This window comes from Thermobia domestica, chromosome 4 (assembly GCF_964235325.1).
Source record: "Thermobia domestica chromosome 4, izTheDome1.hap1.1, whole genome shotgun sequence".
In the NCBI taxonomy this organism is placed as follows: domain Eukaryota; kingdom Metazoa; phylum Arthropoda; class Insecta; order Zygentoma; family Lepismatidae; genus Thermobia; species Thermobia domestica.
Genome location: NC_137457.1, coordinates 164300018 through 164372106, shown reverse-complemented (window position 1 = coordinate 164372106; position 72089 = coordinate 164300018). Strand labels below are relative to the sequence as shown.

The window sequence follows — 72089 nt, the reverse complement described above, 5'->3', positions numbered from 1 at the left end:
AACTTGTATTATGTAATATATTATGTATTGCACAGATATTATAGTATATTATGTATTACATGATGATTTTATACAATGTATGAAATGTGTTTTATATAAAAACTAGCAGCGTTCACCCCGCTTCGCTGCGGTCACCCCGGAACGCAATAAACTTTGTTACTTAGATAATTTTTACTTTTTCGCTTTCAAGTGATATGATAAAAACCATAGAAGATTGCAGTAAATGTTAACATTATATCGCCTGTCATTTATGTTAACCCGCCCCGCTTCGCTGCGGTCACCCCGGAACGCAATAAACTTTGTTACTTAGATAATTTTTACTTTTTCGCTTTCAAGTGATATGATAAAAACCATAGTAGATTGCAGTAAATGTTAACATTATATCGCCTGTCATTTATGTTAACCCGCCGAGTGACACGTTCATGCGGGTTGCATATAAATACGTTTATTTTTACCTATGATGAACTAACAAAGGATTTGTACGTTATGCACACTTGAATGGTCAATTATCTCAAGACACTGGTAATTAAAAATTAAAGTGATATGATAAAAACCATCTAGGGTCCAAATCCTAATAACCCCCCAAAAATAAAAGAAATTGGTTCAGCCGTATTAGCGTGATGAGGGAACAAAGGATTTGTGCGTTCTCTTTTATATAATAGATTTAAATAAAAAATTACCGTAGAATCTCTTCGTCAGACATTTTATATTTACTGTAGGTCATCCTGATACCGTGTAACAAAAATCAATGCTCATCTATGCTCTTTTGATAAGACAACACAGTAATTTCGGTAAAACGTCTTATGTATTTTCTGCATATAAAAAGCTTAACTGCGCTAGAAGTTATATGCTTTATCTATTCATATTTCGTGTCATTACTAGAGAACGAATAGTACAAAGTAAGCGTTTGGTTTACCGTTTGTATGCAATTTATTTTGAATTGTCACTTGAAGTATGTTGTCTTGTAAGACGTAACAGTTAGACGTAACAGTAAATGTCATGTGGTGTAACAGTAAGGCGGTTCTCCGCATCGCAAATAATATAGTTATAGTTCTCCTACTTTCCTGTATGCTTCTTCCTGGAAGTGCAATATTCACTAATTTCGTGTTTAAGCAAAAAAATATAATGGTTACTTAGAAACAATGTTAGTATACATAATATCTCTATGTGTCACCGTGTACTAACAAACCGTAGGCATATTTCAAATGACTCCTCTTCCAAAATACACATTTTATACCTTTCGATTTTCGATGTTGAAAGACGTGTCCCTATTTAATATTTTCGTAATATGGTACCAGTAGAGTACTAGAACGGTTTTACACACCACTAGTAGCACCGAAATATCTCCAGATGTATTTCTGTGTTCTTTGTTAACAATTCATTCATATTTTTGTGGTACAATAGTAAACAGAGTAAGCGCACTGGATTCTTAAGAAAAAAGATCTGTTTAAATACATGCATTTTGTGTCAGTATGTATTGCATGTATTGCATTTACCGTCTTTTCTGCTCCTTAATTTAAGCTTTCAAAAGACGTGTGACCCATTTAATATTTTAATGATAATGTAGTAGCATAGTGGGCAAGGTTTTGACCATCCCCATACAGAATAATTATACTACTTGTATATTAGCATTAAACACAGTCTACTTTTAAAAATACATGCTTTTAAAATATATATATTTACATTTCAGGAGGAAAATCAAGAGGTAAGAATTATCTAAAATCACTCTACTCTTCATTTAAAACTTGTCGTTAATAACAATATTAAAATATCTGGTAACAGCCAACGTAGATTACATACAAGTTATTGCCCTCTACTTCCAAGTTGCACAGTAGCGATATAATAGAAGTATTAAAATAAATATGCTTGTCTTATATGGAATGTTCGGAGACTTTAGCTAATCTAGACAATACACGTATCTAGACAATACACGTATTAAAAGTTGAACAGATCGTGACACCTGAATGCCTTGAAACTTCCTACGTATCGTTTGAACTTATTGAGCGATATCCTTATCATTAAGATATATAGCATATCAAGTATTTCACTTCACATTTGGAGGTATAAATAGCGTTGTATTATGCTAGGTTAAGTGTGTATAGAAGTTATATCACTGTCCAAGAACGTTAAATTTTACGTTGCCTTTGCCTGCGTTTGATTATGTTAAAATTTATCTATGTGATCATGATGGAGCGTAGCGTGTGTTTACTTCCTACTTTGGTTGTGTATCGAATGTATATGTTTTTATTTTTCTTACATCACTTTACAAAACATACAAAACTTAACTTGAGAACTAGTAATTAGATTGTATAGTGAATGAAATAATACCTTTTGTCGCTTTATTGGGAAATAAAGAAGTACTCCAAGAAAATGCATTTTGCACATCGATGTTGTGTACAGTGAGTTTCATAAATTCTTGAGGTTCAAAAAAATGAAATGAAATCTTTAAGTTTTACGTCCCACCATCATGCCGGTTAGGCTAAAGGAGACGATGATAATGAGAGATGAGTGAAATGGTGGAACGAAGAAAGTGGGAGGAACGGGAGAACCCCCAGAAAACCCACGAGCACGGTGTTTGTCCACCACAAAGCCCACACGGCGCGAGCTGGTATCCAACCATGGACCTCAAGCACCGGAGGTGAACGCTCTACCAGCGAGCCACCGCGCCCCCTTTTGAGGTACAAAATCCGTTAGTTATGCAATTCAATTAACGCCCGCTCTAAGATTAGTTACGAATGGTAGAATAACTAGAGCAGCAACATGAAGTTGCCCCAACTGTTAATACTACAAAGCGTAAAGAGTGTTTCTGTGCACAAGTGGAGCGAAACACTCACTGACGAAATGGCAAAAGGGAGTCTTTGGACACTGGTTCTTACAGTAATTCTTCGTTATATGATACACATGTAAAATTATACACAGCCACATGAAACATTTACAGATACCACAGGCGCCGATGAGTAAATAGGCGCCAATGACGGACTTACTTAATCTTATGACTAATTCAATGAGTGATTATATAAACAAGTTTACTTAAGTCAATTAACTATACATATTCACGTATCAACCTTTAGACGACGAAGGGATTTAAATGCCGCAGACCCTTTTATTCGGCGCCATTTAAAGCGTTTTCGTGAGGGTTTACAAACAAGTCCATATCTTCATTCCTATTTATTTAAAACACATGAAACAAAAAGTATGTTGTTCACGAATGACTCTGTTTTGTATTTTAGTTATTTATATATACGGAATTTTTAATGTTTTATGCGTTATTAATATTGTTGTAATAGTAAATTTGCTTTTAGGAAAGAAAAATGAAATTTCTCCCCCAACCTCTCCTCAAATATACTGATAGAATCAATCGGTGTTATTTATCCTTTAAGTTCCATTATTTGGCGTTACAATCCATATAAAACGTCCCTTCTAAATTATCTTTTTACCCTGTAAAAAATTGTTTTTTTAAAAAAGTGTCGACCAGTGGAAAATTATATGAGTTGGAAACACGTATAAATTGAACATATAAAGAAACATAAAAAATTTTATCTACTCACCTGTGCTCCATTATGACTCATGAAGGTTACCACCCCCATGAGCAATTGTCCGCCGCACATCGTCGGGCCGATCGCTACTATGGCGGTATATAAGCGGATTTCGAGCGGGAACGAAGCGGGACATCGAGTCGGTTGAGTAACTGCAACCACTGGTGGACCGATGAAGGTTTTGTCGGGGTACCCGCGAACGCGGTACTGCGACGGATGTATCCTTCGGACCATACGCTGATCGTGGCGGTTGCTCATGCTTACGGTCGTGTGGCGGGAACGGATCGGCTTTGCATTACCCACAATTCTTCACTATTCGCGTGGTGAACGTCATTTATGGTTTTCATATGAACAGAAGGGAACTCTTTTACATCTGCTGACCTAGGATATAAAAGCAACAGGTGGCAGCACTGTACTCATGTAACTATTGTCAGACATTTCGTTGGCTTACAAAACTATTTTGGCGACCGGTTACAGCAGAACATGTTTCGTTATTTGTTACTTGGCAAGATGTCAAATATACTGCCTAAAGCTTTGCTCGTTGTAAATAATCAACTCCAAAATTACAATTCTCACTGACAATTACGAGATAATAGTTCAGGTATGCTTGGAAGGTATTGCCTTCTACGAACTGGCCACCTGGAATCTCTAACCAGGTAAAAAAACAGGGTATCCGTTGCTGGCGGAGAAAAATAAACTAGTCACTTAGGCATTCCATCCCCACTGGTTTATTTTTAGTCGCGATCTTCGTATATACGGTTGGATTACTTGCCTCTTTGATGTTGAGGAAACAACCGTCGAGTTATATTTAATACCTCCACGGAGGTTAACGTACCAAATTGATCGTTTCTGTTGACGACCTAGCTATTCCTCTTGGCTTAACGATTTATTTTGATACTCTCCTCTTCGGAGGAAGAGACAAGCGAAATTAGTTGACGACTTAGGCATCTCTACTGGTTACCGATTACTTTTTGTGCTTCCTCTTCGGATGAAGCAGATTAACAACCTACAAACTTAGAGCATTGCTCTGAGAACAAACCATTTCAAAGGTACACTGTTACCCTCTTTTGTGGTAAGCTGGCGCCATCTCCTACTTTAAGTATAAAGATGGTCTCTCAGAAGACACCAGTGAAATCTGAGAAAAAGGCCCAATCATCCAAGATTCTTAATACCAGGGGCAAAATAATAAGATCAGCATATAAACCAGAAGACTTCCTTGTGCCTTTAGGTAAAAACAAGCAAACGACCGCTCCAGCGAAGTCAAAATTGAAACCGAATACAGTTAAACAGACAAGTAATTCGCAGCCATCAACGTCGAATAACACGGAAGACATGGATTTCACAGTAGTGGGAACACTTAAGCGGCGTATGTCTTCCATGGAAAATCTCAACAACGCTGAAAAACTATTTAATAAAACTCAAGAATATCCACCTCTTCCCACTAGCAATAAGTTCGCTGTATTATCATCCGAACAAACAGACAATAAGAGTGCTAGTAACACCACTGCGCCGAATAACAAGCCCTCCAGTTTTAAGCCCCCTCCAATTTTCATATATGGAATTACAAACACATATACCTTTATCAAGACCTTGTCACGAGCATTGAAGGAGCCCCCTCTAGCTCAGGCCAATAAGGAGCGCATTCGGATTCAAGCGGCAAACAAAGATGACTACAATTCTATCAAGGCTTATTGCGAACAAACAAAAACTGAGTATGCTACAGGCGTGGCGAAAAATGAAAGGCCTATTAAGGTAGTTGTCCGAAAACTGCCTATAGACACCGACATAGACGATCTGAAGGAAGAACTATTGCGTCTCGGTTACAAACCAATAAACGTCCACCAAATGTCTCGTAAAAGCAAGACGGATGACAAGAAAATAATGATGCCACTATTCTTGGTTGCTTTAGAACGTACTGCAGCAGTCAAAGAAATATACGCTATAAACAACATGCTTCACTACCGGGTTCAAATTGAACCTTACAAGCCTCCCTCAGTCTTGCAATGTTACAGATGTCAACGCTTGGGGCATTCGCAAGACACCTGCCAAGCCCACCCGAGGTGTCTTAAATGTGGGCAATCACTAAACCAGACACATTCACACCCGCGACCTGCGCAAACTGTCAGGGAGATCACCCAGCAAATTACCGAGGCTGTCCGGTATTTAAATCCTACTCAGAAGCTCTCAAATTGCCGGTGCAACAACCGAACAAACACCCAGGTATACCTAAGAAAAATTTCCACACACCATCCTCAGAGAAAATTTCCATTCCCACTGCTGATAATATACAACCCGTGACTAAGGATAACAATGATGATGAAGCTCCCACTTCTTCTCACACCCAACCAGTTACTGCCGTCCAACAAGAGAACTCTAACGAAGATGTTGACTTAAAATCAGTTCTTTCATTTCTCAAGGGCTTACATTTCCGTAAAATACTTACACACATTAAACGTGGTATCACACGTTTTCGACAAGCTGCAGACTCAGCTTCCAAGGCTGCAGCAGTAATCGAAACAATAGCGGAAATGGTTGACGATGGCTGTTTCTAAATCCGGCGTCCTACACCACACACTTATACTTGCCACGTGGAACGCAGATGGTCTTGAGGGGCAGAAACAAACGCTTCTTCGCTTTCTAATAAAGCATAGAGTTGATGTCATGTTCATCCAAGAAACACATTTTACTGCTCGCATCACTTCTTGGCGTCTATCTAATTACATTGTATACAGACAGGATAGAGTGGGTAGACAGAAAGGAGGATTGCTGCTCATAATCAAAAAGTCATTACCAGTAAGGTCGCTTACAATACCACCACTACTTACTTTAGAGGCACTTGCTGTTGAGCTAATAACTCCAGGAGTTCCATTAGTACTGGTCACTGGTTATAGGTCTCCGGCCACACACTTAGAACCGACTGACTTCGACATCATCGCAAATTTAGGGCCCAAAGTTATCTTAGCTGGTGACCTTAACGCAAAGCATGGAGAATGGAACTCCATTACTCCAAACACTGCTGGAGACGCTTTGCACGAATATCTCCTCACGTCCAACTTTATCATCAGTGCTCCACCAGATCCAACTCATTATCCAAAATTCGGCGGCCAACCTGACGTTCTTGACGTTGCTCTTTGCAAAAACGTATCCTCTAGTATTCATCCATATGTTCTCTCGGACCTAGACTCAGATCACGATCCAGTCATTTTTCATGTTTCCCACCGCAGCATCGCCCACACTGCTCCTATTATTAAACACATAGAAACTGATTGGGATTTGTTTAAACAAGAATTAAACACACTGATCGACCTCAGAGATCGGCCCGCCACCATTCAGGACATCGATCAGGCAGTTTCTCATATCAGCAGAGGAAGCAAGCTCCACTACTACCATCTCTCCAACGCAAACAGGTCAATACGACAGTCTACATCTGCAACTCTATATTCATTTAAAACGTTGGGCTAGACGTCGCTGGCAGCACACACTTCATCCAGCCTACAAGACACTGTGGAATAAACTGCGTGCAAAGATCAAGATGCTGACTCAGCGACAAAATCAACAGTACTGGGAAGATACTTTTCGCAACCTTACAGTAAATGATCGTAAAATTTGGACATACTCTAAATCCTTCCAACGGGCTACTAATGCTTCCAAAGCCAGAGTCCTCCAAGGACCACAAGGACTGACTCAAGACCCGCAGTTGCAAGCAGCTACTTTCGCTGACTCGCTGCAAGCACCGTTCCAGCCCAATAGAGGCCAACTTGATCCTTATTTCCACCAGCACATTAGAACTACCTTATATAGTATACGAACTCAAAACCCTACACATGGCATCAACCCAGTTACACCTCGGGAAATAGAAAAACACATCAAATGTCTACCGACAAAGACAGCATCTGGGCCTGATGGGATTCGACCTGAGATACTGAAACATCCCACTCGAAAATTACTGGTCCTTTTGGCATATTTATTTAATGCCATCTTTCAAATATGCTATTTCCCAAAGTCCTGGAAGGAAGCTCGTATCATCACCATGCCTAAACCCGGAAAGAATCCGCTACTTCTGGAAAACTATAGGCCGATAAGTCTTCTGTCACACTTAAGTAAATTATTTGAACGTGTGTTTCTCTGGAGGTTGAAACAACATGTCGCCAACAATGATCTTCTACCCTTCCATCAGTTTGGGTTTCGTGCTCAACATATCACTACTACCCAACTCGTACGAGTAGTTGATCACTTAACAGTTGCTTTCAATAGAAAACATCACACCCTTGGAGTATACCTGGATGTGTCAAAAGCATTTGATAAAGTATGGTTAGCTGGATTATTATATAAGCTATACACTCAAGGTTTTCCGGATCGTTTTCTGCTTTTACTTCGCTCTTATCTCATTGGCAGATCATTTTATGTGTCGGTTGATGGTGTCAAATCCTCGTCTAGGCCAATTAAAGCAGGTGTCCCACAAGGCGCTGTACTTTCACCGCTCTTATATAATCTCTATACAGCAGATTTTCCGACTTTACCAAACTGCTTTTTCGCAACGTATGCCGATGATACCGCCTTTTTCACAACAAGTGGTTCACTTGCACAGTGCTACATCTATATGCAACGTCAACTAGACAGTTTTCAGGAATGGGCAACGCGCTGGAGAATTAAAGTAAATGCCGACAAAAGTTGCGCTGTCATCCACAGTAGAAGACGCATCCGCGCCCCTCGAAATCTAATATATGAGAACGCACACATTCCTCAGGCCACGCATGCGAAATATTTGGGTGTGACATTAGATCATGGGCTCACGTTCGCCGCACACATCAAAGATATAAAGCAACGAGCATTACGGAAAATCTCGGCATTGTACCCCATTTTTCGCTGCAGTTCAATCTCATGAGGTTCGCGTGCACATATTTAAGATGATAGTCCTGTCCACACTTTCTTATGCATGTCCTGCCTGGCAACATGCTTCTAATAGCCATCTTGAAACACTCGAAAGTGTGCAAACGAGGGCCGGTCGCATCATCACTGGTCACGACAGATATACACGCAACAGACAAATTCTGGAAGATTTAGAGCTGCCTCCTGTTAGAGAAGTTCTACGGCATCTCCATCATAAGTTCTGGCATACTTTACCGAGACATGTTAATCCAGCTATAGCCACCATCGGCACCGAATGCGCTCTACGGAATGTTCATCGCACGCCACGCATTTAATATCTTTCCATAGCTCGTAATAACAATATCAGCTACTCTGCGACAGTTGCAGATGTAGACTTCCAGACATAACAAAACAATAGTAATACCCAACTAGCCACCAGCACATCTATATATATTCTTTTTTTTACTCATGGAGTCAGGGGCTTCGACCCGATACTCTTCACAAAACTTCAACATTACCGTGACCGTGACCGTGACCTTCTACGTCTATAAGAAACTCCATCGCGTTGAACCTTCCAAGACAACAGGGCCTCTACCAATCCGATGTGAGAAGTGTCAAACCTCTAATTCTCACTTGACATACCAATGTCCAAACATATCTAAATGCGGGTACTGTAGTGGACCTCATGAAACAAAAGCTTGTAAAAATCCGCAGCAACCACCAACTTGCTCTGCGTGTAACGAACATCATCCAACCTACAGTTATCGCTGTAAGGGTAAACCACAAGCACAACCTGAACGTCCAGAACTCACAGTACCAGTACAAAGCTTCGACAAATCCACGCCACCTACTCAGTCTCTCGATCAGCCTCTCACTGTCGAAGATCTTCTTCGTTACATCACCATAGTACTCCAAAATGTTTTTCCATTCCAACGCGAGCACATTCTTCGGGTTGCCATTTCAACAGCTAAATCTTTGTTCAACATAAACTTTACAGCTACATATTCAGGCAATTTTGTCCACTTTCACATCGCGCCTCTAGAAACAACAGTCTGAAACCAACATGGCAGTATACATAATGGCTTTGACTTTACTCTTTGTAAACATTCGATGTTTTCATGAACACAAAATACTTCTAGAGCCACTCCTGCTAGAAGAGAGAGTTGATATTGTAGCTATCAATAAAACAGCTTTAAAACCAACCATTACTGCGCGACTTTCAGGGCATCAAATTCAACGATGCGATTACCATGATGCACATGCGTGCGCTCAAGGAGGAGTACTGATTGGCTTTTCTCCAAAACTTCCTTATCGGCAATATAATCCTCCGGCATTTGCACAGCTAGCTGAACATCTCTTCTATTCTATATACTATCCTTCTATCACAGTAAATGTAGCTACTATATATATTCGCCCTGGGCATCCAATAGCATTTTCTTTTTTCGATTATATAGCCCGTAATTTTAAAAACATAATTATCATGGCCGACGTAAACATTCATAGCAGAGGTGCCAGGGAAAGAGAACGATTTACGAAATTTATTTCAACCACCCTACAACTTCATATTCACAACCTTCCTGGTCCCACTCGACCAGCCAGTCAAACAACTCCAGATGTGTTAATCACTTCTTTATCGCTTGTAAATGACTGTGAATTGCAGGTTCTCGACACGATCGGAAGTGATCATTGTCCGATCAAACTTTCCATTAACAAAGGTCGTTCCTCTGTAAAGCAGTTACAACCTCATTTTATTCCCCGGTATGATAAAGCCGACTGGCCTCAATTCCGGCAGTTCATACATACTCAGGTCTCAACCCTTCATCCACCAACTACTGAAAATTAAATGTATAGCACAGTCAACCAGATTACAAACATCTTCCATACCAGTGCTCAACAAACCATCCCTGAGGAGAAATTTTATCCTTCTAAACCTAAATTGCCTCCTCAATATCTGTCTTTAGTACAAAAATCACGCCAACATTTCCGAGAATACCAACAAACCGGAAACGAGGAATGTCTTCGCCATCACCGGCAATGGCATCGCACAGTAACTAATTATCTCATAGCATATAAACGTCGATGCTGGATCAGCGCCTGTAATAAATTAAACGATGAAGCATCTCCAAGCCAGTATTGGAAATCTTTCCATAGACTCACAGACAGAAATACTAAAATTTCGTATCCACTTTTGGACAATAGTACTCTTCTGTTTACTGACCTAGATAAGGCCAACGCGTTTGCAACGCAATTGCAGACAGTTTTTACACCTGCAGCATCTCCTCATTCACGTAACCGCATAGACTTGGCTACTATTCCTGCTCTACAGCCGTCACTTTTACACACAATCGATGAGGAAGCCCCTCTTACATCACCAATCACTACTCACGAACTTCAACGTGCTCTCCATAAGAAACGCAATACTGCATCAGGCATTGATCGTATTTCCTACCGGCTACTAAAAGAGGCTCCGCTTTCTTTCCTTACGTTACTTGATGCAGTATACAACTTTATTCTCCGTACCGGCTTTTATCCTGTCGATTGGAAAGTATCCAAAATCTGCATGTTTCTCAAACCTCATAAACCGGCACATGATGTAACGTCTTATCGCCCTATCCAGCTCACATCAGTCTTTAGTAAACTGTTCGAAAAAGTCCTGGTACAAAGGCTTCATATATATATCCAAGAACATAACTTATTACCTAAACATCAAGCAGGCTTTCGACCCTCATTTTCTATTAATGACCAGTTACATCGTCTTTCGACCATTACTACCAATCAATATAACAAAGGTCTCCCATCATGTCTCGTCTTAATGGATCTGGAAAAAGCTTTCGACAAAGTTTGGCACTATGGGCTCATACGAAAGTTGCAGAAACTTAACCTTCCGATCAGTTACTTACGTTTTATATATACCTTCTTAACTAATAGAATCGGATATGTTTGCATAGGATCTGCCATCTCCCGTCCTATTTTTCCATACTCCGGAGTTCCACAGGGTTCTGCACTTAGCCCACTTCTCTATATACTGTACGCCTCCGATATACCACCACCTACACAGAATGTGTACTTATTTCAGTATGCGGATGATACGGCATTTTTAGCTCTGAGCAAGACCATACAACAGATCAACATAACCTTGCAATCAACTCTAAATAATTTTATGCAATGGTGTACCACTTGGCGACTAACTTTAAATGCCGCCAAAACACAAGCATTGGTATTTCTACCTCCTAAACGCCGCTCCAGGGTTCAACGTAACTCTCGCAGCCTTAATATATCTCTACAAGGCCATCCACTTCGACCAACACCTAGAGCTACATATCTCGGGGTTGCTTTCGACTCTAAATTAACTTGGAAAGCTCACTTAGAGAAAATAACAAAACAGGCCACTTTGCGGCTCAATCTTCTACGGCGTCTAACAGGAACAACTTGGGGTTTAAACGCATCTCTCTTTATCAACACATACAAAATGTTCCTCAGGCCCATTTTAACATTTGGCCATATTGCTTCGTGCAATGCTCCAACAAAGTTTTACGACCGATTATCGATACTAGAACGCCATGATATTAGACTTGCACATCGCATAAAATTACCATACCCGAACTTCCTGACATACGAACACTTCAACTTTCCTCACCTTATTCAACATCTTGCAGACCTCCGTTTGAAACATATACTCTCTCGCCTACCGGTCTCCCACCCATTACTCCTATACTTTACAAGCTGATGCTGAAACTGATGCACCGCATAAATAACTGCATACACCGTTAAACGTTCTCCTCTCGCTATACCTAAAATCTATACATCCTACAGCTGAAGACCACGACATATTTCATATATATCTTATACCAGATCATCATCATCATTTGTTTCCATTTTAGCACAATGTCTCAATTCACTACTAACTTTGGGCTTTCCCCGTGTTTCCATCAGTCTCGAGTCGCCCCGAGACAGAAGAACTAACATGCATTCGTGTATCTAACACTATGTTTGTGATTGTGGCGTGTACGCACTGCATTTCATTTTATACTATCATGTTTATTTCATAACAATTCAACGCAGTGCTTTCATGCCAAAGTTCCATTCTGTTTTCTACCTGCACCAATTATATAATTATATATGTATTTTGTTTACTTATATGCACATTTAAATTTATTCACTCACTTAATGTTTTGTTTATTGTTACTTTCAGCACTATTCGTTTATAAAACTGCACTTAGACCATCTTATATGCTAAAAACCCACCAGTGTCGTCAATTCTGTGCCAAAGAGAGGGCGTAACCCTCTAATGGCTAGGGTTAGGAGACACTCTACCAGCATAACTTTTTGAAATGAAAATAGATAAATAAAGTTTAAAGTACCAATCCCTAACCCTATAACCTTAAAAAAAAGCCTTCTACGTATCTTACCAAGCAACCTAGCCTCTCTTGTGTCAGTTACTGTGCCAGCGAGGACCAAGTATAGCATACGTACTTGCGAGCATAGCACAATTGCAGCACTTAGAGGTCTGATGAAAGTTTTCACTTTCGGAGGGTGTCTTGTTTTTTGAACCTCACCTAACATCTTTTCATTTTTTTCATCTTCATCTGGGCTTTGGCCCTCGGCTACTCTATCACGATGACGGACATTGGCAAAGTTAACGGATCTACAAATCTCAGTCAAGATGTAGGATTACAACATCCACCGCTTAACATCGGGCCTAACGGTCGCCAAAAGACGCAGCCAAGAATTGTTACGAGAACACCTCGCTCAGACCGTAACTCTATTCCTTCCTATGCTGACTGCATCACCAAAGGACATAGAATTCGTTCTCGATCTTTCTTTGATGGCGAACAAGCGCTAGATTCAAAGAAGCAACGAATTACTCCCAGTGTTAATCAGACTACAACTGACAGCCATTGTATGGATTGGGCATCCATTTCTGCCGATAATCATAATCAGCAATACCAGCAAGATCCCGTGTACAACTTCTTGCTAACCGACTACAATCAGAAATATTACACTGTTCGTGCTGTCTTCCAGCAATTAGTCAAGTACGTCCCTCGGCCTGAAATCCGTGAAATTGTTAAGACACGGCGTGGCATCATTTTGAAATCCACTAACCCAAATTTCGCCACGCATGTTCGCAAGAAGGCAACTTATGAAATTATTGGGACGAAAGCAAAGATTTCTACTTTACAACCGAGTACACGCAGAACTCCTCCTCCACCACGGCGGCCTCCTATGCTGTCTGTAGTTATTCGTGGTGTAGAACCCGATCTTACTGATGACGAAATTCTTGCTGAACTCCATTAGGAAGAGCTACCTATAAAGCGTTGTATCAGGATAAAGAACAATCAGGGACCAACTTATCTCGTACGAGTGCTAACTGATCAACAACAGCTGATTGATCAAATTCTATCCAAGGGCGCATATATCTATAGACGCAAATATAAGGTTGAGCCCTCCCGCACGCCAGCACCTCTGCCTGTTCGCTGCGAGAAATGTCAACAGTATAATTCACACCCAACAGCTGAATGCACAAACAACACCAAATGTGGCTATTGTTCCCTGGAACATCCTACAAAAACTGTCCAAACCTTGAAGAACCACCACGTTGTGATCGCTGCTCTGAACGTCACCCAACGTACAGCTATAAATGTAACGCTAAGCCTCAGCCTGATCCAGCTAAGTCTGAACTCGTTGTCCCCATACGTTCAGTCGATGCACCAACTCCACCAGCAAATTCATTGCGCCATCCAGTTACTGTCGAAGATCTACTTCGTTTTCTCACTATTCCACTACAGAACATCCACCCATTTCTTCGCAACCATATTCTAACTCAAATCAAGCACGCAGCCAAACTGTTATTTAATCTACAACTACATGCAACGTATTCCGGACCAACAATGCATTTTCAAATCCAACCACTTGAAGTTTATGTTTGATATGGACAACTCTACCTACGGACTTATATTCACTTTCATTATGAGTTACAATTTACTATTCCTTAACATACGATCACTGTTGACGCACCAACTACTCTTTACACAGCTCCTACAGGAAGAACAAATTGCCGCATTTGCTCTTAACGAAACTTACCTTGCACTATATTTAACATGCTATATACCGAAATATCACTTACTTCGACATGACGCACCAACTGGACCACGTCTCTACGGAGGCACAACTATTGGTATTCGGCAAAGTGTTCCTTATCGTACAGTTACTGTTCCACCTGCTCTTCACCTTCCTGAACATAACATGACGACAATTTATTTTAGAGGCAAAACCATTACCTTTGTTACTATTTACTATCGTCCAGGCAGAGCTTTCAGCTATGATTTCTTCCGCTATATTGATACCAACTTCCGGCATTACATTATCATGGCCGACCTCAATTTTCATAGTCGTACCCAACGTGACAAAGACAACTTTCTCGATTTTGTTCGGAATGAAACACGAGCTGAATTTCATACTTTACCGAAACCTACACGTCCTATCAGTCGCACTACTCCTGACGTAGTCATAACTTCATCTTCACTATCTCAGTCTATTCACACATCTGTACTTGCCTCCATAGGTAGCGACCATGTCCCAATCAAAGTCGAACTTCATTGTTCTCCCAACACTCAGCCGAAGCCCCCTCCTCAGAAGGTCTACTGTTACCGAAGGGCAAATTGGGAACAATATAGCACCGATTTAGACACTGCCGTAACTACGCTCACAATGCCTAGTACGCAATACGAACTTGATCGAACAATCACTGGACTTACTACATCCCTTCAAGACGCAGCACAACGTTCTATTCCAACAATCGAAGTTCAGCTACAACAGAGCTTTCCGTGAATATCTCGCTACGGGTAACCTTGAAGCGCTTCGGCTTCATCGCCAGTACCTAAGGATCACTCATAATTATATCGTTGCGTTCAAGAGACGCCACTGGATTCAAACTTGCAACACACTAGCTAATGAAACACATCCTACAAAATATTGGCGCAAGTTCCATCAATTAACAGGTAGAGTTTCTTGTACGCCTTACCCCATTGTTCATAATCATCAAGCAGTCCTTACGGATGCAGAAAAGACTAATAGTTTTGCTTCCTATTTTCAAGATATCTTTACACCTCTACCAGGTTGGCATACACCAGATCGCTTGCAAACAATTATAAACCGACATACCGATGCCGCTTCTCCTTTCTTTCGTCCGTCTGCTGATCATGATTTAGAACCAAATAATGACCATGCCGATTTAACCCGAAACTATTAGTAATACACTTAAAGGTAAACGGAATACTGCACCAGGATTTGACTCTGTTACATATGTACTCATCAGACAGGCGCCTCACTCTTTTCTACTCTTTCTTAGCACCATTTATACCTTTATTCTGCGAACTGGATATATTCCACTCGACATCTAAATACCCAAAAGTGCTTCTCTTTCCTAAACCAAAGAAATCTCCATCAGAAGTCACATCCTATCGTCCTATTCACCTCACTAGATGTCTCTGCAAAATCTTGGAAAGAATCCTTGTCCGTCGCATGCACGACCATCTTCACTCACATAATCTTCTTCCAATACACCAAGCTGGATTTCGACCTAAAAATCCGAAGCCTATTTATAACAGTAAGTCAGAAGTGGTTAAATGACATGAAAAATTAAAAAAAAAAACTTTTAGGAATGACAATACTAAAAGAATTAAATATATATATTTTTATTTTCTGCGGAAAAACAGTTTTAGGGGCAGAAGCCCTCACGCAAAATTAGAAATTTGACTCCCGAAAATCAAAGAGAAGTGGACCGAAGGGAATGAAATTGTGCACATATATTGTAGACCTAAAATGAGGGAATACGGATTTTGTATTCTCCTGGAAAAAAACGATTGAGTGGGGCAAGGGCACCTTCAAACCTTTGATCAGGAAATCTCAAAAGTGCTAACCAGAGAATTTCAAAAGTTCCTAAATGACATAAAAATTTAGAAAAAAAGTTTTATGTATTGATAACAAGCAAAAAATAAAAGAACACATGCTTTCTTATTTCCTGCTTAAAAACGGTTTTACTGGCAAACGCCCAAACCCAAATTTTTAAATTTTCGCCCAAAAGGCAAAGAAAAAGTGAATGAAAGAGTGCACTGATATTGTAGTGGTAAGATGAGGGAATACATGTTTCGTATTTTCCTGAAAAGAAAAAAACTTTTCGGTGATCCGAGGTGCTGTTTATCGGAAGGAGTGGACCGAAGCGAATGAATTTGTATAGATATTGTACATGTAGACTTCCATATTTTCACAAGTGTCCCCATCCGATTTTTTCAAATTTGGCAGATCAACAGTAAGCACAAACAGTAATGAGTATTTTATAGTACTTCAAGATATGCCTTTAATGCTTACAATGTTTTCCTCATAAACAAAAACGCGTGTCGATTAATTTTCTGTTTGCTATTGATGTGCCAAATATGAAGCAAATTTGATAAGGACACTTGAAAAACACGAAAGGTCTTAGTTACATATACAATATCTACATAAAATTTCATTTGATTCGGGCCACTTCTCCCTGCGCTATTACGGTAAGATATACTTTTTTTCGGAGGAGGCCTTGGCCCCAACACTGTTAATCAGCACGCATTAAAACAAGTTTCATTTATTGTTTTATTATTGTTCCTACACTAAGTTTCGTTTGGCAACTTCTGACATATGCTTCTTTGCACTTTTGATATTTCGTAATCAACGGTTTAGAAGGTCTGTATCCCACCCAACCTTATTTTAAGGAAAGTACGAAACCTATTTCCTCACTTTACTACTACAATATCTGTATACAGCTTCATTCACTTTGTTTAACTTCTTCTTGCCTTTGGGAAAATAACTTTTAAACTTTTAAAAGGGTCTTTTGCCCCTAAATGAGTTTTTTTTTTTTGCAGAATATAAAAAAATCCGTATTCGTTTATTTTTCTCGTATTAATACTACACAAAGTATCGTTGCAGTTCAACATATCCTTTAAGCTCTTCTAACATACTGTTTTAACACTTCTAATATTTCATGATCAAAGTGTTGGAGTGGTACGTGCCCCACGCAACCGCTTTTTTTTTTCAGGAGAATATTCCCTCATATTAGATCCTCATACTAGGTCTACAATATGTGTGCAATATTTCATTCGCTTCGGATCACTTCTTGAGTTAAGGACTGTCAAAATTTTAGATTGGTCTTTTGCCAGTAAAATCGCTTTTCCGCACAAAATTAAAAACAGTATTCATTTAGTTTTTGCGTAGTGTCCCTACACAAAGTTGCGCTGCATATCTTCATGTTCTTTTACCACAAATTGCATATTGTTATTAGAACTTTTTATGTTTCTTGATCTAATTTTGCAGGGTCTGTGCCCCGCCTAGCCGTTTTTTCCAGCAACATAGGAAACCCGTATTCACTCATTTTACAACCACAATATCTGTGCACAATTTCGTTAACATTGGTCCACTTGTTTTTATCTTTCAGGCGTAAAATTTCAAAATTTGGTTTTGGGATTTTGCCCCTAACACTGCTTTTCTGTAGAAAATAAGAAACACTATCCGTTTTTATTAGGTGTAGTATCTACCTTCACAAATTTTATCATAATCAGTGCGTTACACTTGAGAGGAGTTATTTGTCAGACGAATATAGCAACCAGTATTTTCCCCGCTTATAATTCTATATTCGACACCGATCACTTCGTTTCAATCGTTGTCTTTCTAACATTTATTTTCATCCTATATTCTTCACAAACTCTTCTAAGGATTTCATCATCTTATTGATTTTCTTTTTATGTTCTGCAACAACAGCCATATCATCCCCAAATCGTATACACCTCATCATTTTATCTAATAACGAAATTACATCTCCATTATGTAGACTCTTTTGCGCTATCTCTTCAAGATAGATAATACATAATATCTGCAAAAGACATTATTCCTATCGAACACTCCTTCCAATTGCACTCTTAATCTACTGTGCATGCACCAGTGAGTTTAAAACAGAAGAATCCAGTTTACTGATATTTCTAATAGAAATTACAATACAAATTGCTACAGGCTGTCAAAATGCCTCGCTCTAATAGCTGTAAAGAACTACCTGTTACTCTGCGAGGGGAGATTATAGGTCGAGTAACGGTGGGACAAACTCTCATTCAGATGGGTTGGGTATAGGAGTGTGACGAGAAAACAGTGACGACATTGATATAGCGGTATGAAGGTGGTGACTATTTTACATCTCGGCCAAGAAGTGGGAGACTAATAACAATAATCTCAGGAATTTATATTTATTTCGAGCAAGACTTTTACATACCCTCCTATTGCAGTATTATTTTTTAAAATTGCCATTACAAAATTGTCAAGCTAAATTTTAACGTGTCATTATAAGTGGTGCTTTATTCATTTCAAAATTCATTTCTGCTAGTATCTTGACGCCTATCCACGAGGAAGCTGCCCTCCTCAACACTGCTTTCGATTGAGGTATTCTGACAGCCTGTTAAAAATTTTCATTTGACTACTATCAGTAAACTGGATCCTTTCGTTTCTGCTGCGACTTTCAATGAAACATGATGAATAATTCTGATAATTTATGTAGTATTTATGGACGAATATGTAAAAAAAAATATTTCAATAACATACATCTCTCTTCAATGTAACAAATACGGTGAACATAAACATACGATGAATAGGTATGTTACATCAGGGTGAAATAGGCTTAAACTTGAGACATTAGAAAATACATTTCATTTGCTCTCCCTTCCGGCCTAGTGGCTAGCACATATGCCTTTGGAGTATGCAGTACCCGGTTCGATTCCCGCTGGGAGAAAATTTGGAATATTAACTGTCCTAATTGTTTTTGTCTCCGTGTCCCTGTCGTTCAAGGTTACTAGAAAAAATTATAAAATATGTATAACGAGCAGAAAATATTGACAAGATACTGAGACATTCGGTGAAACAGTTTACTTAAAGAACAGAAAAAAGTGATCTAAAGTGCTTGCTAGTAGGTCACTCTTGAAGGTTAATTCGAGAACCATCATGGTAAGATTTTTCTTTTACCTGTTATCGAAGTTTTTCTTTGTGTTTCTATCGGATTCGATTAAATAGAACTTCGAAGAGAGACCACGTGGAATTCACTTATTGACTAATCCAGAAATTCTGATAGAGATACGACTATGATGTTTATTATTATTATTATTATTATTATTAGTTAAAGTGTAAAGTTTAAAATGAGGCGATGCAGCATTTACGTATACTGAATGATAATTTATTTTATAATATTCACTAGTCCATCGTACATTTGCGAGTGTTAGTTTTTGGAAATGAAGTGCATACAACATTGAATATCAAAAATATTACAATAAAAATATATTATTACAAATATTGATCAAGTAATTGTCTCTCGAGTAAGAATTATATATAGGGAGGATTTACTTTAAAGTGCAAGCCATATGGATATTCGAGTTTTAATCTGATTTGAAATGGATAATTTACACGATATTGTTTACTTCATTATTTCTGTAATTCTTTATTCTTAGACTTATTATAATTCTCTTTAAGTTATAATTTTGCTATTTCAAACCGTAGAAAGAGAAATAAATGTAATATTCTATTCTAAATGTATATTCTATTTTTAAGGAAAACCTTTCAAACACTGATAATTTCAAGGGTAACCTGAGGGATAATTTGAGACTGTCGACCTAAGAATGCTCATCCCTGGGGCCATATCTTCGATCATGCTGAAAGTGTACTATCAGTGTTTTAGAAGAAAAACTATGTTCTTTTACAGCGTGAAACTTACGGTTATTGCCATATATTTAAAGAATAGATGACTTTTGTTATATTATTCCCCACACAGCACAGGCACGTCCACAGTGCGTCCAAATATGGTCCAAAAATTGACGAAGGACGACCAGAAATTGAGCCGATTCAGGTCCTCTGGACGTAACATGGACCAACTTACTACGTCCAGATGTCACCTCGCGAGTATGGTACGGTAAACGTCCATAGATGATCCACCATGGACGTAAAGTGTACCTTAACGGGACATTAAGCGTATGTCCACTGGACGTTTGTATAGATCTTAATAGTTGTCCATGGAACTTCCATTACATGTTCATTTGTTGGAGAGCGAGTGGGTCATTGAGTCAGTGTGGGACATTGCCGACGTCCATAAGACGTTTATGGACGTAAGAAGACGTTCAGTGTATTTCATGTGGACATCGAGGTGTACGTTTATAGACGTTCACTGGTCGTCGATGTAAACCTCTATAGACGTAAATCTTTTGTCCAGAAAACTTCCATTAGACCGTATGGAAGTGCAGTCTACGTCCAATGGACATCCGATTTGGACCTGTATGGAAGTACAATGTATGTCGAATGGATGGCAGATACGGAGTTGTATGAACGTACACCGATGTCCAGTATTCGTCCATAGGGGCAAAACGGACGTACATCGAATGTTCAGTGTACATCCACTGGACGTTGCATAAGTATGTAGAGGGACGTCCATTGGACGTTTGATAGGTATGTAGAGGGACGTCCATTGGACGTTTCGTAAGTATGTAGAAGGACATCCACAGGACGTTAGTCAGACGATCTGTGTGTGTACCATTATGGATTTCGAATGCAGTGCTAATTAGAGGTGGCTCGTAAGAGAAATCACATCGGTAAAAACTAAAGTTTCCTCGCCTCGAACAAAGGGGAGAATGCTAACTCATCCACTAAATAATGCATATTATTGAAGTATAACAATGTGCAATATTTATTTAGTGGATGAGGTAGCGTTCTCCCCTTAGTTCGAGGCGAGAAAACTTTAGTTTTTAATTATGTGATTTCTCTCACGAGCCACCTCTAATTAGCACTGCATTCGAAATCCATAATGGTACACACATAGATCGTATGACTAACGTAGCTGTGGAAATAAAAATGACATTAAACAAAACATTGAAGTCTACAATAAAGGCTATATAAAAAGTGGATAGTAATCGAACAGTACTTGTAGAAACATTGTAAAATGTACTTCAGAAATCAGACCTTTAATTTTTTACGCGGATATTATATTTGAAATACATTAACTCGCAAAAAGAAATTCCAAAAGACTGTGAAGAATTATTCAACTACATTTTACAAGTCTCTCCACAAAAAAAGGACATACACCCTTGTTGTAGCTTTACTCTTCAATACTACAAAACAAAGAATTGAACACTAATTGCATATGTGTAATTTCTCCACACGTGAGGAAGACAAAAGATGATTGTACAGTTATCTTCATAAATACCTAGATTTCATGTAACGGAATTATAACGGACCAGGGTCTAGGTACTTACGTGGGTGACTGTACAAAGTTGACTTCCATTTTGGTTATGGGAAGTTAATGTGCAGTACATATATTAATGAAAAAGATAAAGTAAGACTAACATATTTATTAAACTATTAATATATATTCCAAGCCAACTTCGGGTTATTCGTACACTTCCTTTGATCTTGTAACACAAATGTTTATTTAAACCATTTCAGTTCACCTTGTTCACAATTTAACTTTTTAGCTTACAAATGAACCTCTTTATTATGTTTTAAAAAATATTTCAAGTTAGTATTTGAAGTGAAGTGAACTGTCCTTGAAAGCTTTTGTTTTCTTTTTTTCTGTAATTTTCAACTGCCTGTTTTGCATTCCTCACCAACAGACCTGAAACAAAACGTCACACATTAAGACATCAATAGTGTCATTAATCTCTACACACTAAATTAGGTCAATATAGTTGTTATATTTAAAACTAAACAAGTAATTGCTATGAATAAGAAGACACAACACACATAGCATACATATGCCCAAAGTACGTTCAGTGAACGTTCGATGTATGTATACAGTGCCGTAACGTGCCTCCTTATGACTGTGTCTATATTTTATTTACTGCATACAGCAGCATTTTTTTCGAGAGATTAATTAGTTTTTCGAAACAATCATACAATATAATTTCGGAAATTTTAAATGATCTGTTCGTTATTAATAAAATACTTTCCTATCCTCCATATTTTTCAACTTTATAAATACTTAATTGAATCTTTTATTTTGAGTAAGCTGTAGATATTGTGAAATCGTCCTATAATTATATGTTCGAACCCAATCTAGACTCCATATTTGCAATAAAAAATAATAATAAAATAAAACAAAATTAAAAATAAATAAATAAATAAAATTATGCGGGAAGAGTTTATCGGGTATCAAATACTTTACGATGATATTTTAATCCTATCTTTGGTTCTCCATGACAGAGGTTAGATTAAATAGTGTGACAATTGTCGATGAACAGTGACAGTGCAAACAACGTACAATATTTTCTCAGTCTGCTCGCCAGATACAAACGTCGGCTGGACATTGTGTTGTAAAAGTAGTCACAGTGTCGGAGTTAATGCAATTACAAATAAAGGTTTCATTAAGGCTTGGATTTCTACGACATGTCATATATTTATCATGTTATATTTTATAAGTATAATTAAACAAATTTCTGACTCTTGTGAATACAACCATGTCGTTTTCAATTGTCATATACATGCATATTTAAACCACACTTGAGATTGAGGTCATATTTAGGCTAGTGATATAAAAGCTCATTTTTGATCATATTTTAGATGAGTTATATTTCTGCTTTGTTATCTTTAGAAATGAGGCGAGGCGGTCATTCAACGTATCCGTTCAAAAGTTATCGTGGGGAGTGACGGCCTGATGTACTAACAGTACAGCACTATAAGCCTCCCTGCGTGATCCTAATAAATAAATAAATGCTCCTAATCCTTATAGGGAAAATGTGCAGGTAATTGACAGCTGGAGTATAGCGATTGTCAGTCGGTTCATTTATTACTAGTAAAATTCAAGTTATGTGCATTTATTTCACACAAATGTGAATGACTAGCTTCAGTAATGTTTGGTTTTTGATTTAACACGAGGTAATAGGATTTACACACGTGTTCAAATTGTTAGACTCAACATTCAGTTTCTGAATATTTTACTGTTCTTACAATATTACGTGAGAAAATACATTCGAACTTAGTGCAAATTACTGCTTTGTAACTCTGTTCTAATGTCTAGTGGGTGTGGCATATGGTTTTCAATATCAATAAAACAGATGCGTAAGTAAACTCAAATATAATTACTATACAGTGTGTATATCCAAATTGAAAACAAAAAATGAAACCTAAATTTACAAAAAAAAAAAAGCTATCTCACACAAAGATCAATATTCAGAAGGGAGACAGAGAATCGCGAAGTGTATCGCGAACAATTGATGTTGCCTGATCTGAACTTATAAACAGCGCGTGCATGGGTTTTCTCGGAATTCTACCGTTTCCTCCCACTTTCTTCATCTCACCATTACTATCATGTACATTGAGTCCTTTGGCCTACCCGGCATAACCTTGGAGGTAAACTCAAAGATTTCATTTGTCATTTCACTTTTGACTACATTTATGTAGATTATTTGGCAAAGAAGTACAACCTTGGAGTTGTCAAAGCTCTTATTTGTGTACGTTGGGAAAATGGTAAGGCGAACAGCATACAAGTCAGCATTAACCTATTTACAAAACTGTTACTATGATACTGACATCTGCTTTTTTTAAAAAAAATGCTCATCTATATCTGTCGCATAAATACAGATGACTCAAAACTCAAAATATGCCCAACTAACGTCAATTACATGTTCTATACCCCGCGTCACCTAATTGGCGTATGGCATCAGCCAATAAACGTGCAATGTGCTGTTACAATCCTTCAGTGAGGAATCTAATAATTCATAATCGACTTTGTTCATATTTATGGACAATTATAAATGATTATAAGTAGTTGTGGGAAAACTACTCGCCCATATTAATGAGGCAGTTTGGGCGATATTTTTGACATTTTAGCAGTTCCTAATGCACGTTTGGAAAATGGATACACCCTTTTCCGCATACTAATGACACATAATGTATGCAGGTGCGGCCGGAGGTTGTATAAAGAACATGACACATAATAAATTGGTTTCCGGTGAAAAGAAATGTTAATTGGACAAGCAGAATACAGAAAAGACCTTTCGGGAATAAAATATGCAGATCACACACGTAGAACAAGGTAATTCATTAATATGCAGCACATGTAACGCGGCAGCTGCTGCTGGAGAATATTGTAGAAATTTGGATCGTTGGAATGAGTGAAAGAAAGTACTAGAAACTTCCAGATCTTTTTCTAAGCTTATTATTGTTGGAATAGGGGAAAGAACACACTCGAAACTTCTGGAAAGATTGAAGGGTATAAAAATACTGATGCATTTGCATGATGTGTACATTTAGAAAGATTACAGCTGGAACATCAAGTGTTAAGTTTGCGAAGAAGATATTTTACTACTAGGAGAGATTGGAAGATTGGTAAGTAATAACGTTGTAGTTTTCTTGTATTATACTTGTTCATTTTTATATGGGAAAGGGACATATTGTAATTGTTGGAAGTATAAGGGGGACGGAACTGTTTGGTTTTATCGGGAATTGATTGCGGATTTTCCGGCATTGAAAATGATATGACTCGGTGTACTTTTATGGAATTATAACGTGACTAAGATATAGTATAATGTAATATGGAGGGTAGAGGGAATCATCATTAATGATTGCACCGGGAATCGAACCAGAGCTTTTCCACGTGAAAAGCCGTACGACAAACATTTTGCTTAGCAGATGTTGTTAGTTATATGTAGCTATGAATTGTGTAAGACATAACAGGTATATAAAAATATATTGTACAGAAAGTTAGCAGAATGCGCCCCGGGACTCGAATTACTATTCTCCCACGTGGAGAACCGTACGACAATCATTTTGCTTGCAGTGTGAACTTGTTACTTATACATAGCTATGAATTGAGTATGACATAACAGGTATATATAACTTATATTGTACAGAAAGTTAGCAGAATGCGCCCCCGGGAATCGAACCAGAGCTTTTCCACGTGAAAAGCCGTACGACAAACATTTTGCTTAGCAGATGTTGTTACTTATATGTAGCTATGAATTGTGTAAGACATTACAGGTATATATAAATTATATTGTACAGAAAGTTAGCAGAATGCGCCCCCGGGAATCGAACCAGGGCTATCCCACGTGGAGAACCGTACGCTTGCTTGCACTGTAGACTTTTCTCAGTTATAAATTGTATATTTTACAAACTTATATTGGATAGGTAGTTAACAGAATCTGCACCGCGAATCGAACCATGGCTCTCTTACATGCAAAGCCAATATTTTTGTAATTTGAAATTCGTAATACGGTAACTAATTGCATTTTTTTCTTTTCTGTTTTAGGTGCTGAAGCAAATAAGTGATAGAATCCAGAGAAGCAGAGAGCATGAAAGACGTGGATTGTAATTGGATCATTACTTAAACAGAGATAAACTAATATTTGGTAAGTATATTATTATTATTATTATTATTATTATTATTATTATTATTGTAAACTTTTGTGTTTTGTTTCATAAACGCTAGTGTAACAATGAGGTTATATGGCGACAGAACGTTTAACGTTGCCGCAGATTGAACTTAAGGGTTTTTCATGTTGAAAGCTAATGCAATAAAAAGAGACCCGAGATTGTTTGAACATATTACCCAGGGCGAAATGTAGTAGTGAATTTGAAAGGGAAACTTTATACGTATATTTTGTAATTGGAAGTCGTAATACAGCAAGTAACTAATTCTTAATTTCTTTTATTGTTTTAGGTGGTGAAGGAAATAAAAATCTTAATAGAAATACTGGAGAATAAACCTTATTTTCCTGAATTGTTTGCTGTTGAAATATAGAGGTGTTTTCTAGTGAAAAGGAGTTATAGATTGGTTTTAAAACATGGATTCAATGAAACCGTTGGATCTTAGTACAAGAGGTGAAATTGATTTTACAGAATTGTCATTTTTGCAGGCAACAGAGGTTTTATTCCAACCGGTGGTGATTTTGCACTTTCCACCACTGGAAACAGAAGTTACCCCGGCCAACTTGGATGTATTACCGGAAACAGAAGTTTTACCCAACCGGTGGTGAGCCCGCAACCTCCACCACTGGAAACAGAAGTTACTCCGTCTAAAGTAGATGTATTACCAGAAACAGAAGTTTTATCCCAACCGGTGGTGAGCCCACAACCTCCGCCATTGGAAACAGAAGTTTTCCCGTTACTTGATGTTGAAAACGAAATAGAAGAATATCCCCCTAAACCTTCACCAACAGTGAGTAATTCCCCGGTGCAGAATTGGGAGTTGGAAGAATTTTTGAAGTTACTATGTGAGTGTACTGTGGAACGTACATCATTGGATTGTATAAATGAGTGTATAATATATTGGAAACCAGACGATATTTGTATTTGTATTGCATGCGGTTTTTTGGAAGGTGGACAGTTAAAGCATGATTGTTTGATGTTGGATACGGAATGTCTTGAACGGAAAGCTATAGAAACCATAACAAAAGTTGAGGTTCGTAAAGAATTATTATCAATTTACAGAAAAAAGCATGGACATTTGTTTTTGATTACATGGAATTTTATTGAACGTTTCCGAGATCTTGTGTGTGACTTTGAATACAGGCCCACTCTATTAAAAATTTTACTAGAAAAAGATTTTGGGAAATATAGTGAGGAAAAGATTTATTTTGTATTGCCTTGAAACATATTATTAAACAGAGAATTTGAATAAAATATTATTTGATTGTAATATAAGACACAGAATGCATAGAACACTTTATTAAATGTAAGGAAAAAAATGTGTTTTACTCATGCGCAGAAGCTTTTATTGTAGGTATATAAATAGATGTATCACACTTGAAAAAAGTATTTATTTGATTTGTTTTTGCTGAAGAGCAGAAAAATGAGTAAGTTGGAGACTGTTTATGTTTCACCTAGAGAAAAAGAAATTCAGCGTGAAAACGAAAAAAACCTATACTGTTAATTCAGCCGTCTGACCCCGATTTGCCAGATGAATTACGTGATAAAGTGAGAATCATATATCCAACACAGGGAATAGAAGAAGTGTATTATTTTAGACGTTATAATAGATATAATGATGAAATACTCCCGGAAAGTGATGATGATGACAGTGTTTTAAATATTAACTGTTTTGAACTGGAAGCTAATGAGTGCGAGTGTACTAATGAAACTATTAGTCATACATGTGTTATACAATTATTTAACAAGTACACACCAAATTCAGTATTATTATGTGAAGCATGTGTTGAACATAGTGAAAATGAAAAAGATCACAACTGTTTGTTGCAGTATGATTACGAATTATTACAAAAGGTGTGGACGATCTTAATTAAACGTGAAATGAGAGAAAATCTATAAACTTTATTTAAAGAAGCATTTTAAAGGTTATAATATTAAGAACGCTTATACTTTGGGGAAAAAATTTAATCAGGTATATGAATACATTACAGGGTGTGATTATTATATCAAAGAAATAGTAGAAATGTTTTTAGAGAAAGATAAACAATTATTTAATTTTGTAAATGAACACTGAGACACTGTAACATATGCATTTGATTGTGTATGAATAGAAGAACATATTTAACCTCATATATATATATATATATATATATATATATATATATATACATATATTAGGGCTAAATACCTTGTGTTTAGTTTATGATATGAAGACTTTAACATTCTTGTTCACACAGTTACTTTTAAATGAATACTACATATAATCTTGTATGCAGAGTGGATTGAATTAAGGGCATACTTACGCGAGGGATTCATTGGATGCGGACGACATTTAAAACTTTATAACCCAACAAACATTTCAACACTTTCTTAAGAGAATTATGGTTGCAGTAGGAGAGAAATTTGTGATATACTGTAGAAAACTCGATGTTACAGTACCCTTGTACTCTTTATGTCTTATAAAAAGAAGTTAGTGTACTCTTTTGCTGAGAATATAGATGACAATATTGTAAAATTACGTGTCGTTTAATTTCAACTAGAATAATGTTACTTCAATAAGGCTTAAACGCAGTCACTGTTAGTTCAGAATCCACCCTCCAACAATTTTCAGGATGAGCAGACCTTACTTGCTATATGATTTTAAAAAGAATAAACATTGTACGGTAACCTCTTGAAACTTGTAGACCCACAGTGAAGTATAGTCGGATATGGGGGAGGGCACGGTGACTCAGTGGTAGAAGAGATTTTGATGTTTGTGATTTAAAAACCGAGCAAGTGAACTTTGTGGTGGACAACATCTCTTTTCTCCTGGTACGTCCATTTCCTACATTTATTTATTGGCTTAAATAGCTTATCCGATCTTTCTCTTTTGTAATAGAATCATTGCAAGGCTATGATCATACCTTATAATTATTATTAAATAATCCTTATTGAAGGTTTAATTTACTTCATGATTTCTTTGGAACAATAAAAAATGTTTGCTTGAGATGGATTGTTTTCTCAGGGAGGAAATGTTAGAATCATGAGAACTTGCTTACATGCTGTGTGCCAAACATAATAAGCCCTTGGCGGGCTAAGATCGAACCATGGACCCATCACGCGCCAGAGGTGAACGATTTGAAGGCGATGAAGAATATTTTATAATCCCACAGTAGTATTAATAATTGTTTGAGATTCTTAGTATACTATGTGATACACAGGTTACACGAATTTTATTTTGTTCTTTTTGAACTAATGTTTAAGAGGACCAGAAGGATAGATTTCAAGAACCACCTATGGTTCAAGGATTACAGTTTTAAATTTTACAGCTTTATACACATGCATTCAAAATTGTATAAGATTCTTGTTGGACTTGATTTGATTTGAGTTTAACGTTTCTTTTCATCAGCGAAGCTATATGAGACGTGGACCTACTGATTAACGTGGAATCCGAACCACATGAGCTCCCGCCGGGAATCGAACCTGGGTAGACTTTTGTTGGAATAAATGTTTTCGCTGGAACCTTTTTTTAAAATTTAATGTAACCAGGTAGTGTTTGCAAAATGTATCTCCTCACGTCCAAGTCTATCAATTCGCTGACGACACAGCATTTCTAACAACGGCTCGTACTATCCAACGTATCAACAGACTAATGCAACCAGCCATCAACACATTTGTCCACTGGTGTGACTTAATCTCAGAACATGTGCTATTGTGATGGACAAAAATTCCATGGGTAGTGGGGCTGGTGGACAACAACAACTTCACGAAACATCTGTTGGTATTAAAATTAACGATACATGAACTTTCAAAAGACGAAATGTTTCTTTATCTGGACTGTTAATAGTTTTTTTAATTCCATCGGAACAAGCATTCAACTTAAACTATAATAAACGAACGAACTATCTAGTTGCATTATAGGAGGGCGATACAGGTGTGGATGAAAAGTTTATGTATTGATTTTTGAATACGAGTTGTGTGCAAGTAATTCAATTTTATTTAATTTTTAATATTAGAGATTATTTTATACGACCATTTAATATTTTATTATTTCTTATACATATTCGCTTTCATCATTTGTCCATTGTAATGTTAGTAGAAAAAATGTTTTATTTAACAACATGAGCACGAAAACCTACAAGAAAAATGTTAGACAAAATTCATAATTATCACTGTACGGAATACTTCTTTAAATGGAAACAGTTTGATCGATTGGTAGAGTGCACCCATCTGGCACGAAGATCCCTAGTTCAATCCCAATACCGTGACAATTTGTGATGGACAACACTCTGTGGATATTCTCGGGTTTCTCCATTTCCTACCACTTTTTTCATATTCAACATTTTTACAATCATTAATCATTCAACGTTGCCTACTTGTAAAATGTCTCGAGTAGATGAGTATATAAGACTCATGCCAGAACAAAATGTTTTCTCTTTGCTCTCAAGCCAGAAAAAAAGCAGAAACTCATATCTACTTGCCAGAATAAGTGTTTTCCCTTTGCTCTCAAGCCAGAAAAGAAGAAACTCGTATCCACGAAGTGAAATTTCTCGAGTTGCTACTCGCCAAATTTCACAAGTTTCGTGGGATTGAACTAGGGATCTTCGTGCCAGATGGGTGCACTCTACCAATCGATCAAACTGTTTCCATTTAAAGAAGTATTCCGTACAGTGATAATTATGAATTTTGTCTAACATTTTTCTTGTAGGTTTTCGTGCTCATGTTGTTAAATAAAACATTTTTTCTACTAACATTACAATGGACAAATGATGAAAGCGAATGTGTATAAGAAATAATAAAATATTAAATGGTCGTATAAAATAATCTCTAATATTAAAAGTTAAATAAAATTGAATTACTCGCACACAACTCGTATTCAAAAATCAATACATAAACTTTTCATCCACACCTGTATCGCCCTCCTATAATGCAACTAGATAGTTCGTTCGTTTATTATAGTTTAAGTTGAATGCTTGTTCCGATGGAATTTCAAAAAAGTATTAACAGTCCAGATAAAGAAACATTTCGTCTTTTGAAAGTTCATGTATCGTTAATTTTAATACCAACAGATGTTTCGTGAAGTTGTTGTCCACCAGCCCCACTACCCATGGAATTTTTGTCCATCACAATTGCACATGTTCTGAGATTAAGTCATACCAGTGGACAAATGTGTTAATGGCTGGTTGCATTAGTCTGTTGATACGTTGGATAGTACGAGCCGTTGTTAGAAATGCTGTGTCGTCAGCGAATTGATAGACTTGGACGTGAGGAGATACATTTTGCAAACACTACCTGGTTCACTTTTCCAGTTTTAGCTACTGGCATAAGCATACAAACTCATCATCTGAGAAAAATAATCGTTATATTTGGTGGTCAATCTCAACCATGGATAGTCTCAGCTTCAAAACACAGGCTGTTTTCCTTAATTCTTTTGCACAGTGGGAGTTTTCAAGTTTATTTCATCTCAGTATGTTCTTATTTTCTTCATTATGTTTAAAGTTTTACATTAAATTTTAAAAAAAGGTTCCAGCGAAAACATTTATTCCAACAAAAGTCTACCCAGGTTCGATTCCCGGCGGGAGCTCATGTGGTTCGGATTCCACGTTAATCAGTAGGTCCACGTCTCATATAGCTTCGCTGATGAAAAGAAACGTTAAACTCAAATCAAGTCCAACAAGAATCTTATACAATTTTGAATGCATGTGTATAAAGCTGTAAAATTTAAAACTGTAATCCTTGAACCATAGGTGGTTCTTGAAATCTATCCTTCTGGTCCTCTTAAACATTAGTTCAAAAAGAACAAAATAAAATTCGTGTAACCTGTGTATCACATAGTATACTAAGAATCTCAAACAATTATTAATACTACTGTGGGACTATAAAATATTCTTCATCGCCTTCAAATCGTTCACCTCTGGCGCGTGATGGGTCCATGGTTCGATCTTAGCCCGCCAAGGGCTTATTATGTTTGGCACACAGCATGTAAGCAAGTTCTCATGATTCTAACATTTCCTCCCTGAGAAAACAATCCATCTCAAGCAAACATTTTTTATTGTTCCAAAGAAATCATGAAGTAAATTAAACCTTCAATAAGGATTATTCAACAATAATTATAAGGTATGATCATAGCCTTGCAATGATTCTATTACAAAAGAGAAAGATCGGATAAGCTATTTAAGCCAATAAATAAATGTAGGAAATGGACGTACCAGGAGAAAAGAGATGTTGTCCACCACAAAGTTCACTTGCTCGGTTTTTAAATCACAAACATCAAAATCTCTTCTACCACTGAGTCACCGTGCCCTCCCCCATATCCGACTATACTTCACTGTGGGTCTACAAGTTTCAAGAGGTTACCGTACAATGTTTATTCTTTTTAAAATCATATACCAAGTAAGGGTCTGCTCATCCTGAAAATTGTTGGAGGGTGGATTCTGCACTAACAGTGACTGCGTTTAAGCCTTATTGAAGTAACATTATTCTAGTTGCAATAAAACGACACGTAATTTTACAATATTGTCATCTATATTCTCAGCAAAAGAGTACACTAACTTCTTTTTATAAGACATAAAGAGTACAAGGGTACTGTAACATCGAGTTTTCTACAGTATATCACAAATTTCTCTCCTACTGCAACCATAATTCTCTTAAGAAAGTGTTGAAATGTTTGTTGGGTTATAAAGTTTTAAATGTCGTCCGCATCCAATGAATCCCTCGCGTAAGTATGCCCTTAATTCAATCCACTCTGCATGCAAGATTATATGTAGTATTCATTTAAAAGTAACTGTGTGAACAAGAATGTTAAAGTCTTCATATCATAAACTAAACACAAGGTATCAACCTCAGTGATTCCAGTTCAATCGACAATAGTTCATCATTTACCTACGTTGGTAATGTCTCTAAAAATCTAAAATAAAGTATTAAATAGTTTCAGTTTCCTACCATATTCTTCTTAAACACTAGTTTCTTCATATAGCATACAAACAACTAAGATTATTTTTTCTAATATCAGTTTATTTCTTTAAAATACATTACTCTCACTGACAATTCAGTTGCCAGTAATTCAGTATTTTAGCTCTAACTATTATTTACATGTGTTAGTCCAATGTTTGTAATCTATTAAATTCTTAATATTACAATACTACAAATTGATCCATTTATAAAATAATATAGATAACAGTTCAATTCTCTGTAACAATTTGTAATTTCTCAACTTACATCAAAGTATTTAGCCCTAATATATATATATATATATATATATATATATATATATATATATATATATATATATATATATATGAGGTTAAATAAGTTCTTCTATTCATACACAATCAAATGCATATGCTACAGTGTCTCAGTGTTCATTTACAAAATTAAGTAATTGTTTATCTTTCTCTAAAAACATTTCTACTATTTCTTTGATATAATAATCACACTCTGTAATGTATTCATATACCAGATTAAATTTTTTCTCCAAAGTATAAATGTTCTTAATATTATAACCTTTAAAATGCTTCTTTAAATAAAGTTTATAGATTTTCTCTCATTTCACGTTTAATTAAGATCGTCCACACCTTTTGTAATAATTCGTAATCATACTGCAACAAACAGTTGTGATCTTTTTCATTTTCATTATGTTCAACACATGCTTCACATAATAATACTGAATTTGGTGTGTACTTATTATATAATTATATAACACATGTATGACTAATAGTTTCACTAGTACACTCGCACTCATTAGCTTCCAGTTCAAAACAGTTAATATTTAAAACACTGTCATCATCATCACTTTCCGGGAGTATTTCATCATTATATCTATTATAACGTCTAAAATAATACACTTCTTCTATTTCCTGTGTTGGATATATGATTCTCACTTTATCACGTAATTCATCTGGCAAATCAGGGTCAGACGGCTGAATTAACAGTATAGGTTTTTTTCGTTTTCACGCTGAATTTCTTTTTCTCTAGGTGAAACATAAACAGTCTCCATGTTACTCATTTTTCTGCTCTTCAGCAAAAACAAATCAAATAAATACTTTTTTCAAGTGTGATACATCTATTTATATACCTACAATAAAAGCTTCTGCGCATGTGTAAAACACATTTTTTTCCTTACATTTAATAAAGTGTTCTATGCATTCTGTGTCTTATATTACAATCAAATAATATTTTATTCAAATTCTCTGTTTAATAATATGTTTCAAGGCAATACAAAATAAATCTTTTCCTCACTATATTTCCCAAAATCTTTTTCTAGTAAAATTTTTAATAGAGTGGGCCTGTATTCAAAGTCACACACAAGATCTCGGAAACGTTCAATAAAATTCCATGTAATCAAAAACAAATGTCCATGCTTTTTTCTGTAAATTGATAATAATTCTTTACGAACCTCAACTTTTGTTATGGTTTCTATAGCTTTCCGTTCAAGACATTCCGTATCCAACATCAAACAATCATGCTTTAACTGTCCACCTTCCAAAAAACCGCATGCAATACAAATACAAATATCGTCTGGTTTCCAATATATTATACACTCATTTATACAATCCAATGATGTACGTTCCACAGTACACTCACATAGTAACTTCAAAAATTCTTCCAACTCCCAATTCTGCACCGGGGAATTACTCACTGTTGGTGAAGGTTTAGGGGGATATTCTTCTATTTCGTTTTCAACATCAAGTAACGGGAAAACTTCTGTTTCCAATGGCGGAGGTTGTGGGCTCACCACCGGTTGGGATAAAACTTCTGTTTCTGGTAATACATCTACTTTAGACGGAGTAACTTCTGTTTCCAGTGGTGGAGGTTGCGGGCTCACCACCGGTTGGGTAAAACTTCTGTTTCCGGTAATACATCCAAGTTGGCCGGGGTAACTTCTGTTTCCAGTGGTGGAAAGTGCAAAATCACCACCGGTTGGAATAAAACCTCTGTTGCCTGCAAAAATGACAATTCTGTAAAATCAATTTCACCTCTTGTACTAAGATCCAACGGTTTCATTGAATCCATGTTTTAAAACCAATCTATAACTCCTTTTCACTAGAAAACACCTCTATATTTCAACAGCAAACAATTCAGGAAAATAAGGTTTATTCTCCAGTATTTCTATTAAGATTTTTATTTCCTTCACCACCTAAAACAATAAAAGAAATTAAGAATTAGTTACTTGCTGTATTACGACTTCCAATTACAAAATATACGTATAAAGTTTCCCTTTCAACTTCACTACTACATTTCGCCCTGGGTAATATGTTCAAACAATCTCGGGTCTCTTTTTATTGCATTAGCTTTCAACATGAAAAACCCTTAAGTTCAATCTGCGGCAACGTTAAACGTTCTGTCGCCATATAAAATCATTGTTACACTAGCGTTTATGAAACAAAACACAAAAGTTTACAATAATAATAATAATAATAATAATAATAATAATAATAATAATATACTTACCAAATATTAGTTTATCTCTGTTTAAGTAATGATCCAATTACAATCCACGTCTTTCATGCTCTCTGCTTCTCTAGATTCTATCACTTACTTGCTTCAGCACCTAAAACAGAAAAGAAAAAAATGCAATTAGTTACCGTATTACGAATTTCAAATTACAAAAATATTGGCTTTGCATGTAAGAGAGCCATGGTTCGATTCGCGGTGCAGATTCTGTTAACTACCTATCCAATATAAGTTTGTAAAATATACAATTTATAACTGAGAAAAGTCTACAGTGCAAGCAAGCGTACGGTTCTCCACGTGGGATAGCCCTGCTTCGATTCCCGGGGGCGCATTCTGCTAACTTTCTGTACAATATAATTTATATATACCTGTAATGTCTTACACAATTCATAGCTACATATAAGTAAAACATCTGCTAAGCAAAATGTTTGTCGTACGGCTTTTTACGTGGAAAAGCTCTGGTTCGATTCCCGGGGGCGCATTCTGCTAACTTTCTGTACAATATAATTTATATATACCTGTTATGTCTTACACAATTCATAGCTACATATAAGTAACAACATCTGCTAAGCAAAATATTTGTCGTACGGCTTTTCACGTGGAAAAGCTCTTGTTCGATTCCCGGGGGCGCATTCTGCTAACTTTCTGTACAATATAATTTATATATACCTGTTATGTCTTACACAATTCATAGCTACATATAAGTAACAACATCTGCTAAGCAAAATGTTTGTCGTACGGCTTTTTACGTGGAAAAGCTCTGGTTCGATTCCCGGGGGCGCATTCTGCTAACTTTCTGTACAATATATTTTTATATACCTGTTATGTCTTACACAATTCATAGCTACATATAACTAACAACATCTGCTAAGCAAAATGTTTGTCGTACGGCTTTTCACGTGGAAAAGCTCTGGTTCGATTCCCGGTGCAATCATTAATGATGATTCCCTCTACCCTCCATATTACATTATACTATATCTTAGTCACGTTATAATTCCATAAAAGTACACCGAGTCATATCATTTTCAATGCCGGAAAATCCGCAATCAATTCCCGATAAAACCAAACAGTTCCGTCCCCCTTATACTTCCAACAATTACAATATGTCCCTTTCCCATATAAAAATGAACAAGTATAATACAAGAAAACTACAACGTTATTACTTACCAATCTTCCAATCTCTCCTAGTAGTAAAATATCTTCTTCGCAAACTTAACACTTGATGTTCCAGCTGTAATCTTTCTAAATGTACACATCATGCAAATGCATCAGTATTTTTATACCCTTCAATCTTTCCAGAAGTTTCGAGTGTGTTCTTTCCCCTATTCCAACAATAATAAGCTTAGAAAAAGATCTGGAAGTTTCTAGTACTTTCTTTCACTCATTCCAACGATCCAAATTTCTACAATATTCTCCAGCAGCAGCCGTCGCGTTACATGTGCTGCATATTAATGAATTAACTTGTTCTACGTGTGTGATCTGCATATTTTATTCCCGAAAGGTCTTTTCTGTATTCTGCTTGTCCAATTAACATTTCTTTTCACCGGAAACCAATTTATTATGTGTATGTTCTTTATACAACCTCCGGCCGCACCTGCATACATTATGTGTCATTAGTATGCGGAAAAGGGTGTATCCATTTTTCAAACGTGCATTAGGAACTGCTAAAATGTCAAAAATATCGCCCAAACTGCCTCATTAATATGGGCGAGTAGTTTTCCCACAACTACTATTATATTCCTCACTGAAGGTTTGCTAACAGTGCACTGCGAGCATTTTTGCTGATACCATACACCAATTCTGGTGAAGTGGAGTATAGCTTAGTAAATTTCAAATTTCATTCTACAGGAGTATTTAAAGTTAGTATTGATTATATTAATGTGTGTTCCATATTCGCAAGAACATTTATTTTTACAGATTTATGCTCATTACCAGCACTTACGGCCTTAAGCCCATCATGTATTATGACGTTTCTCTGCGAGCACACTATCCAGGGGAGGGGCAAAGAAGAAAGCGACCTGAGACCTGGATTAGGTGCGATCCCGGCATTTGAATGGTGTGAAGAGGGAAACCCAGGAGAAAACTTATTCAAGATGGCTAACTTTAAAAAAGTGTTAAATTGTTTCAATAGAGGGAATCGAACCCTGAATTGCTCGCACCAAAGCGAGTGCGTTAGCGACTATGCCACGCGAGGCCACAATTAACAAGAACAGCATAATATATATCTTCAATGCCAGTAACAATTTTAAAATTATATTATGTCAATAGTCAACTAAAATTTCTAAAATTAAGGAAAGTACTCTACCGTTTGTGACGTCCTTCAAGGCGTTCTCGAGCTCTCTTCAACCAACTGCTTATAGATTTCTCTATATAATTTTCCGTCCATTCTATTTTGCTTCTTTTCACTGCGTCTGAAAGGTAACACCAGCATTATAGCTTGTTTATTCAAAAGCAATTAACATAATGACGGATAGAGAGACAATATAACTAAATTAAATCCTGTACTTCAATACGGCCGTTGCTGGGACAGCAGTGACACAGCCCTTCACTTAAGTGGTGACTAACACAACCAATTGGATCCGGGACGAAATACGGAGTACATCATTATGTTCGTAGTACTTCTGCACGACTTTGAACGACATGAAGTATTCGAGTCCCCTATCCCTTATGCTCAGGGTTTTTTCCGTTATTGGGTATGATTCTTGCTAATATGACACCGTGGGTTTCGGCACTGGGCAAGAGGTGAGCTTGCCTTAAGTAGGGTACATATGTATGTTTTGCCCCACTTTCCCCCTTAGCCCCTAACTATCAAAAAAAATTATGAACCCACCCCTGACTATTGTACTTTAACACAGAGGGATACCCCAAAGTGAGATCGAATATGCTTTTATGACATTTAAAAATCAAACAAAAATGAACTAAGTATTTTGAATATTTTATATTTAATAAATCATGAAGAAGTGTGTAATTTGTGGAGAATTAAAACAATACCAAGAGTTCTCTAGAAATGGTAATACAAGACGAGATGAGTGTAAAGCATGCCGGAATAAAATCAGCAAACAAAATGACGAAACAGAAAAAATGGGTGCGTTTGCTTATCATGTTGTAAATCCTGAACAATTATCTGAAAAAGAATTTATAGACTTACAAAACGAACTGAATTATATCAAACTAATGTTTTTAGAATTTTCATTGACTATAAGAATGGAAAAGTTCAACTTGATGAAAGAGCAAAATATCATCTTAATAAAATACATGAGCTGTGGAATAATGCATTACCCTATAAGAATTTAGACTACTATTTCAGTTTTAAGAACCATCATATCTTTATCAATCATATTAATAATAACAAGTGGATTGATTATATGAATACATTTTTGAAATGGAGGGTAAGGATGATGCCTTATTCAAATTGGGAGTAAAGATAAATAAACTACTGTTTTTATGACATTTAAAATCATAAAAACTTACATCTAAGAACTTACAATGGGATCCTACACAAAATATATTTATTGCATCATAATCTCCAGTTTATAAGCTTTCATTTGACACTTCAATCATGAAAATCCGTTAATATTTAGCTTTAAAAACTCAATGAGAAGGAATACATATAACTCCGGAACAGGTGATCTGTCACTGATTCATTTTGAACGATTCCAGTACTAATATTGGAACTTCTGAGTATGTAATAATAACAACACCAAAACTGTCCGTCCTGGCTGTCTGTCCAGGCTGTCTGTCTTAGCTGTCACGGCTTGTTGTCTGTCCCGCTTTTTTCGATTCAAGATCATCACTTTGAAGAAAATTCTTGATACAAAATCTGTCCGCAACTCTCTAGCTTTTATTACTCTGAAACATACCACATGCAACACCATCTATTGAGTAGGTGAGTAACTTATTGATCATAGCCACCTAACCGCGAAATTTAGTTAAAACATCAATGTTCAAAAAAGAAAAAATCAGTGTCTCCAACTCAATATATTTTTTCGGAACGTTCCAGGATTTTAATTTTTCAAGATATCGCTTTAAAACATATCGGGATGAATTCACCCCATTACTAATAAATATGATAATTGTTAAAAGTGAGTTGGCAACACTTGCAGTCCCACCCCCAAATAACGTTATTATTTAATACCTCGGTCCCTAATTAACCGATTTTCAAAATTCAAACGGCAATCGATAGACAAATAAATTTCCTATCTACTGAATGTCTTATAAATTGCATAACTCTAAGGATATAATTACAAAAACTAAAATAAATCCCTTATTTATACATGAATCTTTAAAATTCAAATGACATTGTGTTCTAGGTCTTAGTTTTTATAGTCTGATACTATAAAAAACACTTATACACTTAAAATTACAAGTTCGGATATTGATAATGAAATCATAAAAACATTTATACACTTAAAATTACAAATTTTATTTTTTGGATTCATTTCTAAAGTAAAACTGATGTATTTTATAACCATTATCTAAATCTTTCAAACCTTCATACTTAACAAACAGCTTATACTTTTTCAAATCTTTCAATACTTGCTCAGTTTCATCATTATATCGTTGTGGTAATAACGTCTTATATTTTTCATCTAAATGTACTAAAACTCTTTGACCATAACGCTGTGTTTGAATCAATTTCCATAATGTTATCTCGTACGCTTTACCTTTTTCTAACTCATCTATGCGAAGGAATCTCAATGATTTAACATCATTTTTTATTCAAATAATTAGCCATAGTTTATTTATTATAAGGAAAATGCTCGTTTTATGAGAAATTCATAAAACCAATCCTCATTTACATACAGAAAAAATTTACATAAAAATTTTACATACAGAACTCAACAGTTGGATAATTATCTTTTAAACCAGTGTATTTGATTTTTATTCCATCTTTAATGATCTCATCAATCATTTTATCTCTTAAGTGTTTTCTAAATCTAGGTGGAAGAAATACCTTAAACTCCTCACACTCAATTAATATGCTCTTTCCAAACTTAGTTTTAATCTTTTCCATTTTCACAATCTTATATTCTGTATTTAATTCTAATTCTCTTAATCCAATAACTTGTTTTTGTTCAAGACTTCCAAGTTTATTTAAAAACTCAATATGACTTGACATCGTATTTATTATATAGAAAATCAACGAACACTCTTCAATTTTTATCTTCACCAAAAAATATTTAATCATTTTTTATCAATTTTGTTTATGGAAAAACTTTAATAAAACATACATTTAACTATCTAAAACTCTTCTACTACTTTCTCATTCTTAGGGTCATATGTAAAGTTCTTTTGTCCAATTAAAATCGCATAACATATAGTATTAGCAGCCACAGCTTCTGCAAAGTCTACTACAACCTTTATGTTTGTTCTCTCATTTACCGATACATTCTTCCTCTTACTACAATTAATCACATACATTGGTCTGTTATCTATAAACTCTTTAGGATCATAGTACATTTCGATATTGCCACATGTTATTCTCTTAAATGCAGTATAATCTTCGTACATCTTAAAATAATCCTTGTTAGCAATATCTAAGTTTCTTGATTCTTTTGGAAATACCTCATTCCTTCCATTCTTATGATAGATATTCTTTACCTTACAATGATCAAACTTACTTGCATCTGCTGTTTGTTTGCCACTTCTATCAGTTTGGAACATTACAACTACGAAATCAGGCATATCAAATTGTCTAGAATTAAATTGAGTAGTAACATCAAACTCCAAGAAAGAACCTACAACAGTCTTTTGAACACATTGATAAGTATGGAATGAAAACATAATTTTAGGTTCTTTAAGAATATTCAACTTTAACTTGTTTTCATAATTAGATTCGTATTCAACAATAGGCATTCTTATCTCCATACTTTTTATTGTTATTTTTCCATCAGGAGGAGCTGCTGCACCTGCTCCTGATCCAGTCCATTTATACAAGACATCGTTATTGTTGTTAGCTTTTGTAAATGTTATTCTCAATCCACCTTTCCACATAACCTCTTTATAATCACTTAAAAAGCCGGGAATTAATCTTAATGGATATAAAACACTAAAGTCCTTTCTTAGACCAAGTTTATCATCCGTTTCAAATCCTGCTTGTTTTAGATATTCAACTTCTGGTTTGGAAATCTTTAATGTTCCAATAGCTGTAAATGTTATTCCTGGTAGTTCAATCTTATCTATAACAACTCCATGCTTTCTAACCTCAATTTGAGAAAAGAAGAATGGTAAGAAGTTATCTACAAGTTTTATAGTATCATTTGCACCAAATGTTCCTCCAACTGATGCACCAACAACTTCAAAAGTCATATGACAATCTGCTTTGTGTGGATGTACGAACCCATCGCCCACATCGAAATCAAACTCAATATCTTTGTTAGCTTCATTCAAATTATTAAATGTTCTTGTGTTAGCTTTAAAGCTTTGTAACTCGTAACTCACAACACTATCCATTTATTATAAAGAAAATCTTGAAACAACGCTTTTATGGTATATACCCATAAAAGAAACATACATAATAACAATTAAAGACTTATAATCCCCATCCTAACTTAACCTTAGCATTCATAGCAGTACCAACCCCAAAAGCAGCTAATCGTTCACCAATTGACGCATCACTACTAAATGCTCTTTTCCATGCTTTACTTTCTAGTTCCTTATCTGCAATATGTCTTGACTTTGTTTGTTTATTGTCTCTGTAGTATATATCGTGTTCTTTACAGGCCTCATCTAATGGATTAATACCTTTATCACCTCTTTCTAACTTTTCTTGAAGCTTAGTCCCAGGCCCACAAAATCTAAAACCTGGAATATGTAATTCAAATGGGAGTTTATTAATCAAATCATTTACTAATCCTTTTCCAAGCTTCTCATCATTCCAGAATCGTGGTAGTAACGTATTTAAGATCTTAATCAAATAACCTATACCTTTTGGATCATTAGGAATAAATTGTGAAAGCTTATTATTAATCATACTCACTATACCTACTTTTTCATTATAAGTTATTATTACCAGCCTTTTCTTCTCCATCTATAACTATTAACCGATCAATTAACTTTCTCACATCATCCATCCATATATATTCTTTAGGTATCTCTGTATATTGTTTAATTAATTCACAGTCCTTTTAGGAGTTGGAGGTAAAGATGGTTTAATATAATTATCCCAAAAAGGCTTGATAATATTAATGTACTTAGAACCTCTATTAGATGCTACTTTTTATCTCGATTATATTTTTGGAAGGCAGCATCTGATTCTATTATTATTTCCTTGTACTGTTCAAAATCATCATCAACATAATCTTCAATGGTTTTATTAGTATTCATCGTTAACAATTCCCATAGACCTTCTGTTCCCTTATAAGTTTTACCATTAATTATCAAATCATCACCATTCACTTTAACTTCAGAATTTCCTATCTTATTTATTATTTTTCCATCTTCTTCTACAGTTCTTATTCCAAACACACTATCATTTATTTTACTATAATATTTCGTTGCAATCTTACCAAATGATTGTGCTGTTGTTAAAGGCTCTACTCCTTCAACTTTGTCTTTAATTTGTTTTCTCATTAGTTTTATTGCTCCTGTTATAGGCGTATCACTACTACTTGGGGAACTATCATAAGTTATCTTTTTAGGTGTTTCTAGTAGACTAGGATCTATTGAAACCGTCTTATGTACAACTGGAACAAGTTCAGTTATTAGATTTTTATTTTGTTCTGCTACTTCTTTGATCTCACTTCCTAAGTTTTGAATAGCATCAATTACAGGTTGCTCTTGTGTCTTAAATTTATCATATATATCTGCTCTTTCTTTCTTCCAAGATTTGAAGCCCTTTATCAAGAACTCCTTTAACTTGATATTCTTATTAATATCTTTCTCATCCATTTATTATATAGAAAACGAACAAACGTCAATAAACGTCAAAGAACATCAATAAACGTGAAAAAAGTCAAACGTTTAAGAAGTGTTTTATCTTGTTCCTATACTTACCATTGTTTACCTTCCTTGTCATATCAATTACTATAAAACCATAATTTTCTTGCCAACATTTTGAACATATCTCTTTAAATTTATCATAAGACATATCTCCTCCAACAAACTCATTATACACATGTTTAAGATTAGTATCATCTTGTCTGAATATGCATAGGAAGTTAACGTTATCTCTTATAAGCTGTTTAGGTACTTTTGAATATGTTTGTGCAAGATAGAAACAGTCTAAATGTCTATGCCTACCTCTTGTAAAGTAATTTCTAACAGTTTCTTGATTTTCCAAAATGTAATCGTCAAACACTACTACAGATTATTTTTCACATTCATCAATAGGTACAATAGAATCATTACCGCTTAAGAACGTTGCTATTTGTTTCTTAAACTTTAGTTCTGCCTTTTCAAATCGATCTTTTAACTGCTCATACTTTGGCTGATTCATGCTTTTAGAATATATATAGAAGTAATTATTGTTTAACCAACCTGGCTGTAATAAAAAATTAAATAACAAAAACGTCTTACCACACCCCGATGAACCTACGATAAGACAACGGATATCATCAGGTATAAGCTCTCCATTTCTTTTCTTAACTGTTGTTTCTTTTATCATCTCTTTTACATCCCAATTAATAGTTTTCTTACTCATTTATTATAGAGAAAATCGACTTTTTTATGATCTTATATCTTTAAGTTGTTCTCTGATCTTAAGCAACGTATCTTTTATATATTCGTTATCCATTTCACCATTTAATGTTATTATCATCTCTAACTGTTCTTTAAATGAGTTAATACAAGTGACAATGGTTTTATATTCGTCTTTTCTTTTGCTTATGTTTAACTTAGAAGACAAACCTGTTATTATAGCACTTCCAGTTGCAAGAGACGTTGTTAATATTGAGTAAATTGTTACAGGTATAAAAATATTAATAAATCCAGTTGTTGCAGAAAGTATGACTGATAACGTGATCAAAGTGTAGTATGCATATTTAACAATTCGTAGTTTTCTCTTTTTCTTCTTTAAACTGTATTCTAACTTTTGAATAACATCTTCTATTAACTTGATTACTTTCTCTCTTGGAATATCTCTAGGTAAATCAAACTCATTCATTTATTATATAATAAATGGCTAAGGTATTTAAGTTAACGAGTGATACTTCTGTTTTAAAGAAGAAACTCCATTACAAATTAGACAACAGTAGCAACTATTTAAGTATAGGACTAGTTGGGTTTTGCAGTACATATCTAACTCCAAACATAACAACAGAAAAAAACAGTTTCTCATATGGTGATAGACAAGTTTTTATACCAGAAGGGCAATACAGCTTAAACAGTCTTAATGAATATTTAAAATCTCAATCCATCAACATAACATTATCAGAAGATCATTTAAGAAATAGAGTTAAAATTGAAACTGATAGTAATGATGTTACAATTGGGAGTATAGGTACTGTCCTCGGGTTTAATGTTTTTGAATTTTAGAAAAGAACAAAACACATATTGGAAGTAAGTTGCCAAAGTTTCATCCGTTTGATACTATAAATGTTCACTGTAATATAGCAGGTGGCATGTTTGTTAAAGATACAGGATATACACATAAGGAAACAGGAATTTTAGCATCATTCAAAACAGATGCTGAGTTCAAACATAGTATTATTTACGAGCCTACTAATCCATTATTTTTCCCTATATCCAAAGACAAGGCTGACAATTTTGAGATAAGGATAACAGATGAGAATGATTCCTTAATTGATTTTGGTGGAGCAACAACAACTGTATTTTTACAAACTAAGATTTTCTCTTAAATAAATAGGAAGATGTGTTATATTAAAGGTTGTATGATTAATGTTCCTTATAACGAACTAAAGGATTTAAATATTGATCATGTATTAACAAAGAAACAACTTAGTGATAAATCTAAGAAAATTAAAGAAGGTAAAGGAATGGATTTAACTTTAACTAATGCACAAATGAAAAAGATTAAGAAAGAGCATATGGGTGGTTTTATCTTTACAATTCCAGCCATTTTAGCAGCTTTAGGAGCAGTTGGCTCATTAGCAGGTGGTGCAGCAGCGATTACTAAAACTGTACTGGATGCTAAGAAGAATAAACAAGAACTTGAAGAACAAAAAAGACACAATATGGCTATGGAAGAAAAGCAGGGAGCAGGTAAACCAAAGAAATCAAAAAACTAAAACCATTGACCAACTTCGATATAGAGAGGTTGGTTAAAGAATTAAAGATAAAAAAATTTAGAGGCGTATTTATGAGTGATGAACTTCCACAAAAACCCTATATAAATGAATGTGGTGTAGTTAACTTTGATAAATCAGAAAACATTGGTGCTCATTTGATATGCTATTGGAAAGATAACAACATAAAGTACGTGTTCGATTCTTATGGTGGTGTTCCTCCTAAACAACTAGTACAATATCTTGGTACCGAAAACTTATTTTACAATGACGAACGAATACAAGACTTTAGTTCAGTTATATGTGGTCATCTTTGTGTTAAGGTTTTAAATCTTCTAAATCAAGGGTATTCTTTTAGTGATGTTATGTATATGATTAAAAATGATTAAATATTATTAAGTTTAAGTACTTTTATGGTTTATATTCATAAAAGTTTTGTTTTAAGATATATATGGAAGCTATACACAATAGATTTTTAGATTATTTTGAGAAAAATGAGGATGAACTAGATGCACTATTTAGATTTAATTTTAATTGGTATTTTCGGGATGTTAGTAAGATAGACTTAAAAGATAAAAACCACGCTATACAGTTGTTCAGTTATGGAAAATGTTAATACCTAAATTTTTGTATACGGAAGAAGAGTTGGTAAAGTTATATCCAATAATTACCTTAAAGGATATGTTATCATATTATAACACCGGACCATTAAAATGCAGTAATTGTGATACTAAGTCATTAACAAAAGGCAGGAGTACATATATTTGTCATAATTGTTCTGTAGCGAATGGTTTTGTTTACAGTACTTGTGAAGGAATGAGAGCTGCTTGCGTAAGAAAACCATGGTATGATACTATAAAAAGATTTAAGTTACAGTTATCTCGTTTACAAGCTTTACAGTATAGAATTATTCCTGAAGAGGTGTTCAAAGTATTAAATGATGAATTTAGAGATATATCAAAACATTTAATATCAACAAAAGATGTTCTAGAAGTATTAAAGAAAAACAAATACACAAAATATTATGATGATGTTTATTTAATACACTATCACCTTACCGATCAAAAACCATTAAACTTACGACATATGGAAGAAACACTTATAACGGACTTCGAAAACTTATACAAAAACTTTAAAGAACTGTATCCGAGAAGAGTAATGTTTATTAACTTAAAATGTGTATTATACTATGTGTTGAAACAGCACGATGTTCATGTTGATATTGATTTTAAACATTCATCTAAACAAATAGAGATGTTAAAGAAATGTTTTGAAAAATTAGGATGGACATTTTCTGTATAATAAATGAGTATGGATATATTTGGTAATGTTAAAGATAGAAAAGATAATGTTGATATTAGTGAAGAAAAATTAAAATTGTTGGAGAATTTAAAAGACGTTGTTAGCGTAAGTCAACTTAGATCAATAGAAACCCAATTAGAGAACGATAGAAAACGATTTGAAGATGCATTAGAATAGTTACAGGACACATACATAAAGAAAGAAGATTTTCAAAAGATTAGGATGGATACTACTAAATTGGTTATGCAGAAAGAAACTGTACCTCTACTATATCGATTAAGAGCTAAAAACGTTAATGAGCCAATCTTTAGAATATTTAATCTCTGTAACGGTTACAAATTTATCTATAATGGAAAAATAATGCACATGGAATTAAGTTTGGATAAATACTTTTTAGACATATATATAGGCGATACTTTGAAAATATACCTTATGGGTTTAAAAAGAATGATATAATAACGATTAAACCAACTAAAAATTCGGCTATGAAGAAGGTCAATTATTGTTTGTTGTGATATACATAGAAAGAGAGCTTTCCTAAAGACGTTTGCTATATAATAAATATGGATATTTTTGGTAATGTATCTAATGCTATTGATAAACAAGATCTTGTAACATTAGAACAGCTTGAATCAGTGAAAAAAGAGTTTCATTTACTTACAAGAAAAGAAATTGTTGAAGTTCCATGTCGATTGGCAGAAGATGATCTTGGGAAACCAGTCTTTTTGTACATAATTTAGCTGCTGCCTACAAATTTCTTTATAGAGGTAGGTTAATGCATATAGAATCGAGTTTTAATAAACATCTTATAGACTTATTTTTAAATGACGTTTTAGTTGAAAGTTTTCCATTATACTTTAATTTAAATGATCAGTTAGCAGTTAGACCATCTAAAGATTCTGAATTGAAAGAAGGCAAGTTATTATTGATTATTATGTATGTAGAAATAGAAGATGAAAAAGAATCAAGTGATGATGATGATAATGTTAAAAGTATAGTATTAGGTAATGATAAATTTTAATTTTTTTGTTGATTTTCTATACAATAAATAATGATGTATTGTGTTAAGTGTAAGAAGTTAACAGATACGGAGAAAGATACCATTAGAATTGAACAAACAAAGAATGGAAGATATCTAAAGAAAGGTATTTGTTCTGTATGTGGTGTTACTAAAACTCAATTCGTTAAAAAGCCCGATTGACTAGAAGAAGGTAAAGGTGTTAGAGAGGACATTATAGAAGAAATTCACAAACCATCTAGAAAAAACTTTGACAGATTAAGTGTAGTTATAAAAGGTATCGATGATCTTTGCCAAGCTGACCTTGTTGAAATGGATAGCGGAGTATTAAAAGGTGTTTCTAAATTAAATAAAGGTTATAAGTATCTGCTAACGATTATAGATGCGTTCTCTAAATATGCGTTTGCTGTTCCTGTTAATGATAAGAGTGGTAAGAATGTTACAGAAGCATTTGAATCCATATTAAGAATGAGAAAACCTAATAACTTACAAACAAATCAAGGTAAAGAGTTTTATAATAAAGAGTTTAAGAAGTTAATGGAGGAAAATAAGATTAATCATTACTCAACCTATAGTGGTAAGAAAGCTTCTGTTGAGAGATTTAATAGAACACTTAAACAAAACATGTGGAAAAGGTTCACAACACAAGGAAATTATAAATGGATAGAGATATTACCAACACTGGTTAGTGAGTATAATAATAGAGTACATAGAACAATTGGTTTAAAGCCTATAGAAGTTAATAAGAAGAATGAGCGAACAATAATGGAAAAAGTGTATAAAAAAGAATATAGACGTGTTAAACCCAAATACAAATTAGGTGATCATGTTCGTATAAGTAAGTCGAAAGGGTTATTTGAGAAAGGATATACACCTAATTGGTCAACAGAAGTATTTGTTATTAGTGAAGTTATTCCATCCAATCCACCTACCTATAGAATTAAAGATTTAGAAGAAGAGGATGTACAAGGTAGATTTTATGAACCAGAACTATTAAAGACGAAACATAAGGATGAATACTTGGTAGAAAAGGTGTTAAGAAAGAAAGGTGATAAAGTATATATTAAATGGTTAGGTTTTGATGATTCACATAATAGTTGGATAGATAAAAGTAATGTTGTAGTGTAAATATAAATGTTTGTTTTTATGGAATAATAACCATAAAAGATAATCAAAAATGAAATAAGTAATTATTTTTAAATAATAAATATGAGTACTATGGATAATTCGTATAGTTTAAATGATATTTGTTATGAGCAGATTAAGGGTAATTATTGGTATGGTGTTTTTGGTGATTTTAGGTTGATTATAGATAAGAGTGCAGGATACTTCAATGCTACTAAGTTATGTCAAGACGGTGGTAAAGAGTTTAAAAATTGGTTTCAAAATAAAGAATCTAAAGAACTAATAGCATACATTTCCAGCGCTGGTAAACCAGCTGTGGAAATTATCAAAAAAGTAGCAGGTGGTAAAGGAGAATTATGGAATGAAATAAGAGGAACGTATGTTTGTAAAGAATTGATTCTAGATATATCACGATGGTTATCTCCAGAGTTTTATCTTAAATGTAATCAAATCATTATTAACTACTTCGTTAAAGACTTTCAACATCTATACCTTACTAACAACGATCAACTTCAAACAAGACTACAAGAAATAGAACAACAAATGAATGAATTACGTATAAACAATGAGAAACAAGAAAAGGAAATAAATCATCTTAAGACAATCGCAGCACCATATACAAACGATAATTCAAAAGATAATTGTCTAATCATATATAAGAAGAACAAACCCAATGATCCTTTCCCTTATTATGCTATCAGATGTCAAAAGAGAAGTCTATATAAGCCTCTTAATGAAGCAGAAGAAAAATATCCGAATCATGTAATAATATATGAAAAGTTTAAAGATCCTAACAGTATTAAGCTATTCAACCTAATGCAGCAAGAACTAGATATTCGTAAAGGTAAGGGTAATGAGTTTTGGACGCCGCTATCAGAAGAAGAATTGATTAAAGAAATTGATTGTTTATATGAAAGGTTATTATCTGATTATTAAGGTTAATATTAAATAATTAAAGTTACAACTTTTATGATATAATAATCATAAAAGATAATTAAGGTTAATATCTAATAATTAAGGTTTCGACTTTTATGATATAATAGTCATAAAAGGTAATTAGTTAAACATTAAACAAACCATCTGCTGTAACGTCGAATGCTAAATTCAATATACCACCTAAATCAGGATTATTACGGTATTTTCTTATTATAACTCTCCAATCTACATAATGTCTAAATAAATATATAAACTCTACAGAGAGGTGTTGAAGAATTGAAATGTTATGCCAATGAACTCTGTCTTTGAACTCTGCAATAAATCCTTCTGTTAAATTTTGAAATATTGAAATTATTTCCCAATCTACTTTGTCAGCGTAATCTCTTATAAGGTTTTCTGATAAATGTTGAGTTCCAGATAAGCGTCCCCAAGAAACTTTATCTGCATGTTCTCGTATAAAGGCTTCAGAGAGTTTGCTTCCATAAGATATAGCATCAAAATCAACTTTATCTATAAACTCATTAATAAATTCTTCAGATAAGTTTTGATTATACGATACTTCCTTCCAATCTACTCTATCTGCAAATTCTCTTATAAAGTCTTCTGATAAGTCTTGGCTTCCTGAAATAATCTCCCAATCAACTTTATCAGCTAATTCTCTTAAAACTCTTCCGATAACTTTTTCCATAAACATATTTCGTTCAAATTAACTTTCTGCAGATATTTACGTATGAAGTCTTCTGTAATGTGATCATAGTTATATTCCCCCTCATAATCATCATAACCTATAGATAACCATTGTTCATTAGTCAGTGAATCTAATATCTCATCTGACAAATTCATAACATTTGCATAGAGAATGTTTTGTGTAAGAAATGAGTTGTTTTCTTTACTGGCTTTCTTGAACAAATGATCTAACATACCTATGGAGATGCTAAAATTTATTTTGTCTTCATCATTATAACCACCAATATCTAAATATTTACATACACAATCAAATACAGGTTTGTAAGATAATATTTCCTTAGCACTAGTCATGTTTGTTTTTTATTCTTAGATTTTAAATTTATTTCATTTTTGTTGGTTTTCTATATAACAAATATGGAGAAAAAATTTGATTTATTACATGATAGACTTAAACTTATTCATCATGATCTTAAACTCTTAGCAGCACTAGTAGAGAAGCAAATAATGTTAAAGGAAAAAGAATTATTAATAATGCAACAAAAAACATCTGATTTGAATAGTGATGATGAATATAAATATGGCAGTGATGATTATGATGATGATGATGAGTAAGTTTGCAAAAATGATTTAATTTTAATATGTGTATATGTGACTTTGATGGGGTATTCTCATCAAAGTCGTGTTCTAATACAACGCGTAATATGTAGACAATGGCAGGAGTGTACAATGTTAAGCGTTGTATTGGGATATATGGAACTAAAAATAGTACAAAAATGAACAGAAATAATCCGGCGAAGATAAAAATTGAGTAGTAGGATTTTATATATAATAAATAAGATGAGTAATTATAGTAAATTTACTGTAATAGAGTTAAGACGACAATGTAAAGAAAAGGGAATCAAAAGATATTCCCGATTAAGAAAAGCAGAACTAATAAACCTTCTTAAACAACATGACGATGAACAAAGCAGAAGGCAGATTAGAGATATATTCCCCTTTAAACAAGAAGTAATTGAAGAACCGAAACCAGCACGTATACCTATAAAAGTAGAATTAGAAGAAACAGCATTCAAGAAGCGCTTACAAACCGTTAAAGTTGAAAACACAGGAGGATATAAAGACCCAATAAAATTTTTAGATGCAAGTGGAAGAGTTGCTATTAACAAAATCAAAAAGGAATTAAAATTTCATCCAGTTAAAGTAAACCTTGTTCTCATTTGTGATTATATAAAAGATAAAGAAATACAAGAACGCAATTTCAAAACATCAAACGAGAGAATATTAGAATCAACTGACTTAAGTGAATATATATCTTATGCCAAACAAAAACTTCGTAGAGAAATGGAAGAATTTCAAGGCCGAGGATCAGGATGGACGTTACATCAAATTGAACACCTAGAAATCAGATTAAATAAGTATGTACCATTAAGAGCTTCTTCCTATATTGAACTTCCAAAGCAGATTAAAGATAAGAAAGCAGTAATGAATATTCAAAATAGATAATAAATGTTTCTTATATTCTATTGCAAGTTATTTAAAACCTATTGATAGAATCGCTTCAAAAAATCCTCAAAGACCCTCTCATTATAAATATCTTGTTAATGAATTACAAAAGAAATATTGTGATGGTATTGCGTTTCCTGTACAGTTAAAAGATATAATTAAATTTGAAAAAAGAAGTAATATCTCCATCAATGTTTACAGCTATGATAAGAACTATAATGTATATCCACTTCAAATCACAAAAAATAATTAGGAAACTCATATCAATTTATTATATGTTAAAGATGAAAAAAACTCATTCATGTTGGATCATTTTTGTTGGATAAAAGACTTATCACGATTAATAAGAAGTCAAGTGACAAAACATACTGAGAAGTTATACTTTTGTGATAGATGTTTAACAAGACACTTTCGAAATGAGAAGCAGCTGCAAAAACATGAATTAGATTGTAAAGAGCATGAAGCTGTCAGAATAGAACTTCCAAAACCATACGACAATCAAATAGAATTTCAAAACTATAATCGATCTTTGAGAGTTCCATTTACGATAATAGCTGACTTTGAATGTATCTTATGTAAGTTAAAAATAGAGCATAATTGTAGTAAAACAGTAAAATATCAAAAGCATAAACCAATGAGTTTTTGTTACTATGTCAAGTATTCAAATGGAGACTACAAAACCCCTGTTAGTTATATAGGTCCAGATGCTGCAAAAGTATTTATTGAAATGTTACAAAAAAAAACAATAGAAATTAAGAAAATATATAAAAGGGTAGTTGATATGAATCCCCTTACCGAAGAAGAAATGGAAGCTTATAACAGTTCGGATACTTGTCATATATGTGAGAAAAACTTGAATAACTTACCACCAGCTGTTGAGAAGAAGATAGGTGTATTAAAGAAGAAAATACAGTTTTACAAAGATAAAGATGATATGAGTGAAAAAATAGAAGAATGGAAGCATGAATTAAAAAAATGTTTGTATAAGATAAATAAAAATAAAGCAAAGGTAAGGGATCATGATCATTTAACTGGAAAGTTTAGAGGTGCAGCTCACAGTTATTGCAATTTAAACTATAAAAATCCCAACTTTGTTCCTGTATTTCTTCACAACTTAACTGGCTATGATACACATTTGTTTATTAAGGAGTTAGCTTATGATACACAGAAAATTAAACTGATTGCAAATAATGAAGAAAGGTACATAACATATGAAAAATATGTAAAAGCAGGATCAGAAAAAGATGGAATAAATTTAAGATTTGTTGATTCATTTAGATTTATGTCAAAGAGTTTAGCAGAGTTAACAAAGAATTTAAAGCCAGAACAATTTCGAGAAACATTAAAGTTTTTCCCGATTGATAAACTTGATTTAGTTAATACTAAAGGTGATTATCCATTTGATTATGTTGATTCATTTGAAAAATTGAAAGAACCTGTTCCATTATCTCCAGACAAATTTACAAACAGATTAACAGGAGAAAAAATGAGTCCTGAACGTCATAAGCTTCATGTACGAGTTTGTAAAGAATTCAATCTAGAGTTATTGGAGGACTTAACTGAACATTATAACAAAACAGATGTCCTTCAATTAACAGATATCTTTGAAAACTTTAGAGATGTGTGTTTAAAGGCATATGGATTAGATCCTGCTTGATATTATACAGCACCAGGTCTATCGTGGGATGCAATGTTAAAGATGACTAAAATTAACTTAGAAATGTTGACTGATTATGATAAAATACTAATGTTAGAAAAGGGTATACGAGGAGGAATCTCACAATGTAGTAAAAGATATGTAAAAGCTAACAACAAATATATGCAAGATTATAATAAGGATGAGTGTTCAACATACCTAGCATATTTAGACGCAAACAACTTATATGGATGGGCTATGAGTCAATACATGCCCTATAAAGACTTTAAGTGGGTTAAACCTTGCATAGATATAATGAACATTCCGGATGACTCAGAAACTGGTTACATATTAGAAGTAGATTTAGAATATCCAAAGCATTTACATAACAAGCATTCTGATTTACCATTAGCTCCAGAGAACATGTGTCCACCAGAATCTAAACAATCAAAACTACTAACGACACTTTATAATAAGGAAATATATGTAATTCACTATAGGAACTTAAAACTATATATGTCACTTGGAATGAGATTAAAGAAAGTGCATAGAGTATTAGAATTCAAACAATCAGACTGGTTAAAGAAATACATTGATTTAAATACAAATATGAGAACGCAAGCTAAAAACAAGTTTGAAGAAGATTTTTATAAGCTCATGAATAACTCGGTATTTGGTAAAACAATGGAAAATATTCGAAAGAGGCAGCCCATACAATTAGAATGTGATCCTGAAAGAGTAGAAAAATTAATTGCAAAACCTAATTTTGATTATAGAACAATATTTACAGAGAATTTGTGTGCTATACATATGAAAAAAGAGCGATTAACATTTAATAAGCCAATATATGTTGGTATGAGTGTATTAGAACTATCAAATCTATTAATGTATGATTTTCACTATAACACGATGAAGCCGAAATATGGAAACAATATAAATTTATGTTATATGGATACTGATAGCTTTATATATGAGATTGAGAGTGAAGACTTTTATAAAGATATAGCAGAAATAGTTGACCAGTTTGATACGAGTGAATACAAGGAAAGTAATATATATGGACTACCACTAATAAACAAAAAAGTAATAGGTAAGATGAAAGATGAGAATAAAGGTAAGATAATGACAGAGTTTATTGGATTGAGATCAACGATGTATGCTTATAATGTAGAAAATAAAGAAGAGAAAAAAGCTAAAGGAGTAACTAAAGCTGTAATATCAAAGGAGTTGCAGTTTAATGATTATAAAGAAAGTTTATTTAAAAATGTAAAAACGTATAAAGACATTAACCTCATTAGAAGTTATAAGCATGATATATATAGTATAACCGTTCATAAGCTAGCATTAGATTCTTCAGATGATAAAAGATATATATTAAGAGATGGTGTAAATACATTAGCTTGGGGTCATTGTAAGATAGAAGAGGAGTAGTTGTAGTTTTAGTTATAAATTTTAGATGTAAGTTAGTTATAAGTTTTTTAGATGTAAGTTTTTATGATTTTAAATGTCATAAAAGCATATTCGATCTCACTTTGGGGTATCCCTCTGTGTTAAAGTACAATAGTCAGGGGTGGGTTCATAATTTTTTTTGATAGTTAGGGGCTAAGTTGGAAAGTGGGGCAAAACATACATATGTACCCTACTGCCTTATAACATGCGGACACCATATAGTATGGTAAGCGTCCTACTTGCTACGCAGTCACCTCCACGAGCATGTTACTGGAGGAGGGTATGTCTTCGGCTTTTTGTGCAGCGGGAGTATCCCACTTCCTTACAGTGTGTATGGGCTCGTATGCCATAAAGAATTGGGCAGACAAAGCTCCAGGATGGATCGAAAGAAGAGCAACTTCAGTATAAAACAAACCAAAGATCACAATGGTAGAAGGCCTGGGAAAATGGGCACTCGCTTGTTTTAAAGGAGGAAGCAGACTTTACGCAACTTGTGCAGTAGGGCATTGACTGTTCAAGCTAAGTTAGACACCGGATAATAACTTTGTGAAAAATGGAAGGAAGTATTTTTGGTACAATAGTAACGGTGAGGTGTAGTATATAGTAACTTAGGCCTATGTTAATTACTATACAGCACTTTTAATAATTATTTTTAAGTTGAACGTAAAAGGAAATATAAAAAATGAAAATTTAGAAGGATAAAAGCTATAGAGAAGCAGTTACTACCATTTTCCGAATACGACAGGGAATAAGTAGCTGTTTAATATCCACGTGTGTTAGAGATTTAAGCTAATGATCTCGGGGTCGGTCGTTCGAATCTTTGGAATTTCTTTTAATATTTCCTTATTTTACTTAATTTATACCATTCGCTATTCTGTATACCTTCCCTTTTCATAAGGATTACTTTCAGTTAATGGATGCTCGGATAATCTTGGCTCTTCTGTACTGAAAAATATGAAAAGAAGCGTACAATTACATTTGAGCATTTTTTTTAAAGTTGATGCTTCAAGTTCATGCACCGAAGCTAAGGGAAAGATGATAATGAGACGAATGATAATACTAGAATGAAGAGAACGGGAGCAGGTATCGAACCAGCGACCCCACGCACCAGAGGAATCATTCTAGTACTGAGCCACTGCAGTCCCAAAAAATTAAACAAGAAATTAGAATTTTTCATTAGGCACGATTTTAACCTACAAATTGCAATTTTCAATTACAATTTGCAACAAGGGTGTAATGTACGTTTACTTTTACTTTTCCATGATTCTGCGTACATGAAATGAGCGATCAAAGATGATCCAGCATGTTGTGATCACTGCTACATGTGGATCTTGTACCTTAATCAGAAAACAAGGAAATGAAAAAATCCTATTCTTTATATATATATTAATATTTCTATATTTAATATTATATGGTAAGCTATGCAAGTAATATACTGTGATATTAACTTGTTGAGACAGTAACATAAAAAAAAATAAATGTTGATTGAAGGTACCACAATCTTCCCTAAATGTCATTCTATCCAAAACATTGAAACTAATAACAAAAACTTGAAAACTACTAAATTACTATCTCCTAAAATCATTTATGTTCTGAGACTTTGATTTCGTTTAATAGTTGCTGCTATTGCTGAGCAACATGTTTTTACAAATATTTAAATACAGAACTGTGTAGTTGAAATGGAAAACAATTGGAAGGAGTGAGAAATATTGCTTACCACGGATGATTACGGAGGTCAGCGTTGAAGAGAAAGATCGTTTGCTACGCATTCCCAGCCAGCTGAACTCCTTAGCAACTTCGTCAGTTATTAATCGCTTTATAACTCTCTTCACTGTGTCAGCAACGTTGTTACCACTAATTTTAGACAAGTGACAAACCTGAAATCCAGAAAGTTTATGTTACATGATGATAAACCGAACCTATATTTAAAAAAATACACAAATTGCTTAAGGGTACAGGATGTAAATATATGATGCTCTGTAAAATGGAGTCGTAGTGCGGAAGACGTATCGTATACATATATATATATATATATACAGGGTGTTAATGAACTATACCGACAAAGTGTAAGAGGTGATTCCTCACATCAAAATAAGAGAAAACGTTCATACGGACCTATGGCGAAATTGCACAGTTTCTGAGCTAGGGCTGTCCAAAATGACGAAAAAGTTAAATTTCAACAGGCCTTATTTCGAATTGCAGAAGGTGTGGATGGTGGTCCTTATCAGCATAAAGGAAGCCACGCATACACAATCCAAAATTGCATGTTTCTTCGATTTTCAATGGATGTACAGGGTATTCCGTATACGGTGTAATTCTCAGATGTGCTCTCAGTACAATTTTCAGGTATACCCTGATTTCAAGGAAGGTCCAAAGTAGGCAGGAGGTAAGCCTTGACAACAATGGACATCCAATGCTTCGTAGGGAAGTCGGAAGTGTTAGGAACCGGCAGCTTCATGTTTTTTCGTGTTCAGAACAATGTGTGATGCGATGTATTTCGTCATGGTATATTTTGTTTTCTTCACTTTTAAGAGTGAGAGAAAACATCGCCACATGCGTTTTCCCGAGTACGAGAAACCGTGCTGCTGCTGATCCTTAACACTTCTGACATCGCGCCAAAGGATTCCGTGTTGTACACTGTTATGAAAACTTATCGTTTGCATACTCTGGACCAATCATTAAAGTCAGAGCATATCTCAAAATTTCACCCTGCAGGGAATACTCTGTATATCCATTGAACATTAATGAAATGTTCATTTTTGGACTGCATTAGCTTGACTTCCTTTACGCTCATAAGGATCATCATCCACAGCTTCTCGAATCCGAAATAGGGTCTCTCGAAATTTGGCTTTTTCACGATTTTGGACTATGAAACTATGCACTTTTCCCCACAGGTCCATATGAACTTCTCTTATTTTGATACGGGGAACCGCCTGTTACAGTTTGTCGGTATAGTTCATTAACACCCTGTATATATAGTGTGAATTTGGTTCTACTGCATCTAAGTATGGACACCATAAATATGCTTCCAAGTAATATTTCTTCTTTTGGTACAGAATATTGTGGAAGTATTGTTGCAATGGATACAATGAAACAATTCTCAATTTTCTATTTTTTTTTATTTTAAAGAAATTTGCAAACAAATTTTGCGAAAAAGTATTCACTTCTCGAAGTTGATTTGTAAAAGAAAAATCCACACTTAAGAGATTAAGAAATATGAACTTAACAGAAAGAGGTATGAATTTGTAATAGGAAAGAAGTAAACTATACGTGGAATTGGTAATGAATGAATAGTAGAATCAATAAAGTAAAATAGGGAGGTGCTAACCAAAAGGGGTACATGTTCCCAAAAATGTCAAATAACATACAGCTCCAAAAAAAAAAAAAAAAAAAAAAACTTGTCTCTGTATTTAATAGTTGAAAAGTTGTAGTATTCATTAAAATGTCTATCATTGACTTTCAAGCGCACTGCCGAAAACTGTTTCACATATTTATACAGTTATTTTACACTTCTTCCCCTGACATGAAGTACTGCGTACACAATCTCAACTTTCAATAGAATGAGATTTCAAGCAGTCCCTGGAATATTATTAAGAGAAAGATGAAATATTGCTCACCTCTATCACTGGTTTTCCTCACAGTTGTCATGCCGTGGTGATGTTACATATAGTCCAAATAAGATTTTATGCTATGAGCTAGGTTCGTTTGTTTAAACCAGGCGCTTTTTAAAGTTGCTTACTCAATAATAATATGAATGGTTCAAAGGCAGAGAGAATTCAAATGACTTGAAAGTTTTGGGTTTTACATCTTACGGTCTTTTATGCCCAGTAAGTTCAAGGAGCCTGGACCTACTTAGGTCGTTTAAGAGTACCCCCACCGGCAAATAAAGCCGGGCCACGAGCGCTGAACACAAACGTGCTCTCCACTACACCAATCAAATGATTCGAATTCTGGTTATAGCCAGACTTGTCAAAAAACAGGTTTTTTAAAATTCAAACCATTTTTATTATGTAAATATTTACTTTAAGTTAAAGTGAAGTAACCGTGGCTCCTACATATTTTTAATGACGAAAGGCAATTTGAGAAGAACTCGGTCTCCATTGCGAGAAATGACAGTAACCCGGTTCATCTCGAGGCTAAAGGCCAACTATCTTTTTCTTCAAATCCATTACTTTCAGTTCGGAAGTGTGTCAAGTTGCGATACTGCACGATCAAGGGTTGGGAAATTCTTCATTTTAGTTTTAGGATCAGGCAGACTGGGGAAAGGGTCTAGTAGTCCGGATTGGGCCCAGGCCCCTTGCTGCATATGACAGCTTTAACCTTAACTATTAAAAAATAACTGGTTTAAACCAAAAATTAGTATGGTTTTTCCTAACCCTATTCATAAGCAAGGAAATATTATTCATTTCAAGAGACAAGCTTCAAAACCCGAACACAAGAATTAAGTAAATGCATAAAATTCAAAAACTTGATACTGTACCATTTTTTTCTGCAGTTTTCCAATTGGTCTTCTAGTTGATCGAACTCTTCCATGCTTTGTGCAGGAAGTTTCCTTAAAATAATCTTCACTGTTTCATCCTGGCATTGATTCTCGGTCATTTCCACTTCATTATCATAATTAACTCGATTTCTTAGTAGAATGTCAAGAGTGTCCCTATTGCTATTTACCGTTGCCTTTATAATTGCCAATTGGCGCAATACTTCCTTCTTGAACTCTGAAAAGTACGAGTAACGCAAAAATGGACATAAGAAAAAGTGGCCAAGTATCGTAACATAACTTGAAGAAACACATGTATAAAACTAAAGACAAATAAAGCAACTGCTAAGTGTCTTAACAGAAAGTCGTGTAGTTTCTTTAGACGTCCACTAAACGTCGTGTGCTGGGTGGGTTAGATTATGCTGTTTAATTCAGTTACTGTTCTGGCTGTAGAACAAGAATATCATGGTCACAGTTGTTTGATTTAAATCGCAATTTAAATTGCATGTTTTTTTAAAATGATTTCATCAAGCATATGTCGCTTAAACAACAAATCAGGGAGCGAAATCCTAGGGAAGGGGGAATTTCTCCACTAAATAGTTTTTGAAGAAAATCTCCCCGCTAAAAGCGTGCTAGGAGGCGGAGAATAAAGTTAAGTAATGTCAGAAGTTTGCAAAATAATTACAGTAATTAATATGTACTTAACGTGCATTTCTTATCTAATTAATAGTTGAACTAACGGTCAGCGGTATAAATCCCTAATATTGCATAGTTTAATACTTATGGATGCCCAAATGCGTGAACTTTCTATATCGGAACATTGCAGTGCAAAAGCGCGAAGAGCATCTTTTATTTTCCTTTCTTTTTTCAGTTCTACAGTCTCCCCTCCCCCATCCTCGACATCGATTTTATGATTCCGCACCATGCAACTAATAGGAACTAATGTTTTATCTTTTATTCTGTCATCATTTAACAAAGACACCGAAACCCAGTACTTTATCATATAAGAAAAGAAGCATTATTTACATTTTATTCTGTTTTCTGAAAATATCAGGTAAAAGTAATTTAAATTTTAAAAAAGTCGATTTAACTGAAAACATCAACACAAATTACTTAAAAGATCGTGATTTGTCATTTCTGATCACGGTTGAAACACAAAGTTTGAAGTGCTTTATCTACATTAATGAGATTTTGATGTTGGTCTCTTTCATATTAAGTTTTTTATACATTAATCTTTCTTTCTGAATTAACAAATCCGTAAATTCTCCTACAAGTGGCAGCCATATTCTGAATCTACATTTACAAAGTACTTGTACAGTAACCCACATACATCTGAACCCTTGATCGTTATAATTCCATTAGTGGGGCCCAGGTACTTATGTGGGTATGAATGCTAAATTATACACTGATTCCACTGTTTCTTTCACTCATATTTTTCTTAACTCGACTAACTTTGTTTCTCAATAAAAAAAAGCGGAAAAAATTAGCAGTACAGTCACTCTGCTATTAATATAAAATTAGGGATTTACGATGTATGCTACAGAAAAAGAGGAAATAATGCATACTTGCTTTATTAATCTTCGAAAAAGGAAGGGTCTGTGGGTTCGATCACAGCCCCCGCCAAGTGAACTTTGTTGTGGACAAACACCGTGTGCGTGGGTTTTCTCGGGGTTCTTCCGTTTCCTCCCACTTTCTTCATTCCACCATTTCATTCATTACTCATCATCACCGTCTCCTTTAGCCTAACCGGCATAACCGTGGGACGTAAAACTCCATAAAGGAGACGATGATTATGAGAAATGGTGGAATGAAGAAAGTAGGAGGAAACAGGAGAACCCCGAGAAAACCCACGCACATGGTCTTTGTCCACCACAAAATTCACTTGGCGGGAACAGGGTTTGAACCAGGGATCTCATGCAACAGAGGTGAACGCTCTACACTGAGCCAACGCGGCACTTTTTATTAATCTTGGGACTCCCTATTAAATATTTAATAGCGCAAACATTTAAACGTTAATTAAAATTTGCAAAACCTACCTAACAAACCATCATGAACATTAATACATGTCTCGTATAGATGTCCCATTATACAACACAAAAATTGAGCTCCCTCGTGGCTAAGCAGTTAGCGTACGCGCCTTTGGCGTGGAAGACCCGGGTTCGATTCCCGGCGGGAGCTCATGTGATTCGGATTCCACGTTAATCAGTAGGTCCACGTCTCATATAGCCTTGCTGCTGAACGGGACGTTAAACTCAAAATCAAATCAACACTAAAATTTAAAAAAAAATCAGCTATTGGCGACATTTAAATTTGAGAAGAGATTTCAAATCTCAGAAAAGAACAGCATCCAGCTTGCATATTCTTTCTATCCTACTACTTAACCGATACCTATATATTCCCTCGTATTTAAATAACATGCATACATGTAAATATTACAGTAAGCATATATCGATACGAACCTACGTCACTACAATCTGAAGTTGCCTTCTTTGAAGATTCTGGTGTTGTTTGACTACTACAACTCTCAACTACAGTTGCTGTTGAAGCCGCAGTCTCTTTTAGCAACGATACAAGTGGCGGAACTGGAATATCCACTATGTCTTCTATTCCCGGATTACAATCCGACTCCGAACTGTCTGAGTAAAATGAGGTGCATCTTTCTTTTCGTTTCCGTGTTCTTCGTTGATCCACCTCTTCCTCTGTATTTAGGTCTGATGTTTCTTCAGCTCTCTTTAGGTTTCGTCGAGCTTTATCATAACTATCTGTTTAAAATAAATCCTTAAATTAATAACACTTTTTGCAGCTACGATGTGAAGAAATATTAATAAGTAGAAGTAAATAACTGAGCTTTATTTCACAGTGTAAAACTACAGGTAGACCCCTAAACTATGCAGAGCCAGAAGTAGTATATATACAACTTTATGTTCCAATAAGGTCAGAGATGGAACCTGTTCTTCGTGCTCTGAGTTTACATGAAAAATTCGTATCTCGCTATTCCGTGTCATTATTAGAAATCAAACTAAACTTCTAATCATTACCATTATTAGAAGAATAGATCACTTTCCTCTGATAAGCATCTACTCAAACCGGAAGTTTCATAAATTATCCGTTTAGGGTTTTCAACATTAATCGCCATAAATAAAAAACAGTAATACAGGCCAGGAAGCGGTTTTCGAAATCCGATTCAGTGACTCAAGGAAAAGAAACACACTGATTCATATATTTTTACAAAAACCTAAAACCATAAAGCCATACTCTCTTAACTTCTAATTTTAGTAGTGGCATCCATACAGTATCAAAATCCTTTTACTTCCACTGAAACAGGAAGATGTAGAAACTAGTACTTATTGTGGTTTCAGTTTCGAAACCTCATAATTGTAACTGACAAAGAGTAAATGTTTTTCATATGAATTCAGAGCCCGAAGTATAGATTCAATCCCTCTATGGTGCTGAACGTCGTATGTGTACTATTTTAGGTTTAATATTGAATCCGCATAGTTTGAAAGTCTTCCCTAGTTTCGCATCTTGAAACGAAACTTACTTGTTAATACCATTAGATCCCCATAAGATTAGCACGTGAACATATTATATAGACTAGTGAGAGGTTGGGTAAGCTTAATTCCTTGAACACACCATTGTGAACAGTTCTCGCCATGATAGTCACAAGTGCTTTGATCCTGAATGCTATAACTCCTAACACCTAGTGTATTGTGACTTATCTTGGTAGCTGAACGTCATAAACGCTACTTACTTTTGGTAATGACATTGTTAACCAAACTCAACAGTTAGTGTAAGGAGCTCACTCCAAGCATTTTTTAAAACCACCCAATTTCACCGTAACTGCCCTTGTTCCTGATAATACTAATAAGGAACTACCCGCAGGTCTATGGCTAGCACGCGCACCTTTTGGTACACAGAGTTGTAGAGTTCGATTCCCCGTGAAAGCACCTGACAAAATTTGAACGATTACAGTGGTTCGGATTCTATAGGTAGGTCAACCGTTCTATAGGTAGGTTCTGTAGGTCAAACGTTCCATACAGCTTCAACACTGAAACGCGAGCTAAACTTCCATAATCACACCAAACATAACATAACATTTTGATAGTACTCGGCATGGCCCTGTTCTATTAAAATGGTTAAATTTAGGGCATTTATTCCGAAGTTGGTCATTTGCTTGGTTTTTGACAGAAAGCGTACAGGTACGAAAATTTAAAGATCAATCTTTAGGATTACTCTAAAAGGGTATTACAGAGTAGTGTAGGGTAGAGTAGAATAAGGTGTGTATAGACCAAAGTAAAGTAGGGTAGGGTCTGGTTAGTTTAGGGTTCAGGAAATTTGGACCCATTTTGCTTAAAATTGACAGAGTGTAAGTTCTCGCTCTGCGTACGGATACCAATACTGGATGGAGTGTCTCTACACCTGCAGCCATGTTCAGAATACAAATGCCCGTTATTTTCCCACAATCCCACTATGCGGTGACCTTCCGCCGAATAGTTTCCTTCATTTGCCTAATAGTTCCATGATTATATACGCTTATATATAAAAAATTAAATACAAGTTTCGCTCTCGTTATACATACTGTCAAGCAGACCAAAGAACAAATTATCAATCTCTTCCCGGTAAATTTCCGAAATCTTGATAGAAAGAACGACCAACTTTGGAACTTAGCCTACTCCCAAATTTAGAACCATAAATATGGTACAATAGCAGAGGCGGCTCATGAGGAAAGTCAAACACCAATAAAAGTAAACAGAATAAATTCCTGTACCCCCCTCCCATTTATCTGTAATAAAGACAGAAAACACCCTGTGGGGCTCTAACCCGCCTTCACTCGCTAAGGCTCGCTCGGCAATACTATGTGAATTAAACATTAAATTTTGATACAAAAAGGAGCCAACCTGCTACTAACTTATATGGGGGGACCTGTGTTCTAGAACCTTCCCCAGGAATTCCTTACATTTCAAAAAGAAAGTAGAAAATCTCTCTTGATGTACTAATTATCGTACACAACAATTAGAAAATTACTTTACCGCAATGACTTCTCTCAACAGCCCCCTATCCTCAATATGTATTAAAATCACGTTTTACATGACTTTGCAGAAATCAAACAACGTTGGATGTACTGTATCTAAAATTAATGTAACCAAAGCTTAAAAATGCCATTCTACCTCAATTATCTGAGTTTATGTATATTAACAAAGTATCTATCACTGAGCCATGACGGTCCCTATTTCAGAAAAACAGAAAGTGCTTTTGGGATACGCATAACATTGTGAAAGGAATGAGCGAGCTGTCAGCTATTTCCGAATATTATAACTGATTTAATGCTTTGAATATGAGGATACATTGAACAAATAAAGTATAAGGGCATATAGCACTTACAATACGAGGATTGAGTATAGCCCGCTCCCCCCAGTGATTTTTAACGAATCATAGTGATTCTAACGGTTCATATTAGTTTATAATGAATCGGAATCACATGCTATAAAGATTTTAGATGTAAATCTTGTGGTAAGGAGGCTTTCGTATAAGTAGTAGTAGTAGTAGTAGTGGTAGTTAGTAGAGGTAGTAGTGGTGGTAGTTAGTAGAAATACTAGTAGTAGTAGTAGTAGGGACGGGTTAGAAGCCCCGCAGGGGTTGGTTGGGTTCTGTTCTCGATATAATTAGTAGTAGTAGTCGGAGTGGTGGTAATAGTAGTAGGAGTAGTAGTAGCAGTAGTAGTAGTAGTAGTAGTAGTAGTAGTAGTAGCAGTAGTAGTAGTACTAATAGCAGCAGCAGCAGTAGTAGTAGTAGTAGTAGTAGTAGTAGTAATAGCAGTAGTAGTAGTACTAGTGACTCTTCCAGTTCCGGTGACAAAGAACTGGGGGGAGCGGGCTATACACAAGCCCAATACGATGCGAGGATCCGCATAGTGTAGCTATCCCATTCTTCACTTGGCGGTGTTTGGTGTTGAAAGACTCGCACAATCCTATCAATGTTTTTCCATTTGGGCCACGCACATTTTTCATCGTCGGTACGACTTCCACTTCATTGGTTTCAATAAACAAAACTACACTAAAGACGGATGTCATTTTATAATTACAATTTTGTGCCACAATTTGTAATATGACACAAAACACACACAATATTAATTTGTAATATGACACAAAGCTACACACGAATATTAATGCACTACACTGAATGCTGCAGTCACTTTATAATAAAAATTTTGTGCCACAATATTAACTATTTTAATATGGCACAAAACACAAAACTTCACAACGCACTTGCAGTTTTAAACTTTTTATATAAATCACGTTTTAGAAACCCCGTACACCACTTTTGTCACTACATCACTGTTGCCAGCTCAAAAAGTAATGTAAATACTGCCAGTATAATTAAATCACTAACTGATTGTTGAAATTGAATCAAATAAAAAAAACAAAAGAAATGAAGAAGCATTTCCTTCAACTACATATATTCTATTTGGCGTGCAGGTTTTATCAAATAAAATAATCTTTTGTTTCACTTTCTTCACTATGATTCTGTAAGACCTACAAACTTAAGAGAACATTCCATAATAATATTCGCAAAATTTGTGGATTGCAATATGAAACGCAAAAATGTAGTAAGCATAAATGCTATGTTGATTATCGTCGATTATAATCATCATTTCGTAATGATTTACGTCGACTTTGAGAAAAAGTGGGTTATAATTAGCGGTAAATTTCCTCTGAAATTCGGTATATCTCGGGATCCCGAAAGTTTAGCGACATAAACTTTGTATTTTATCTGAAATTCGCGCTATATATCCTATTATCACAAACTAAAACTCAAATTTTGCACTGCCTTGACGCAAACCATTACTGAAGGTGAGTAATGAAGGCCCTTATGGCTTGCATTTATTCTGAATGTAGCAGTGGAACCACTACAAACTTGGACTTATATGGCAGCATAATGTACTTTTTTACGATCTGCGAAACAGGCCAACTTCTTAAATTTGAGAGACTGTCACATACGAAAATGTCGATAAGTGAAGATCTGCATGGTACGATGTAAAAATCATCCTTGTTCAAGAACTCTTTACCAATTGCTACCATACAGTTGTAAGTATGAGAAAATGCGAAGTTAGTTACAATGATGACTTTTCCATTGACCAAACTGCAACAATTGTTCCCAATACTTATATCAATAAAGAGATTATGGAAAATAGCTCTCTTGTATTGTGGTTCTGAACAATCCTGTATAACTGTACCAACATGAGCCCGGTCAAAAGATACCATCATATTAGTTGGTCTCTCAATGTATTTAGCTCTATGTTTCAGAACATTTTTTATTTCCGTAATTCTTGCAGCAATTTGCTGCAATGGTTTTTCAGCCTTCCGCAAAAGTTTCTTTATATACTGCATATAGCTTTCAAACTTAAACGCACTGAATGAGTCAAGGGGGCCGAAAACACTAACATCATCTTTTATATGAATCAGGCTATGAACATTGAAAGATACATATTTTCGCCCATATATTACACTGAATATCTCTGTGAAGTAATGAAGAAGTGAATCTGCGTATTCACCTAACGTTTCAAAGTATTTATGAGAGATTAAAATCGATATTGCTACGTGAAGAACAAGGAAGTGCTCATATTTTTCGCGAGAGAGTTTATCTCTGAATACCAAAGGACCTGTGTACAGCAGAATCTGCCGGAATTCTGTAGCTTTCCATCTATCTATTTCATACAAACTTCGAGGAACCTTGCAAATTCATTCGGTACAAACTTGCGAAGATCTAACATCATAGCAGACATGTATCTTATTTTCTTGCTTTCTAAACGAATGGGTACTTCACCTCGCATCCACAAATTCAACAATTTCCGCATAGTCCCCAGACAAATGAGGTGCATGTAATCCCATGGGATATGGCTCACCATTCCAAAATTTACAATTTCTTCCAATGGAGATCTCCCTAAGTGATGCTCTTCTTGATAATGTTCTCTGAAACTGGCATCTGTTCTCTTCGTGCAGTTTACCAATGGAAAACAGATACGTCCATCTACATATTCCCCTTCTTGAACGCATTTATTGCAACCATAATAGCCTGTATGTCCCTTAGTTTTCGTTACAAATGCTCTTGCAGGAGTATCACAAATTATGCCATGCAGTTTTATGTTAATGTGTTGATTTTGGAAATGAACTCCGTCTCTAATGAGAGCATTAACCTCATCTATGAATTGCCTTAAGTATTGTTCAACAGAAATAGGTTTTTCATTCCCATGATAAATAGCTACAAGAAAAGGACCAAATTGTTCTTCCTCATCACCAACAGCGATAGCACTAATTGGCCAAACTTGACTTGTAGAGCTCCTTGAAATGGGCAATCCATCCACATGTATTAAAAGTTTCAATGTAGATGGTGTACTTTTGATATGACCTAAAGTGTCTTGAATACCATTTAACAATCCAAAATAACAAAATTTTCCAGGAGGCATGTTCTGTATTTCAGTTATTCGTGGTGTTTTTACAAGCGTTCGTCCATCCTTCGGCAAAGTGGCATGGCATTGATGTGATCTCAGCACAGTCATTAATTTATTCATAGCCTCTATTTTTATATTGCACTCTATTGCCCATTCTGCTAGCTTCTGTTGAAATTTCGTACTTTCAGATGTAAAACCACCTTCAAACTTTAAATCACGAGCAGAAATACAACGAACAGTATCGTCATTTTGGTCTGATACATACTTATTACTTTCTGTTTCTTCAGATATACTTACAGTATTACCGAATGTACCAGCTATTTTATGCCTATTACAACACTTAGAATCAATCACTTCACTGATCTCACTGTCATGCGTTGTCGTAGGTTCACTTTTCTCGGTATGCTCACAAGCTGATGATATGGGATTTAAAGTTTGTGCAAAATTCAATTGCGTGTAGCCTACAATACACAACGATTCTTCTGTGTTTCTTCTTCCCCTGCTGTACAGCTGTCTATTAGAAACGCTCGTTTTAATCTTCGGCATTTTATGAGTGCTTCTTCGGAAATGTTTTAATTACAATTCTTCTAGTAGTATAATTCCCAACTGTAGAAGCACTACACAATGAAAAGTACAAAAAACACCACACTCTTATTCGGCATAAGTATTTCACCTAAATAGGTTATGTAATTTCTTCATTAAAACTTTCTACTTACATTTCATTACAGTTGTTTCCTTACACTAAAATAGGAGACATCATCATAACACTTGCACAAACAACTTCCAACTGTCATCGCATCACTGCTGCCAGCTCAAAATCAACACTGCCAATAATCTAACGTAAATAAATTACTAAATGATTATTGAAATTAGTTCGAATATTAAAGCAAAAGAAACGAAAAGATGAGGAAAAAAGATACCGTCAAGATATTCTAATTGACGTTCAGGATTAAAATTGGTTATCAAATCTTTTGCTTCACTTATCTTGCTGTGACTCAGTGATAGCCATACAAATATCGGCTCGAGGGCCAGATCCGGCCCCCAAACGAATATATTCCGCTCTTATGCCGGCAATGCCTGCGGCTAGAATGTAGCATCTTTTTGAATATTTACACGGAAATTTTCAACTCTTAAAAATAATATAAAGCAAAGGTTTAAACTAGATGTGAATTTATAATATAAATGTAAAAATAGAGCCAAGTTTTCGTTATCACTTCGATCTTCAAGAAAAAGATTAGAAATCTAAAACGATGCTAATACTGAAATCTGGAAATTAGAGAATGAAATTAACAAATTTAATGCTACTGAAGGCAAGTTGTTAAAGACCCAAATTTAATATTTCGATTTTCGAATTTCAAACTTCGCATCCTTTCAGTTTTTTTTCTCTTGGGGCCGCGGTGGCTTAGTGGTAGAGCGTTCACCTCTTGTGCTTGGGGTCCCGGGTTCGATCCCAGTCCCCGCCAAGTGAACTTTGTGGTGGACAAACACCGTGTGCGTGGGTTTTCTCGGGGTTCTCCCGTTTCCTACCACTTTCTTCATTCCACAATTTCATTCATTACTCATCATCACCGTCTCTGTTAGCCTAACCGGCATAATCGTGTGACGTAAAACTCAAAGATTTCATTTCTTTTTTCTTTTTTCTTTTATTTTTTCCCTTTTTTTTGCCCCTATGAATTTTAAATATACGAGAGCTTCATTTTTCACATTCGTATTTTTGGAAGGCGTGGCTGTGAAGATTCGCGAAGCCTGGAGATCTGCGCAAAATGTTTATTTTGCTTAATATGGTTGATCCATAAAAGTCCATATAAGTCCATGGCCATCTATGGACAATTTTTAGACGTCCATTGGACAACGTGAGCTGTGTGGGTTCATCTCTGATGTATCGGAAGATTTCGGTACGATTTGTGGAGGCGTCTTCCGAGCACACTCATTATTTATTTATTTATTTATTTATACAGCTTTATCGGTATTACCGGCATCTAAGGCCTTAAAGCCTTCACACACTAAAGGAAACAGCCTAGGACCTGTAACTTATATAGGTACCATCCCGGTATTTGCCTCGTGTCAATGAGTAAAAGCCAGGGAAAATCTCACTCATGATAACTGGTCTGAGAAACATGTTACATTTTTCGACTGAGTGACACCCTCACCGGATGAAGACACACTTGAGAAAACACCAAACAACAGAAGTTCATCGACAATATTGGCAAACTTAAGTCGTGATGAATACAAGCTAAGCCCACTGTTCCCAAATGGGGACAATTAATTCCTTTATCACTTTTTTGTGGATTATTTGTTATGGATTTATTTTGTCTTCTACTATAAGGACCTGGTCCATCTGCTACCACTGGAATCCTCAAAAGATATTAAATGAGACAAGAATCAATACGTTTAGAAAGAATTACGAAATTATGAAACAAAAAATAACTTGAACTTAAATGGGTAGGCAAATCCTGAGGGGAGTTAAAGGTGGCGGAAAAGGCACTTCCCTTTCCTTTTCCCTCGCTTCTAGAATAAAAGGCACCAATGCAGCAAAAGTCCAGTTCTCTTTACTAAAGTAACATCTCTAAATAGTAGTGTTACAACTCTTTTACCAGCACAGTAAAGTTTTTGTCAAAATCCTGACCAAAATTATTTTTCATGTATTTTAATGTGGAAACCATTGCTGTTTACTTTTGACTTACTTCATATTCGTAAATACGTTGAACAAAATGTATATTCACAAATACATGTATTATTTAAAAATAAGTACATAATATATGTTTACTATTATAGGATGAAACAACCACTTGAAGTGACTTCTCATTGTAACTTCTAAACTGATTGACAGAAAAAGTTGAAATTTTATAACAGGCAAATATCAAAAAGCAAAAGTAGTTTGACATACACCGCAATCCTGCCAGACTAGCAGTGTTGCCACCCCAAGATAAAATCATATTTTCAAATGGCACTATCTTAGATTATTATATATTTCAAATATACATGTCAAGCGAAAGGTAATATCACACTTATGATTCAGCGTTGCTATAGTACCATAAACATACATATTTTGGAGAACTCTACAATAGTAATTGCGCACCTGAGATGGACGGGGCAGTGCTTATTTGAAGTAACTTAGTTTTGGATACTATGACCATGATATCTCTTACTGATGTACAGTGTACGACGATTTGTGTACGTCCAGTGAAAATCCGAATTGGTCCGATCATTGACAAATATGTAAATATGTCCATGACGGAGGCACTATTAATATTCTCTAACTGATGTACAGTGTACAACCATTTGTGTAGTCCAGTGGACGTTCAAATTGGTTCAATTATTGACGAATGCGTAAGTAGGTCCATGATGGACGTACTATTGATATCCTCTTGCGGATGTCCAATGTACGACCACTTGTGTACGTCCTGTGAACGTTCGAATTGGTCCGTTATTGACTAATGCGTAAGTAGGTCCATGACGGACGTACTATTGATATCCTCTTACGGATGTCCAATGTACAACCATTTGTGGACGTCCTGTGGACGTTCGAATTGGTCTGTTATTGACTAATGCGTAAGTAGGTCCATGACGGACGTACTATTGATATCCTCTTACGGATGTCCAATCTACGACCACTTGTGTACGTCCTGTGGAAGTTCAAATTGGTTAAATTATTAACGAAAGCGTACGTAGGTCCATGACGGACGTACTATTGATATCCTCTTACGGATGTCCAATGTACAACCACTTGTGTACGTCCTGTGGACGTTCGAATTGGTCCGTTTATTGGCAAATGTGTAAATAAGTCCAAAGTTCATGTACTATGGACATGTCTTTATGGACATCCATTAAACGTCCAAGAGTGGAGGTTCAGGAAACGTCCAGACCAGTACCTTAACTTACTAACTCCAAAGGAGATCCATGAGGGTTCTCCATTCTAGGTCCACTCTTGGACGTACATTTGATGTCCATAAAGACACGTCCATAGTACGTCCAATTTTGTACGTTAACAACCCACGTCCACATACGTTCAAAAGTGGACGTGTTATGGACATACTAAAATAAAGGTGTTTATCCTAAAATGTCCAAAAATAT

General features: G+C 35.1%; 1 long non-coding RNA gene across 1 annotated transcript; it reads right to left on the bottom strand.

Moving 5' to 3' along the window:
• Positions 1–21932: 21932 nt before the first annotated feature.
• LOC145683391 (uncharacterized) lies at positions 21933–62325 on the bottom strand. The gene is made up of 3 exons (XR_014131072.1): positions 62026–62325; positions 59570–59804; positions 21933–22065 (listed from the first exon to the last, which is right to left on the bottom strand). It is a non-coding gene; the product is annotated as an uncharacterized LOC145683391 (long non-coding RNA).
• Between the last annotated feature and the right edge of the window lie 9764 nt (positions 62326–72089).